The 52,871-nt window shown below is 43.9% G+C and overlaps 1 protein-coding gene across 1 annotated transcript; it reads left to right on the top strand.

Moving 5' to 3' along the window:
• Positions 1 to 8,260: 8,260 nt before the first annotated feature.
• Positions 8,261 to 51,737, top strand: SMC2 (structural maintenance of chromosomes 2). The gene is made up of 25 exons (XM_040361454.1): positions 8,261 to 8,347; positions 12,353 to 12,537; positions 15,187 to 15,336; positions 15,430 to 15,552; positions 16,346 to 16,384; positions 17,896 to 18,006; positions 20,008 to 20,052; positions 22,857 to 23,090; positions 23,189 to 23,338; positions 23,842 to 24,075; positions 29,636 to 29,795; positions 36,575 to 36,692; positions 39,315 to 39,453; positions 39,613 to 39,732; positions 42,561 to 42,765; positions 42,929 to 43,064; positions 44,222 to 44,346; positions 44,457 to 44,650; positions 45,943 to 46,086; positions 46,170 to 46,364; positions 47,771 to 47,971; positions 48,097 to 48,213; positions 48,805 to 48,965; positions 49,896 to 50,043; positions 51,234 to 51,737. The coding sequence occupies exons 2-25, from the start codon at positions 12,370 to 12,372 to the stop codon at positions 51,423 to 51,425; spliced, it is 3,609 nt and encodes a 1,202-aa protein (XP_040217388.1). The 5' UTR covers positions 8,261 to 8,347; positions 12,353 to 12,369; the 3' UTR covers positions 51,426 to 51,737.
• Positions 51,738 to 52,871: the final 1,134 nt, after the last annotated feature.

The raw sequence follows: 52,871 nt of genomic DNA, 5'->3' as shown, positions 1-52,871 counted from the left end.
CCGTTCTCATCGGATGGACTGATCGTGTGTATGAGGCTAAAGTGACAACAAAAAAAATGCACTCACCAGATGGCTCTGGCCAGAAAGTGACCATAACACATGAAGTAACTCCTCAGTTCCTGGGAACCCTTCAACGATCTCCTTCCAATCGATTGTTCACATGTATAGTGAACTTGGTCGAATGAACCCGGGATTGACCAGATCAAATTCTTAATGTCTATCCTCCGCTTCAATCTCACGCATCTGCAAATCAATCTCCGCCAAAAAGAGCCAGGGAAGACAGATATAGTTGTAGTAATGCTTATTTATTGTTAAAAATAGTCACTTACAATTTTTCCAGTAGGGGAGTGCATCAGTATATCGGGAACACCTAGTGCGGTGGAAGTCCGCTCAGACATCGCTATCTGACCAGCGGTGTGTACTGTGCATTAGGCAACCCCCCAGCGGATGTGACGTGGAGTGCGTGTCAGACCTAGCTTCTATGCATTTCACATTCCAGCACGCGTCATCAGGAAGTGGGTCTGACACACCTTGTTTCAGTTTAACCACTAGCCGACCAGCCGCCGCAGTTTTACGGCGGCAGGTCGGCTTGGCTGCGCGAAATCACGTAATATAACGTGATTTTGCATTTCACTAGGGGCACGCAAGCGCCGCTGGAGGCGCGCTCGCCCCCTGCTCGCCCCTGGTGCGGTGCGCGTGCGATCGCTCGTTACAGAGCGTGAACCGGGAGCTGTGTGTGTAAACACACAGCTTCCGGTCCAGTCAGGGGGAGAGATGACTGATCGCATGTTCATACAATGTATGAACAGCGATCAGTCATTTCCCCTAGTCAGTCCCACCCTCCCTTCAGTTAGAACACACCCAGGGAACTTAATTAACCCCTTCTTCGCCCCCTAGTATGAACCCCTTTCCTGCCAGTGACATTTTTACAGTAATCAATGCATTTTTATAGCACTGATCGCTATAAAAATGCCAATGGTCCCAAAAATGTGTCAAAAGTGTCCGAAGTTTCGGCCATAAGGTCGCAGTACCGATAAAAATCACAGATCGCCGCCATTACTAGTAAAAAAAATATATATTAATAAAAATGCATAAAACTACCCCCTATTTTGTAGATGCTTTAACTTTTGCTCAAACCAATTAATAAACGCTCATTGCGATTTTTTTTACGAAAAATATGTAGAAGAATACGTATTGGCCCAAACTGAGAAAAAAAAATCATTTTTTTATATATTTTTTGGGGGATATTTATTACAGCAAAAGTAAAAAAATATAATTTTTTTTCAAAATTGTAGCTCTATTTTTGTTTATAGCGCAAAAATAAAAACCGCAGAGGTGATCAAATACCACCAAAAGAAAGCTCTATTTGTGTGGAAAATGCCAATTTTGTTTGGAAGCCATGTTGCACGACCGCGCAATTGTCAGTTAAAGCGAAGCAGTGCCGAATTCGCAAAAAGTGGCCTGGTCATTGACCAGCAATAAGGTCCGGGGCTGAAGCGGTTAAAAAACGGACCAACCGACATGATTGGTCCAATCAAATGGACTAAAACCTAAAATACCTCTTAAAATTAAAAAGGTTTATTAGGCCCCTTTCACACTGGGGCGGGGTCGGCAATAAAGTGCTGCTATTTTTAGGGGGGCTCCACCGCTAATTTGCCGTCGCAATTCGGCTGCTAGCTGGGTGGTTTTACCCCCCGCTAGCGGCCAAGAAAGGGTTAAAAAACACCAGAAAGCATCTCTCTGTAGAGGCACATTGCTGGCGGTATAGCCACGGTGTCCTATTGATTTCAATTGGCAGGAGCGGTGGAGCTCCTCTGGGCTTTTACACTGGAGACACATCAGCGGCTGTTTCAGGTCGGTTTGCAGGCGCTATTTTTAGCGCAATAGCGCCTGCAAAACAACCCAGTGTGAAAGGGGTCTTAGTGTAATCAACTGACTTCCACAGCTGCTAGGAGATCCCATTTAATAACAAGAATAAAACAATTTAGTAAATATAAAATGTCATTGGGGGCAATAGCACTAACAACGGATGGCTATCCAAAATAAACACAGCGGCCCAGATTCACGTAGATCGGCGTATCTTTATGCTGGCGTAGCGCATCTCATATGTGCTAGGCCAACGTAACTGTGAGAGGCAAGTGCAGTATTCACAAAGCACTCGCTCCCAAACTTGCGCCGGCGTAACGTAAATTGGCCGGCGTAAGCCCGCCTAATTCAAAGTAGGAAGGTAGTGGGCATGTTACATTTAAATTAACCGTGACCCCATGTAAATGAAGGGCTGAACGAACGGCGCATGCTCAGAATCATGTCGCATATACGCCCTAAGATACGACGTGAACGTAACCTACGCCCAGCCCCATTCACGTACGACTTACGCAAACGACGTAAAATCCAAAGGCTGTTCCCTGGTCCATACCCTAACATGACTTACCCCTGCTTTATGAGGCGTAACTTTACGCCGGACGTACGCCTTACGTAAACGGCGTAGATTACAGCGACGGGCGCAAGTACGTTCGTGAATCGGCGTATCTCGGTCATTTGCATATTCAACGCGTAAATCAATGGAAGCGCCCCTTGCGGCCAGCGTAAATATGCGCCCAAGATACGATGGCGTAGGAGACTTACGTCGGTCGTATCAAGCCAAAATTCAGGCGTATCTTGTTTCCTGAATCACGTGCATAGATATGACGGTGCATCCTAGAACTTACGCGGCGTATCAGAAGATACGTCGGCGTAAGTCGTACGTGAATCTGGGCCAGCTTGTTTACGGGAACCTTTTCTTTTAAAAAACAGAACAAAGCCGTTCCTAAAACCAACTACAATTTTTGCATAAGGCCTGTACAAATGAGGATCTATCAAAAACGTATAAAACAGTAGAGTGTATACTTATAAAAACAAAGGCCCGGATTCACATACATCGGCGCATATTTATGCGGGGGTAGCGCATCTAATATACGCTACGCAGACGCAGCGCACAGATGCAAGCATTGGATTCACAAAGCACTCGCCCCCACTCGCTCCTAAAGATACGCTGGGTTTCCTCGGCGTAAGCCAGCGTAGGTGGAAGTGGGCATGAGTCATGCTAATGAGGCGTGACCCCATGTAAATGATGGGCCGAGCGTCATAAAGATACGAATAACGTACGGCGCATGCGCCGTCCCGTGGACGCATCCCAGTGCGCATGCGCAGAATCACGTTGGAACTACTTCCTAAGATACGACGGATCACTGCCTACGACGTGAACGCAACCTACCTTTGCATGAGTTGCGCCTCCTTTATGGGGAATAACTTTACGCCGGACGTACGACTTACGCAAACCGCGTATATTATGCGCCGGGCGCAACTACGTTCGTGAATCAGCACATCTCCCTCATTTGCATATGTGCATAGAAAATCTATGGGAGCGGCAAATGCGCCCAGCGGAAATATGCGCCCATGATACGCCGGCGTAGGAAAGTTACGTCGGTCGGATGAAGCCTATTTTCAGGCGTATCTCAGTTTATGGGCACGGCGCATAGATACGACGGCGCATACTTACACTTACGTGGCGTATCTGGAGGTACGTCGGCGAAAGTGCTTTGTGAATCCGGGCCAAATTCCCCAAAGTCTGATCTAAATATTAAATAATAAATAAATGACACAGGGAGACATCTAGTGGACAAATTTGAGTCTGCAAGAACTATATAATGCAAAGAGGAAGCAGAACCTTATACTATGATAGAAGTCTTGTGTTCAGCCCAAAAAACATACTTTCCATAGAAAAAATATATCTACAGCAAAAACAAAATTCTATCGGCTTGTGAATGTGTATGATCACACATCAAAAAACAAAAACACAAAAGTTAGAATAAAACTGAAAAAATCGAATTTTTCTATCTATATTTTTAAATCTATATTTGCTTAGATAATCTTTTGCACTCAGTGATTGTTTTGGGAGCGCGCTTTACTACATCATTTATACACATCCATGTGTTGCAGTTATTGGAGTGCTGTGTATAGCGCAATGCATGCATTTATATATTTGCTTGCCAAGCTGCACCCGGGGGCTGACTAAAGCCTACATATAAGTATATAAAAAGGGCCAGCAGCGGCCCATCCATTAGAAGCGCAGGGGTGCTGCCCCCCTCCCTAATCTATGTGCCTGGGCCCTAATCTCCATGCAGGGCACCGGATGCATGGATTTCAATGTGGGTTTTTTATTTTTTGAAGCACATAATTAGAGCACTGTGCCCCAAACCCACCCACTTGTATGAATATGCACTAATGTCTTCCTGTTTCCCCTCCTGGCCAAACAGGAAGTGGTTCCTGAGACCCTGAGTCTCAGGGCAGATCTCAGGACCTACCTGCTGCTTGGCCGTAAAAAGAAGCAACGGCCCTGGCAGAAGCAGTCTTTTCTAGGAGCAGCAGTGCACCGCCACCTCGCCCTCCTCCCTGCACCTCTACCGCAGTATAAGGTAAGGCAATGTATTGCACGTGGGGGGTTGATGGTAGTTCGAGAGGATCGTCACCTATCATGCGCCTGGGGGGGTGTAGTGGCAGTGGATCGCTGCTTTGATTGATCAATCGATTGGGAGCTGCGTGGAGGGGAGGTGGTAGTGCGAATGAGGGCTCCAGGTGTTTTTGCCAGTAACAAAAATGGCACCCCCCCCCCCCAGTAAATGCCAGTGACAGGAAAAGGCTGTCAGTAAAAAATATGGCTTTGACTCTCGGCTTGCGCATGCGCAGTTCCACTGCGGAGCTGACCAAGATTATCCGAATGCCTGCAACAGTATGTTTGGGAGGTGCCAGCAGGGGGCAGCTCTAGTGGAGGCAGTGCCTGAGCATGTCGTGTGATGTCATGGTGTAAGGGAGCCGAACAGAGTGGCCGCAGCCTTGTGTGTGGATCTGCGGAAGGGAGCAAGACAGCGGGACTGTCAGTGCTGTTTGACCTGGGGTGGACTGAAAGGACCACCTGGCATGGAGAGAGACTGTCACTGTGACTTAGGAGGGGACGTGTCGTGTTGGTTATCTGTGCTGCTTCACACTGCTGTCAGTGTCACTGTGAGGCCTTATACACACGGTCGGACCAAACCGTTGAGACTGGTCCGACGGACCGTTTTCATCGGTTCACCGCTGAAGTGGCCTGATGGTCTGATGTGCGTACACACCATCGTTCCAAAAACCGATCGGGTCAGAACGCGGTGACGTCAAACACACGACGTGCTGAATAAAACGAAGTTCAATGCTTCCAAGCATGCGTCGACTTGATTCTGAGCATGCGCGGGTTTTGAACCAATGCTTTCTGTACTAACCATCGGTTTGGACCGATCGGGCAGCGGTCCATCGGTTCGGTTTTGAAGCATGTTTTAAAATTTTGGACCGAAGGAAAACAGACCGATGGGCTATACACATGGTCGGTTTGGACTGATGAAACTGAACCTCGGTCCATTCTCATCGGTTTTGTCCGACCGTGTGTACGCGGCCTCAGAGTCAATGTCATGTGTGTGTGGCTGTGTGTGACCTTGACAAGGGTTTGTTAAAAAGGCCTGTAGGACAGCTGAGCTTGCGTTATTGACATGCAGTTGGGCTTAAAGTGAACCTGTGCTTTGCTCGTGCAGCTCAAAGCAACAGTTTCTTTTTACATTTTCCCCTCCCTAGCTGTCTTTTATCTCCACTGATGCCCAATTTAGCTGCCAGGAACTAGAAATGAAAACCCAGTCAGAGTCACTTAAGTTAGGGTGACCAGACCCCCCATCACCTTACCCCTGATCTGCCTCTGGATTCCTGCTTACATGTTGTGACCTCAGCTTGTACTCCATCTCTGCTCCTGCCTTACATTCCTGTACCTCGGTACCTGGTTGTGTATTTACCCCAGCTTGTATCCTGACTCTGCCTCTGTCTGATGTCCCTGTACTTCGCTGCCTGGCTGTTGACGACCCTTTGGCTTGTGTTCTGGCTACACTCTTGTTTGCTGATCAAGTGTCATCTTTTTACAGTCTCTGGTGATCAACGGTCATCTGCATGCTGCAACCAATGGCGGGTGCTGCCCGCTACACCAGCCCTCATGTCACTCTGTGTCCGAGCACCAAATATTCCCTCCGGTCCGACCAGATCATCAGATGGGCACAAATAATGGAAAAAATACACCCCCTAAGCTAATAGGAGTGGTGGGGGGTGGTGTTATTTGGATTTTTTTTTAATTGCCAGCCCCTATTCAAATCCAATCCGGGGACAAAACAGGGGACAGACTTGGTCTTCAATCCGACATAGCTGATCACATGGGTAAAGAGCCGATGACACGCTGTGCACCACCACGGGCACGCAAGCCTGGCGAGAGTGGGGCGACATCATATGATGCAGTCCCAGAACAATAGAACCACCCCGCAGCTGTCAATTCCCTATATGGTGAGTGGGAGGTGATTGAAGTGGAACTAAAAGCACAAGACCACCTATGCTCTGGTGGTCTGCTGCCCATGAGGTCTTTTGCTGGCACCGGCATGTTTTCCCCGGTTTCTTGTTTTGCCTGGCCACTGTAGGGTGAGGTCACTCCTGCGCATGCGCTGTTCCTGGCCTGAAATGGCCAAAAAAATTACTTTATTTACTAGTAGGGTGGGGGAAAGGCTATCACCCTGGTCAGGTTTGTTTATTGCTGCCTTTGTCCCCATAGGGTAAGGTGACCAGATTTTTAAAATGAAATCCAGGGACATTTTTTTTTTTTAAACTAGTAATGGAGGCAATCACCGACTCTCTGCCGTCGCCGCCCGCCTCACAGCCAGTCAAGTCTAACTCTACGGGCCCCGGCTACTACTGGGTGGGGAGTGGAGGAAGATCACTCCACCAGGGAAGGCAAGGAGATAAGCAGGTGGACGGCTGGCCGGGACCTGAGCCAAGGCAGAAGAACATGCGAGCGGAGCTGAATGGGCATACACCCGAAACTGAAGAAATATTCTCCCCGCTCCGACCAGCACATGATCATCAGAAAGGGGCACAGATAATGGAAAAAAATACACCCCCCCCTAAGCTAGTAGGCGCAGTGGAGCAGTGGTGTGTAATTCAGATTTTTCTTTTATTCTGCACTGACTTTGAAATTGCCCCAGCCCCTGTTCAAATCCAATCCGGGGACAAAACCGGAGACAGACTTGGTCCGGGGACAGTGTCCTCAATCCAGGGACTGTTCGTGGAAACCGGGGATGTCTGGACACCCTACTATAGGGGTAATTTCCCTCCCTTCCTGCTCCAGTGTCTATGTTGTCACCATAATAGAAAGTGAAGAGAATTTGTCTCAATGCGACACAGCAAAAAAAAAAAAAAAAAAAATTCAATCTGTTCCCTACCCTATCCAACACTAACCCTACGTACACATCTCTGCGTGTGGCTGTGGGAATCGCAGCGATTCCCGCATTCCGCAGAGAAAACACACTGCTCTGGGGAAATGCGCAGGCTTCTATTTATTCTGAATGGCACCCCCACGCATGTAAAATTGCAGTGGGTGTGCCGGAACCGCAGGGAAATTTCATGGTTGAAAGGACCACGCGATTTCCCTGCGGCAGCGTTTTTGAAAAGGCGCATGCACCTTTTTTTTTTCTTCAGAAACGCAGGTATGGCAGCCCATATTCATTTAAATGGGCTGCCGTTCCCGCACAAACGCAGCCGCACGAAACGCAAGAATGTGATCTAGGGTAAAATAATATATTTTGGATAAGTGTACATAGGACAGGAGGACCTGATTCCTTTCTCTCCAGGTTTATTGACCTACAACTAGAACTAGAAATAGAAGGGAAAAAATCTGCAGCACAGCATATTCTAATGGTTTCTGCACTGATTTTTCACAGGGACAACCGTAACGGGACAACAAATTTTGCGCACACACGCAAGAAAAACCGCAGCAAAGAAACTAAGATAAGATACACAAATTGTATTTTCTAGCACGGGAAAAAAAAAATCGTTGCCCTTTTTCAAAATGGCAGAAGCAAACGTTCACGTGACCGGGGTACTGTATTTCCTGCTGTCGGAGAATGAACAGAGAAGCGAGCCTGGGATTCAAATTGCCCGCCCGCCCACTCATGGGTCTTCATTCAGTATGCGGCTCCTTTCAGTCTGCCCTTAGTAATGCCTGTACAGAGTCACTAAATTATTCATATTACGAGTCCACAAAGACAAAGGTTGTAGTGCTGAAAATTAAACATCTCACAGTAATAAAGGTATACCGGTTCGCTGATAGGGCATTTTGGTTTATGATAGCTTTTTTTCAGAAAAATCGGTCAGGCGTAACAAGGGCACCCTCAAGCATCTTCACAACGTCTAGTACCTATTTACCCGGCGCCAAAGTAGCGCGCAGCTTGAAAGACTAGACCCGAGGGCTTCTTGGGTGAGTATTGCCTGTGTGATGGCTATATTATGAGCACACCGGCTTCGGTGTGATAGGAGTATCGTGATACGCAGAACCTACACACTGCGTACTGTTACCCTATTCTGTGCTGGTGAATGGGGCAGTGTTCTCACTCTTGTAGATTAAAGTGGCTGGAAACGCTAACTGCTTGATATAAGTAATGTGTATCATAGACAATTGCTGTTTTCACCCTTTTCCCATCATTTGCTGCATCTCACTGCTGCTGATCTTCTACAACTTCCTGTAAATGTTTTCAAGCGGTGACACCATGGTGTTTCCCAGGATTTGGAGCAACTTCCTGTAAGCGTTCTCAAGCGGTGACACCATGGTGTTTCCTAGGATTTGGAGCAACTTCCTGTAAGTGTTCTGAAGCGGTGACACCATGGTGTTTCCTAGGATTTGGAGCAACTTCCTGTAAGTGTTCTGAAGCGGTGACACCATGGTGTTTCCTAGGATTTGGAGCAACTTCCTGTAAGTGTTCTCAAGCGGTGACACCATGGTGTTTCCCAGGGTGGGTTCCTAATGGTGATGACAGTGGACCATGCTTGCATAATGTGTGCTGAAACGATCCCTTGTAATCTACACGGATAGCCCATGTCACAGGGTGACAACACAGCATCATAGCGTGACAGACTGTTGTCACCCTGTAACAAGAAGTGCCTGAACAAGAACCTTCATGCCAGGATCACCTGGTGTTATTATTAATAATATACAGGATTTATATAGTGCTGACAGTTTATGTAGCACTTTACAACAGTAGGGCAGACAGTTCAATACAGGAGGAATCAGAGGGCCCTGCTCGTTATTTACAATTTAAAGGGAGGGTAATAGTGGGGGATGGGCTGATAAAGAAAATAAAAGAACAGTTGTTAGGTGGAGACAGCAGTAGGCTTCTCTGAAGAGAAGTTTTCAGGGATTGCCTAAAAGTAGATAGATTTGGAGATAGTCTGACAGATTGGGGTAGGGTATTCCAGAGGATGAGAGAGGCTCTGGAGAAGTCCTGGAGGCGGATATGGGTGGAAGTGATTAGGGAGATAGAGAGCTCATTAGTGGACCGATGGGGGTCTCCTTGTCATTTTTTTAGGGGGACCCAGGGTTGGTTGTCAGTGCCCAGAGCCAGGCAAGTAATTAGCACTCCCTGAGTCCCTTCCACTAGTACAGTATTAAACCCCTCTTGGTACATTTTAGGATTATTCATACATATATCTGTGGTCTTGTTTTATTTAATAAATCTACTTTATATTTATTATTAGGGCTCAGTTCACACAGCAGCGATGCGGGAACCCTGCAAATCCAGTACGGGTTCCTGCATCGCATGTCAGCCGCAGATAGTTCACACTGCCCTATGCGAACCGCTGGGAGTGTTGATACAAAGTTAATGACCCTCCCAGATCGGTTCACATATCGCAGTGCGAACTGTCAATTCGGACAGGAATTCCGATGTGGACCAAAAAAAGGGTCCTGTGCGACTTCGGTCCGAATGCGATGCAAATTTAGCCACACTGTCTGTATGGTCGATATTGCATTTGGTTAGCACAGCAGTGTGGTGCGAATCACATGTGATGTCTGACAGTGCAGCAGTGGGGACCGACCCTTAGAGCCCTTTCACACTGGTGCGTTTTTGCCGCGTTTTTGCAGTAAAAATAGCGCTATTAAAACGCTCCAAAAAAGCCCCCTCCATTGAAATGAATTGAAAACGCTGTAAAAAACGGAGGTCCCGCAATTTTTTTATTATTAAAAGCCAGCAGCTAAAAATACTGCAGCTGCTGACTTTTAATAAATGGACACTTACCTGTCCAGCATTCCCCGCGATGTCGGCAGCAGTAAACGAGCAATCGATAGTCTCTCTGCTGCCCCCGCCGCCATCCTCTGTGAGGCAATCAGGAAGTGACGCCTTGCAGCTTCACTGCCCGGTTCCCTACTGCAGATGCGCGAGTTGCGCAGCGCTTTCCCAGTGGTCCCCACTGTCTCCTGGGACCAGTGTGTTTCAAAGAAGGCGGGGGGAGGGGGGCGAGTCTCTCCCCGGAAGTGGGAGCAAATACCTCTATTAGACAGAAAGGTGCCAAATGTGACACCGGAGGCGGGGAGGGTTCCGAAAAGCGGAAGTTACATTTTTGGGTGGAACTCCACTTTAAAGAGGAACTGTAGTCCGCTCACATAATTTGTAATAAAAACATCTTTGCCATTCTGAAGCTTCCCTGCAACCACTTTGCATATTATTTTATATATACTGGGATTCTGTACTTGCCGAATATGCTGCAGAATTCTCCCTACACTAAGTCTGGCTGCAGCCATTTTAACTGTGGGCAGCTGAAGCTACTGCCTGTTTACTTCCTGGGTTTACACAGACACACAGCCATCTCCGCAGCTCTCATTGGCCCTCTTATGACTCACCCCCACCCCCCTTCCTGGCAAACTCTCACAAGATTTAGAGAGAGAGCTGTGCCTGATGTCATACGCCTAGGCTTTTTACCAGACAAGAAACAGGAAGTGGGCTGTATAAGATATTAACTGGCAGAAAAAAGTTTTACCATCCAAAGTTAAAACAACAAGGGCAGAAGATTTAATACATGGAAAGGTGAACAAATTAGCAATTACTGAAGGTCCGCTTTAAAGAAAGTTGAAAAATAAGACATGCTAGCCAAATTACCAGGTGAAACAATAAACAAATGCAGCTACTATTCTATCCTCTATTCATTTCTGTGGAAGAGGGGGCCGACCGTGCACACGGTATTTTTGCTGTATGAAATCTTTAAGTGCTTTGTTTGTTACAGCATTTCGTATGTGCCAGCTGTACCATGTACTTGTATGAAAAAGTATCCTGTCCTCTTTGTATTGCTTCCTTTGTGTGAAATCCCTGCTGTTCCTGCCAGACCCTCTGCTTTCCTATTAAAAACTGACCACACTAAACAGAAAACTACTTGTGTTTTCTAGTCTTCTGTGTTTGCATAATATTACCTGAGAGTAGCATGTAATTAAACGGTTATGGCTGTACCTCCTAGAGCTGGCCATGCACGTTACAATTGGGGATACTTTTGAGCATCCTTCGAGCTTGTCTCTATCCGAACTTTGAAAGTTGCGCTCTTTTGTAGTCCAGTCAGTTGTGGGCCCGCTTGTTCACTACCCTGCGACACATGTAAAATGGGGGGGGGGGGGGTTTGTAGTGCTGCTGATGTCGGTGCTCCTCTTTGGGCATAGTGGGGTTGATTTACTAAAACTGAAGAATGCAAAATCGGGTGCAGCTCTGCATGGTGGCCAACCTGATTGACTACCATGCACAGCTGCACCAGATTTTGCACTTTCCGGTTTTAGTAAATCAACCCCACTGTGCCTATATTTAAGTCATTCAACAGCCAACTTTTAAGTTCAGAATAGACGTGGGCTTGAAGGAGGCCTCGGCTCATCTTTAGTTACCACTTTTAAGTTTACCACATCTCTGTAGTGAAGGTCTGCCGACGCAATCCACTCAATTTGTTAGGCAGGCCCTTTCACACATTGCTGGGAGATGTAAAAGAGGGTGTATAATAAAATGGTAAGATCCCTTTCACACTGGAGGTGTTTTTCAGGCACTTTAGTGCAAAAAATGGCGCCTTAAAAAAAGCCTCATCTGCAATCCCAGTGTGAAAGCCTGAGTGCTTTCACACTCAGTGGGGCGCTGCGTTGGCAGGACGTAAAAAAAATCCTGCAACCAGCTTCTTTAAAGGGCGCTTTAGGAGTGGTGAATACACTGCTCCTAAAGCGCCCCTGCCCATTGAAATCAATGGGCAGCGGTGCTTTGCGGGCGCTTTTAACCCTTTATTCGGCTGCTAGCGAGGGTTAAAATCGCCCAAAAACGACGGGTAAAGTGCTACTAAAACTAGCGGCGCGTTAACGCCGATGCCTGGGGCGCTGGCAGTGTGAAAGGGCTCCAAGCTTAAAATGTTTGCTTCTAGTACTATGACCCACACTGAAACTGTTTTTTTTTTGTTTTTTTTTTACTTCTAGGTACTGCAAAGAGGAAGATGCATATCAAATCTATTATTATAGAAGGCTTCAAGTCTTATGCTCAGAGAACTGAAATAAATGGCTTTGATCCACTCTTCAATGCTATTACCGGACTTAATGGCAGTGGCAAATCTAACATCCTTGATTCCATTTGTTTCCTTCTGGGCATCTCAAACCTTACACAGGTAAAGTGGAAAAGTAGGTAGTCACAAGTTCTTCCAGCATCCAGGACATCATAGGACACTGAGGCGATAAGTCATTACAACATGGGTTATGCTGCTGCCTTCAGGTGAATGGACAAAAAGTTGTCGCGTTAGTGTTTTGTCATAGGTTGAAACTCCTCAATTTAGTGTCAGTTTCCCTCTGGGTTTACAGCCCTGTCATGCCTCAGCAAGACATGGATTCTCACAGGCAGAGGTGTGGGAGGAGGACAATCGGGGCTTCTTAGTTCCTTCATCAGACAGGGAGGTCTTCCTGCAATATTCCCCATGCAGTGGCTCCCCTATGGGAAAGATGAGCTCTGAATTCCTGTCCTTATTCTCATTAGCCTGGGATGCCAATGTGGGTACTTTCTTTTATCCTCTTTCCCAGTTTGCCGGAGGATGAGGTGTTGAAGGAAGAAGTGGAAGCTATTGAGGAGCAACCTGCATCTCCGCTAGTCTGAGAGCTCTCTGTTTACACACAGCTTGTGAGTCTCTCTCTCCACTCACTTCCCTGACACAGGTTGTCAGGGTTGGACGTTCATATCAAAATCAATCTCTTCGAACCTCGGAAATCCTTGGTCGCTAATAAGAATTCATAAATTCAGAGAATACTGGAAATCGGTCCACTCCAGCCAAACGTAAAGTAATTGTAATGTCTCGTTTTTTTTTTTCCCTATAAAAATAACAAACATGTCATACTTACCTGCCCTGTGCAGTGGATTTGCACAGTGCAGCCCAGATCCTCCTTTTCTCGGGTCCCTCTTCTGTGCTCCTGGCCCATCCCTCCTGTCGAGCACCCAAGCCGAGTCTCTGCTCCCTGTGTCCATTCAGAAATTGAGCCGCGGCCCGGTCCCGTCCCCTCTCTCCCCTGATTGGCTAACTGACTTTGACAGCAACGGGAGCCAATGGCGCCACTGCTGTTTCAGCCTTTCAAGAGGGAGAGTCTCGGACGGCCGAGATACTCCTGGACAGAGATGGGGCTCAGGTAAGTATTAGGGGGACCAAGGGGCGGCTGCTGCACATAGATGGCTTTTTATCTTAAAGCTGAGGTTCACCCTAAAACAATTATATGCCATTACATCCAGCATACTTCCGACAGCTACAGTATGCTGGTATTTTTTTTTTTTTTTCGCTGTACATACAGTTTTATAGTTCTTTTTCTTTTCTCACTCCCGCGGGCAATAGGCGTTCCTATGAAGAAGCGTAGATGATTGACGTGCGGATAAGGCGCGTCACGCGTTCCGAAAATAGCCGAACTGGGACTCGGCTATATATGTCGCCTGCGCAGTCAGCTCTAAACGGCTCCTAGTCTGTGCGCAGGCGCCGTATAGAGCCGAGTCCCAGTCGGAACGCGTGACGCGCCTTATCCGCACGTCAATCATCTACGCCTCCTTATTGGTATGCCTATTCCCCGTGGGAGTGAGAAAAGAAAAAACTATAAAACGGTATGTACAGCGAAAAAAACCCCCAGCATACTGTAGCTGTCGGAAGTATGCTGCATGTAATGGTATATAGATGTTTTTGAGGGTGAACCTCCGCTTTAAAGCGGATCTCCACTAGACAAAAAATATTAAAAGCCAGCAGCTACAAATACTGCAGCTGCTGACTTTTAATATTAGGACACTTACCTGTCCTGGAGTCCAGCGCCGTCCGCAGCCGAGGATGAGCGATCACTCGTCACTCTGCTGCCCCCACTGCCATCCTCGGTGAGGGAACCAGGAAGTGAAGCACTTCGGCTTCACTGCTCGATTCCCTACGGCACATGTGTGAGTCGCGCACTGCCGTCCTCACTGGTCCCCGTTGTGTTCTGGGAGCCGAGTGTTTCCCAGAACACAGCGGGCGGGGGCGGGAAGTGACGTACTCCCCGCAGAGTCCTCGCAGAAAGTGGGTGCAAATACCTGTCTTTGACAGGTATCTGCACCCCCCTCCCCCTGATGGGTATCAAATGTGACACCAGAGGGGGGGAGGGTTCCGATGAGCGAAAGTTCTAATATAGGGTGGAGCTCCGCTTTAATGCATTAAAGCGAAGTTCCAGCTTGAGTGGGAAAAAAAAAGTCAACCCTTTAGGCTTATGTTCTTTATTGCTTTTTTTTTTTTTTAAACTAAGGCTTAACTGATCTTGGAGGGTTTATGGCTGGGCAGGTATTCTTGCCTTTGTTTTTTCTGGCCAGTGTCCTTTCACCCGAAGGTGGCAGCATAACCCATGTAATAATGACCATTAACATCTTTGTGTGTCATGTGATGATGTATTCCAAAAAAAGGATATCAAAGGTAAACTAAAATTCTATTTTTTTTTTTTAAGTATCTTTCAATACCCTTTAAAAATATTTGCCATTTTCTAGTGAAATGTTTACATGCATTGCACGTCTTAATTCCGTACGGAGAAAATTTATGATGATTATGTTCTTGGCTGTCCTTCCACCGTGCAGTTAGCAGCCAAGACTGTTGCTTTAGTTTTGGCCTCTGACTAAATTTCCCAAATTTTTGGATATATTTTTTTTTTCTAGAGATATCTTTTAGATGCATACAATTTTTATTTTTATCTGAACAAAAGAAATCATACTGATTAATGCAGGTAATGTTTTTAAATGTAGTTTTATATTTGTGGGTACAAATATTTGTATTTTCCAGGTTAGAGCCTCCAATCTGCAGGATCTTGTGTACAAAAATGGTCAAGCCGGGATAACTAAAGCCACGGTTTCAATCACCTTTGATAACCATGATAAAACACAGAGCCCTCTGGGATTTGAGGCACACAATGAGATTACTGTGACAAGACAGGTAACTATTTATGCCATTTTTTATTGGCACAGTACAATGGCGTGATTGATTATCCTAATATATATATATATATATATTTTTTTTTAAATTTAGGTCGTAATCGGTGGCAGAAATAAATATTTAATCAATGGTGTTAATGCCAACAACACTCGAGTACAAGATCTATTTTGCTCCGTGGGTCTTAATGTCAACAATCCTCACTTTCTCATCATGCAGGTATGGATTGTTCCATCTGTAACAATGGTTTTGTGGAACACACTAGACACTCATTTTTGTTTTCTTAAAGCAAAAAATGTTACTTGGTCTATGGCCTTGCAACATCCAACTTCTACAAGCTTTAAAGTGGAAGTAAACACTCTTGAGTTTTCCTTCTTTTCTTCTTCCCTGCAAAGTAAAGGCATAATGTGGTAATTTGCTTTGCATACTAGTGCATTATGTGACACTTGCCTGCAAACAAAGCCCTCGTCGTCTCTGCTGCAGACCCAATCCATCTTCGCATGTCTTCCTTCTGGGGCCGCCGGTCATGGCACACTCGCCTGAAGAAACGGCACGGGCAGGCGTTCCTTCAGAGCAAATGCACCAATGACGTCGGCACAGTAAATATCTCCTACAGTACCTATAGGTAAGCCTTATTATAGGCTCACCTATAGGTACAACTTGCAGAAGGAGGTTTACAACCTCTTTAAGATTGTGTGAAACTACACAAATACCTGACATTTGGCCCATGTGTAAGGGGCTTAAGATACAAGTGGTGAGCCACTGATCGGCATAAGAATGTAATAGAATTTGAAAGGTAAGTTTATTGATTTTATCTGGCTGTCTTAGTACTAGTTGAGGAGGGGCAACTGTTATTTATGTTTGCTTTTAATTATGCACAATGTGCAACCAAGAATAACCGTGTGCATCATGATTTATAAGGCAATGTTTCTAGTTATGGTTTTCTTCCTTCTTCCTTCTTTCTTTTTTTTTTTCTTTAATTTAAATTTTATTCATTTTTTTTTTGGTACAGGGAAGGATTACCAAAGTTTTGAATATGAAGCCTCCAGAGGTAAAAACATATGTATATTGAACTTGTTTAATGTATAGATTTTTGGTTGTACTGTAATTGTTCAAGGCTATGGACTGCTTTATTTCCAAGATGCATCCACCGGACATTAAGTGTGTGAGGGACAAAATACATTTTGACACCTTACTATTATTGAAATTTGTGTGTTTTGCTGTTATTTACCGTATGTGCTTTTTACCACAGTGAAAAATTATTGAAATAATGAGTGTAAAAACAAGCTTGATTTGATTTTTGTTACCACTGATATTTTGCAAATGGTCAGAAAGAGCCAGCTATGTTAATGTTAGAACACATGGAAAGTTGCCAATGTGTCATGCAATCAAAAGGAATCCAGAACTCCTAGGAATACTAGAGGTCTTGAACTGTAATGTTTCTCAGATCACTGATATAGAACAGCTAAGAGTGCATCAAGACATTCTGATTGTCATTCTTCTGGGTCAGTGACTCGGAAAGCACTAAAGATGGATAACTAAAGTGGCAGCATTTTCAGTAGGACAGGTCAAAAATGGCAGCCTCCATGTATGTCATAAAGCGGCATTCTTTATTTATGAGATATATCTTATTGCTGCTATTCTCACCCTTTCCTCATTATATTAGTTGCTTAGCAGATCTAAAAGTTTCAGTACTTCCTGAGCCATTGATCTAGTGCAAGGATGCAAACTAGGACTTCTGACTTTTTCCATCAATCTCCTTCCAGGGCAGTGATTCCGAGTTTTGACGCCAGGAACATGCTGGCAACTAGCAGTTTTCCAAGAGTATTAGCAATGAATTCATATATATTTCTCTCAACACAAGTTTATTTTTAATACTTGGAGCTTTTAAAGCATGGTTGGTCTTATTGATGTATATTGCATACACATTAAGCCAGAATTTCCTGTATCACAGATTAGTAGCTCATCTTGGTGTGTGTGTGTGTGTGTGTGTGTGTGTGTGTGTGTACCCAAATACTCATTGAAAGTGGAACATGACTGTTACAACCCACATTTGTCTGGGTATTTAAGTGGTGTGCCTATATTGGGCTATACCACTTTGCTATTGTGTAAGGCAGGGGTCTCCAAACTGCGGCCCGAGGGCCAAATGTGGCCCTTTCCTACCCTTCATCCGGCCCTTGGGGCACTATTGTTCCCAATGATATGAGGCACTATTCCTCCCAATGGCACCAACAATAGAGCACTATTTCTTCCACTAACACCAATGATGGAGCACTATTCCTGCTCCTACTGACCACCACCCGAGGCTGTGTTTATTCTCACTGATGCTTGGCCTGAAGCATTTTCTACCCCCCCACTGGTCGGAATCCGGCCCCCCTGAAGTCTGAAGGACAGTAAACTGGCCCTTTTCTTGAAACGTTTGGAGACCCCTGGTGTAAGGGCTACTATTGTGATAAGCTCTGTACTGTACTGTGCTGGTGTATCTAAAATATTTTAGAAAATGTTATAACTTCTACGAAACATAATATTTAAGATGTAACAGATCCCCTTTACTTTTAACAGATTCTTGCAATGATTGAGGAAGCAGCGGGCACCAGGATGTATGAATGCAAGAAAATAGCTGCCCAGAAAACTATTGAGAAGAAAGAAGCCAAGCTAAAGGAAATTCAGACTGTAGGTTTTTTTATATATATAAAATTATATCAATTTGTTCTTTACAACACTCTTGATGTGGGGTTTCCTTGCCAGGTACCACTTTCGCTCAGACCACCTAGGCGATCTGAGTGGGAGTTCTCCTCCACCCCTCCCTCCCTGCAATCTTCTGGGAAATGTCGCAGCTCGCAGAAGATTGACCGACCATTCAGAAGGTGCAGCGCGCCCCCGACTGTGAAGCCTCAAACTGTCACAGCTGGGTGGGTGCCCACAGTTGTAATGCTGGGGAGAGAATTGATTTGTAGCTGCTGACTTTTAATATAACCCTTTCCCTGCTAGATCTTTACGATGTATGGACCTGACGGCAAGGGGTTTCGCACACAATCTGGGCACTTTTTCTCACGTAAAATCCCACCCCACCTAAACACATGCGTCGGTTGTGCCTATGTATGATAACCTTGACTGCGATACACGTTGCATATTGCCACACACACCAGAGGGAGAGCAACAATTCTAACACAAGACCTCCTCCGTAACACTAAACTGATACCTATAGGAGGCTTTTGAAGCATTGCCTATAGGAAATATAGGATACTGACGTCTGCCGCTATTTCATGGGTGCACACAAATGTAAGGTTGGACATTTGGGTTGTTTATTGAATTTGTTTTCCCTAAAATTCACTTAAGTACGTGTTTTTTTTTTGTTTTTTTTTGTTTTTTTTCTGAAACTTTGTGGTAATAACACGTGTCATATAAAATTGGAACTGCCAGTGTTTTATTCTCTAGGGTGTCTGCTTTTAGAGTATATATGATGTTTGGGGGTTTTGTGTAATCTTGAGGCCGAATTTTTTTTTTTTTAAATGTGTGCAAATAGCAGCAGCGTATAGGTTAATGCATTCTGTGCATTAAGGTAAAACTTCTGTGCTAGATAACAACCTCTCCCCCCCCCCCTCCTTTTCCTTACCTGAGTCCGATCCAGTGATGTGCACACGAGCAGTGGCTCTCGCTACTGTCTCCATTCTCACTGGGGAAACTGATAGCAGGCGCCATGGGGTGGGGGGCGGAGCCGAGTCTCGCTACCTGTGTCAATGGAAGCAGCAGTGTGGCTTGGGAACAAGCACACACAAGTGCCCCTATAGGAAGCAGTGGGGGCACTGGACAGAGTGGAGGAGCGCTGGCGGGGGACCTGAGTAAGACCCCTCTCACACTGAGGCACTTTGCAGGCGATATAACTCCAAAAATAGTGCCTGCAAAGCACCCTGAAAGAGCCGCTTCTTTCACTCCAGTATGAAAGCCAGGGTGGTACATTTTTATTTTTTCCTGTTGGCCGCATTTTTGAGGCACTGTAGGAGCGGTGAATTCATCGCTCCTGACCATTGAAATCAATGGGCAGTGCCGCTTTGCGGGCAGATTTAACCCTTTCTCGGCCGCTAGTGGGGGGTTAAAAGCGGCCCAATAGCTCAGAAAACAACGGTAAATCGTCGCAAAAATAGCGGCCCTTTACCGCCGAAGTCAGCTCCATCCTCCACCCCTGTCAGCTCCATCCTCCCTGTCACCCACCCCTGTCACCCCCGTTGCTTTTGAAACCTGATCTGAAACCATTACATTGCTTGTACAGCACTGAGCATGTGCGAGGCTGAAATCCAGGAAGTCATACAGTCTGGCTTCATGATGCCCACACTTAAGATGGCCCCAGTCAATTTCTGTTTTATAAAGTGTCTAAATGCTGTAACAACCTAACAAAACGGACCTTAGTTTACAGACTAACTGTAGTAGAATACATTAAGCTTGTGTATTACAGGGGTTTTCATATTTAAAATTGTGGCCGGAACTCCGCTTTAAGGAGGTTTGGGGCTAATTTTGACTTTATGTGCAATTCCATTGCACAGAGCAGGTACTTATAGAAGTGTGTGTGATTTTTGTTTTTGTTTTGTTTTTTCCCTTTTCAAAATTCCTTGCTTTGAATGTTAAGCAGGGTCAGTTCAAAATAAAAAATGTAACAGTTTGCATTATTTCCCTTAGATCCTGGAGGAAGAGATCACTCCAACCATACATAAGCTTAAAGAGGTAGGTGCAACAATTTCAATAGTTCAGAGTTTGCTATATTTGCTTCTTTAAATTGATTTGGGAAGCAAACTACTGGTGAAAACTCCTTGTTTTATGTTGTTGTTCAAGCTGAAACAAGACCTACATCTGTCATGTTCAACCCGAATAAAAAAAAATTAAAAACGCTGCATTGTCCGAACCCTAAACCAGTTCATACAGGGGAAGGCAAAATTAAGTGTTGTCCAATTTGCTCTAACAGAATTTTTTTTTCTTTCTTAAATCGCATACTCTGTGGAGCAACAATCTGTAATGTTTTCTCTTTTAAAAAATTAATAGCCAGTTATATATTGTGCATTTAGAAACTTGTACAGCCTCTTTTGCAAGCAATTTACAGAATTGGCTTAAATTGGATCCTTTGAAACAGTATTCTGTGTTTTGTACTAGACATTCTCTTCAATTGGCAAAATCATTTTCACAAACTAGTGACCAAAACTGAACTTTTGTACAGTGCATCTAAAAAGTATTCACAGCGCTTCACTTTCTCCACATTTTTGTTAAGTTACAGCCTTATTTCAAAATGGATCAAATTCATTATTTTCCTCAAAATCCTACAAACAATACCCCATAATGACAAAGTGAAAGATGTTTGTTTGAAATCTTTGCAAATTTATTAAAAATAACAAAAAAAATCACGTGTACATATTGTAAGTATTTACAGCCTTTGCCATAACACTCAAAAATGGAGCTCAGTTGCATCCTGTTTCCATTGATCATCCTTGAGCTGTTTCTATAACTTGATTGGAGTCCACCTATGGTAAATTCAGTTGATTAGACATGATTTGAAAAGGTACACTCCTGTCTATATAAGGTCCCACAGGTAACCATGCATGTCAGAGCACAAACCAAGCCATAAAGTCCAAGGAATTATCAGTAGATTTCCGAGACAGGATTGTATAGAGGCACAGATCTGAGGAAGGGTACCGAAAAATTCTGCAGCATTGATGGTCCCAATGAGCACAGTGGCCTCCATCATCCCTTAAGATAAGAAGATTAAAACCACCAAGACTCTTCCTAGAGTGGGCTACCAAACTGAGCGATCGGGGGAGAAGGGCCTTAGTCAGGGAGGTGACCAACTCCCCCCGATGGGAGTGTTTATCTGTGGAGAGGAGAACCTTCCAGAAGAACAACCATCTCTGTAGCACTCCATCAATCGGGCCTGTATGGTAGAGTGGCCAGACGGAAGCCACTCCTCAGTAAAAGGCACAAGATGGCCCACCTGGAGTTTGCCAAAAGGCACTTGAAGGACTCTCACCATGAGAAACAAAATTCTCTGCTCTGATGAAACAAAGATTGAACTCTTTGGAATGAATTACAAGCGTCATGTCTGGAGAAAACCAGGCAATGCTCATCACCTGTCCAATACCATCCCTACAGTGAAGCATGGTAGCGGAAGAATAATTCTGTGGGGGTGTTTTTCAGCGGCAGGAACTGGGAGACTAGTCAGGATCGAGGGAAAGATGAATACAGCAATGTACAGAGACATCCTTACTGAAAACCTGCTTCAGAGCTCTCTGTACCTCAGACTGGGGCGGAGGTGCATTTAACACGACGACAACCCTAAGCACACAGCCATGATAAAAAAGGAGTGGCTACGGGACAACTCTGTGAATGTCCTTGAGTGGCCCAGACTTGAACATCTCTGGAGAGATCTAAAATTGGCTGTGCACCAATGCTCCCCATCCAACCTGATGGAGCGTAAGAGGTCCTGCTGCAAAGAAAAATGGAAGAAACTGCCTGAAAAATGGGTGTGCCAAGCTTGTAGTATCATACTCAAAAAGACTTGAGGCTGTAATTGGTGACAAAGGTTCTTCAACAAAGTATTGAGCAAAGGCTGTGAATACTTATGCACATTTGTTTTCCTTTCTAATAAATTTGTAAGGGTTTCGTTGTGTGCGTGTGTGTGTGTGTGTGTGTGTGTGTGTGTGTGGCATTTTTTGAGGAAAATAATGAATTTTAATCCATTTTGGAATAAGGCTGTAACGTGGAAAAAATGAAGCGCTGTGAATACTTTCTGGATGCAATGTATATAAGAGAATGTCTTGGTAGGGCATTGTACATGGTCAGGATTACGTCCTCTCCTTGATCTGTACCTATTTTAATACCAAGAGTATCTTTTTTTTTTTTTTGTATGATCCAGCCATAAATACAAATCACATTGAAACAGAGAGATTTAAACTTTATCCCATAACTAGCTTGAAGCTCCTGAGTCAAAGTAAGGCTTCTTCCCTCAAAAGTTCCTGGATATTTGTACTTTGTAGCATCTTTCCTCTAAAGCAGAATTTCTGAGTGTGTAAATTCTAGATGCTAAAACAGATAATCTTCAGCCATTTATGTGAATCGCTTACCACTGCAAGGATGCAGCAGGGCTGTGATGGCCGTATTGTATACAAAATGTAGCCCCTTGGTTTTTGTGTCCCCCTTCCTGCCTCCATCCTGTTCAGAAGTCATAAAATTATTTCACAACTCTTTTTCATGTTTAAGGCCTTAAGCTGGTCATTTTTGGATGGTTCCCAATGAACAGACCGAAATTGGTGTTGGCACCATCCTGCCTCGATTTGGGCAGAAAACAGCCGTTTTTCGGGTATTCTGACAGTTTCCCGCAACAGCTGACGGAAAACGATAACTAGCACTGCAAATTTGTTGTGTGTTTCTAGTGATGTAGAATTTGTTAGAAAGAAAAAAAAAAAAAGGTTTAAATTCATAAACCAAGCATTCAGCCATTGCCTTGATAATACATTTTCTACTCTAATTTTTACTTTTTATAGGAAAGGTCCTCCTATTTGGAGTACCAGAAAATCACAAGAGAAATTGAACATCTAAGCCGTCTTTATGTAGCTTATCAGTTTGTTTGCGCAGAGGAGACCAAGGTCCGCTCTGCAGAGGAACTGAAGGATATGCAAGAGTCTATACTGAAGTTTCAGGAGACTATAGCAGAGAATGAGCGAAGAATAAGAGAACTGAGCAAAGAGATAGGAGAGCTGGAGAAAAAGCGAGACCAGGTATGTCGGCCTCAACAGGTAGCAGTATTGGTGAATTTGGGCTTTGCTGCATATTTGTACAGATGCTAGATAAAAAAAGAGTATACTCTACTTTGCAGGAAATTGGAGGGGCATTGAGATCTATGGAAGAAAGCCTCGCAGAGGCTCAGAGAACTGATACCAAAGCTCAGAGTGCCTTGGATCTTGTAAAACAAAACCTGAAAGGAGAAGAGAAGAAGCGCAAGGATTTGGTAAAGAGCATGGAAGACGTAAGTAAGAAAATATTTGAATGTTTAAAGCGGCTCTACAGTTATGTTTTTCAACTTTCCATCTATAAAATCTTCTCCCCTTGTTTTAACTCTGCCAGTAAATGCCCCACTGGTCATTAGCCTAGGCCTATGACATCATGCACAGCGCTCTCTCTCTCGCTCTCTCTAGAGTGTTTGACAGGAAGGGAGGGGGGTGAATCAGAAGAGGGCTGCAGGTGTGTGTGTGTGTGTTTGTGTGTATAAATACAGGAAGTGAACAGGCAGGCAGCTTCAGCTGCCCACAGTTAAAATGGATGCAACCAGACTCGGGAGGGAGATTTCTGCAGCATATTTAGCAAGTACAGAATCACAGTATATATAAAATAATATGCAAAGTGTTTGGAGGGAAGGTTCAGAATGGCAAATATGTTTTTATTCTATATTATGTGAGCAGTTCCTCTTTAAATTGGTAAAGTAGCTGTTGTATCGGTGTATTTAATGGTATCGGTTTGACTCTATTGAAGGATGCCAAGGCTGTGATCAACAAGGAGAAGGAAGTTAAGAAGATAACAGACAATTTTAGCTCCTTGCAGGAGACCAGCCAGAAGGATGGAGAGGCTTTCACTGCTGCTCAGCAACATTTCAACGCTGTCTCTGCTGGGCTGTCCAGCAATGAGGATGGTGAAGAGGCTACACTTGCTGGACAGATGATGGCTTGTAAGAATGACACTAGCAAAGCAGAAACAGAGGCTAAGCAGGTATTTATCAGAATAACCGCCAAAGCCAACTTAACTATACTCGGTGACAGCTTGCTTAGCTACACCCATTCATTAATGCAAACAAAGGAACAGCAGATCGTGCTGTTCTAACTCCATGTATAAAGAATATAGTCTCAGAAAAGATTCACGTTGTTTATCCAAACATTAGAATGGGGTTGATGCGCGATTTACTGAACCTCGACTTGATCTGTTTATTTGTGCCAGATGTGGTCGCTGTCAGCGTCTTAGGATTTTCACACTACAGTTTTTAGAATGTCCAGAGAATGGCATGAAAATACGAATTGAGCTTTGTTGTGAAAACACATTGGTATTAATGCGGGAGAATGCTGGGTGCTGAAACAAGCGCTTGTTTTACTAAGCCATCTCTCTAAATATTTAAGGACTTGTGTAAGGGCATTGTCAATTGCCACTTTCAAACCCAGTGATGCTCTCTTGTATGAACACTGCATTCAGCAAAAGGCTATGTTTGGCCTGCTTTGCCTACAGTGTCCGCGCATCTCAACAGGATTTGCTGAGTCCAAAGAAAAGCAAATGCAGTTGCAGAATGGTCACCCACACTGCAATATTGGGATAAATTGGAATCTGCTTACCTGAATTTGACATGTGAAATGCAGGAAAACGATGCCTGTCTACATGTGTCTTAGTATTCACTTTCTATTTTTGACTGCACTGTTTTTGGATCATGTTTTGATTTGATTTTATCCAATAAAGACGTTTAACCACTAGCCGACCAGCCGCCGCAGTTATACGGCGACAGGTCGGCTCGGCTGCGCGGGATCATGTAGCTATACGTCATCTCGCATTTCAGCCAATAGGGGCGCGCGCCCGGCGGGTGCGATCGCCGCCAGGCACCCGCGTTCGCTCGTTACAGCTCCCGGTCCTGTCAGGGGGAGAAATGACGGATCGTCTGTTCATACAATGTATGAACAGCGATCAGTCATTTCCCCATGTCAGTCCACCCCCCCTTCAGTTAGAACACACACACAGGGAACATAATTAACCCCTTCCTCGCCCCCTAGTGTTAACCCCTTCCCTGCCAGTGGCATTTTGATAGTAATCAATGCATTTTTATAGCACTGATCGCTATAAAAATGCCAATGGTCCCAAAAATGTGTCAAAAGTGTCCGCCATAAGGTCGCAGTACCGATAAAAATCACTGATCGCCGCCATTACTAGTAAAAAAAAAAAAATATATTAAAAGTGCCATAAAATTTTTGTAGACGCTATAACTTTTGCGCAAACCAAACAATAAACGCTTATTGCGATTTTTTTTTTTTAGAAAAATATGTTGAAGAATACGTATCGGCCTAAACTGAGGAAAAAAATCGTTTTTTTTATATATATTTTTGGGGATATTTATTATAGCAAAAAATATTCATTTTTTTTCAAAATTGTCGCTCTATTTTTGTTTATAGCAAAAAAAATAAAAACCGCAGAGGTGATCAAATGCCACCAATAGAAAGCTCTATTTGTGGGGAAAAAAGGACGCCAATTTTGTTTGAGAGCCACGTCGCTAGACCGTGCAATTGTCATTTAAAGCGACACCGTGCCGAATCGCAAAAAGGGCCCGGTCATTGACCAGCAATATGGTCCGCGGCTGAAGTGGTTAATGGAGTGCAGCAGTCCAGGATTTCTTTCCAATACCATGCATTTGTGCAGAGCCAGTAGCTGTCAGGCTCAGTAGGGCGGGAGCCACTCAAGGGATCAGCAGCTTTTTCAGAGTGGTATCACCTCTTAATTTCGTTAACCACTTCCATACCGGGCCAGTTCTGAAAATCCACTCCTATATGTAAAAACTCATCAACATTTTTTGCTAGAAAATTACTCGGAACCCCTAAACATTATTAATGTTTTTTTATCAGACCCTAGGTAATAAAATGGCGGTTGTTGGAACTTTTTTTGTCACGCGGTAATTGCGCAGTAATTTTTCAAGCGCTTTTTTTGGGGAGGGGGGGAATTCACAAGTTAAAAAAAAACCACTAAAGTTAGCTCAATTGTTTTGTATAATGTGAAAGATGTTCTGTCGAGCTAATAGATACCTAACATAATCAACAAATAAATTGATAAGTGTAAATTTGATGAAATTTAAATCAATAAATAAAGCTGCAAAAAACACCTAAAAAAACAAGGTTGCTTCCACTTAATCTCTTCTGTAGATGTAAACATCCTTTGTAATAGGAATAGTGCATGGCAGGTCCTCTTTATGGAGAGATCTGGGGGCAATAAGACCCAAAATCACTCCTCCAGGCTGGAAAGCCAGATGTAAATAAAAAAACAAACTAGTATTGCCTGTAGACTCCCAGCACCTGATTTTTCTTCATTGCTGACTACACCATGCCTTGTTCTATGCAGTGTTGCTGTGTGAAGGTGGGCTTCTTGTTAGAGGAGCATGCTTTGCGTTTGAATATTAGTTGTCCCCTGATTAATGGTGGGGTATATTTTAAGAAGTAGTGGGAGATGTATAGGCACAAATCTACAGAAGAGATTAAGTGGAAGCAAGAAGATCCTTACATGTCGGGTCCTAGGGTACAGCTTCCGCTCTGGCAAGAACAGTAAGCTGCACAGTGGTGACATCACAAAACCGCACTCCAAATCTCATGAGTCTAGCAGTCAGAAGCAGCAATGCCTTAGCTCAGGGATAGGCAACCTTCCAGAGATGAAGATCTACTTGAACAACACTGATGAAGTCAAAGATCTACAGGCGCACAAACCCCCCCCCCCCCCCCCCAAAAAAAAACAGTAAGACCTATTTTAAATAAGTGTTTTTTTTTTTAGTGCAGGGTTCAGGTGTGTGTTGCACTCACAATTCAGGGTTTAAGGGGTGCGTTTTGGTCAGAATGCAGGGAACAGGAGCGTGTTGCGCTCAGAATGCAGGGATCAGGTGTGTTGTCACGTTTTTTGGGTTTGTGTTCGATATGTGCAAATAGAGATCACACAAATACCTAAAAGTATAACATTTATTAAAGAATATGACAGATAAAGAAAACTTAATTAAAGGTGCTTTTTTTTACGCCATGGAGTCCTGTTTGCTCTTACGCAACATGGCACAGGTAATCAGGATCAGGCTGTGGTATTAGACTTGTGTATAAGGAATAGACCACCCCCAAGCCATCTCCCTATGCAATATGACCCCCTCAAGGACTTGACCAGTTAACAATAGCATTCCTTTGATATAAGGTAAAGCCATGCTTATGTCCCTTTTTTATATGGCCTCCTCAACCAAGAATTGGAGACTTAAAATGCATTAGTGAGCCACTTTATTAATAAGGAAATATGTAATATGCAATTTCCCTTCATCAGGAGTGCGTTGCGCTCAGAATGCAGGGTTTAGCGGTGCGTTGCGCTCAGAATGCAGGGATCAGTAGTAGTGGTGCAACGGATCGTCATTGATCCGTGATCCGCACGGATCAATGACTTTGGATCGGCACACACGTGATCCGCGGTGTGCCGCGGGACTGCAGAGCAAAGCGGTAAAACACACATCGAAATTGTCTCCGCTCTGCTCGCACACAGCCCCGCCTGCTCCTAACCACGCTGTGATAGACAGAATGCGGGTCCAATGCGCTGATGTGTTCTGTCTATCACAGCGTGGGGTTAGGAGGAGGTGGGGCTGTGTGCAAACAGCATGGAGACAGTTTCAACATATGGCCGTGAGTTGGTTTCTACCAGAGTATATGCAGATATCAGGAGTCCATAATTCTCAGAATGCAGGGGATCTGGAGTGCTTTTGCGCTCAGAATGCAGGAGATCAGGAGGCAGCACAGTTCTGGACAGAGGGCGGAACCTGGCAGAGTGACTTTTCATATTAGCAAGCTGGTGATTGATTGCTTAGGACCACCCTAAACAAAAATGTATGGACTCAAATTACACTGTAAGAATCGCATGCAATTTTGAACAGGTGATGTGTGAACCCAATATAGAAGGACATTGAGCTGCCATCTAAGTGCAGCAACGGGCAAACCATTTAATTAAACTTTTTATAACGACTTGCATGTTAACAGCACATATCTCGCATGTCAAATCTTCATGGTCATAGTGTCCCTGTCCCACAGGACCTGCTGATGATGGACAACGGCCGCTTGTGGTGCTCACAGGGCTGGAGGTCAGAAAGGAAGTCCCGGGATGCCTGTATACTGGCTTGGAGTGCACACATGGGTATAGGGAAGAAGTGATGTCAGCTTGGGGTGATGTCAGTCCGCCTATACATCTCCAGCCCTGTGAGCACTGCAAGTGACCGTGGTTATGCATCATCAGCAGGTCCCATGGGATGGGGGCACTGTGACCGTGCAGATTTGGATTGACTTGTGCAGGGCTCGACCAATCCCGGTCGCCATGGCGACTAGAAATAGGGTCCTGGCGACTTGACTTGGCTTTTTTGTGAGCTGGCGCCATCTGGTGGTGAGCCGTTGGTATTACAAGTTATTACCACCAGATGTGTAAACTGGCGCCATCTGGTGGTGGCCGTTGGTATTACAAGTTAAGCATTACAAGTTAAACAGCAATTCTAATGTAATTTTTCACTATTTTCACTGCCATCTTCTTCCCTCTAATTAGAACCCCCAAACATTATATATATTTTTTATCCTAACACCGTAGAGAATAAAATGGCGATCGTTGCAATACTTTCTGTCACGTCGTATTTGCGCAGCGGTCTTACAAGCGCACTTTTTTGGGAAAAAATTAAACTTTTTTAAATAAAAAAATAAGACAACAGTAAAGTTATTCCCATTTTTTTTTTATATTATGAAAGATAATGTTACGCCGAGTAAATTCATACCCAACATGTTACGCTTCAAAATTGCGTCCGCTCGTGGAATGCCGACAAACCTTTACCCTTTAAAATCTTCATAGGCGACGTTTAAAAAAATCGACAGGTTGCATGTTTTGAGTTACAGAGGAGGTCTGGGGCTAGAATTATTGCTCTCGCTCTACCAATCGCGGCGATACCTCACATGTGTGGTTTGAACACCGTTTACATATGCGGGCGCTGCTCACGTATGTGTTCGCTTTTGCGCGCAAGCTCGTCGGGACGGGGCGCGTTTTCTGGCTCCTAACTTTTTTAGCTGGCTCCTAGATTCCAAGCAAATTTGTCAAACCCTGGACTTGTGAGATATATACTGTTAACATGTGAGTTTTCACATTTTTTATTAAACGTTTGCCCTTTGCTCCACTTATATGGCGCTTTCCTGTCTTTCCATACTGGGTTCACACAGGAGCAGTGGGAGGAACCGCATGCAATTTGGACAGGAATTGCACTGCATTTCTCTTAACACATGCGATTCTTTGCAGTGCGTTTTGAGCTCATTCATTTTGTATGGGCTCTGTACCTGTACTGTGTATCGGTGAGTACTTGACTGAAAATATTGGTACTTGCCGGTAAAAAAAAAAAGATACATTCTATTGAATCAAAAGATTTGTCACTACCTTGACTATTCCACAAGTCTAGTATCTTTTTTAATAACGTTTTATTTAGCAAAAAAAATTTAGGCATAAGAAAAAGATCCACGATGACCGATAACATAAAATATTTTCTCCATAGGCTCAGATGAAATTAAAGCATGCACAGCAGGAATTAAAGACCAAACAGGCTGAGGTAAAAAAGATGGACAGTGGCTACAAGAAGGACAATGAGGCTTTTGAAGCAGTAAAGAAAAATAAAGAAAAACTTGAAGAAGAAATTAAGAAACTGAACTATGAAGGTACATGAGTGAACACTTTACTTTTTTTTAGGAATGATTTACTGTATTTATTGGCGTATAACATTCACTTTTTTACCCTGAAAATAGAGGGTAAACTGTACCTGTGTGTTATACGCAGGGGGCTGTGGATAGTTTTTTTCCTGAAACTTTCCTCTTAAAGTTAGAGTGCGTGTTATATGCCGATAAATACGGTAATATCTTTGGTTCATCCACTTATTTGGTGTATTTCTTTATCGTACATCACGGGACACAGAGCAGCATATTCATTACTATGTGGGGTTATATGGAGTACCTTCAGGTGTTGACACTGGCAATCTCAAACAGGAAATGCCCCTCCCTATATAACCCCCTCCCATAGGAGGAGTACCTCAGTTTTTACGCCAGTGTCTTAGGTGTTAGTCATGGTTTAGCTTGCCTCCGCATCCTTGGGATTAGGTGAGCTACCGGTTCTGTCCAAAAAAGCCTGAGCGCTAAAGTGGTCAGTAACCGGACCCCAAACCCTTGGGGTATAGCCCATAATGCTTTCTTTTTAAGAGAGCTGGACCCTGGGCCCAGAACTTAGAAAACCTTTGGGCGCCTAATGTTTTCTGTTTGCCAGGGTGCTATATGGGTCCAGGACAGTGGATCCTTCATGGAAGAAGAAGGTTCCCAGGGCCTGAAGGTCTAGACATCCCCACGGAGATGGGGGAAGATTGGGCCTCTTGCTTGGCAAAGTCCTGCGGCATGGAGCAGGTAAGTAAGGGGAAAAACTTGCGGAACTTGGCTCTTAGCAAGTTTTTTCTGGGAGGTCACAGGGGACATGCCTAAGGTTATGCATTGCATCTGGCAAACCAGTCACATATCATGAAGATAGGATGGCTCTATATGTTATCATTCCCCATAAAAAGTGACCTCCCTGGTAGTGTTGGAAAAGCTGTGAGTTGGGCCTTTTGTGTACAAATGTATGTGTGTGTCAGAGAGCTATGCTTACCTGCAAGCCTCCAGGCGATGCTCTATCCAGTCCTCTTCCTCATGCCTGCAAGGCAGGCAAAAAACGCTGACCTCCTCGTGTGTTCCAGGCCTGCGGCTGCAGGAACAGAGAGGCCCTTCCTCCCAACCCCCCCCCCCCCGTCGGCGGGCGCGCGCGCGGTGCGCGTGCACGTGTTATAGGCGCATTTGGCGCCGTTTTAGCTGGGGGGGAAGGGCGGGTCAGTGGTTTAAGGAAGGGGCGGCCCTTCCTTAGTGCCACAGCTCATTCAATACTTTGGCTTGAGGGAGGAAGGACTGGAGTGAAGCACGGGGCGCTGAGGACACACAGTGGCCAGAAAGAATACTACAGTCTTCAGAAGATTGTGGTTTAGCCTAGGAATAGGCTGTTTTTTCTTTTCCATCTCATAGTCTTTTCTTTGGCAATACTACTCAGGGGGATAGAATGTTTTTTCTTGCCTAGATTGAAAAAAAAAAAAAAAAAAAAGTGTCATCTGGGGTAGAGGAAACATTTTTTATTCCCCAAACAGGTGTTTGGGCATTTAACTATTTATAAGTCCCAGGTACCAATAAGTAGCAGGTGTGCCTCGGTATTGTACCATGGCATCAAAGAACAAGCCAGAGGGTACAAAAGGTGGGGATTCCCCCACAGAGTCTGAGGTCTCGGACAGAGCTATGCCGCTGCTTTCCCCACAGGGAGCCTTTGGGCCATCGGGATCTGGGGCTGGAGCTGACGTGAGTCAACCCAACCCTAAGATGGTCACGGAGGAGGTGTTGCTCACCTCTTTAAATGAGATGCGGAGAAGCATGGGAGAAATGATAGCCGCAGCTATGCGGGGTAGTAAGCGGAATAGATCTCCGTCACCCGTGCGCGGACCCTCGGAAGAGGAGGTCCTTTCCTCTGGGGAATTGGACGACCTCTTGGACAAAGACCAAGTAGGTTCAGGGATCGAAGATCCGGATACAGAGGAGTCTGGGGCAGTCTCCCTGAGGGAGAGCTGGTGGATTCAAGGCTTGACGGACTTGGTCCATAAGGCATTCAACCTGCCTGTACCAGATCTCCAGGTATCGACGATTTCAGCTTTGGGCTCACTGAGGGCGCCTCAAAGCAGTGCTGTGTTTCCGATCCATCCTCTATTGGAGGGAGTCTTGTTCTAAGAGTGGAACAAACCAGACAAGGTGTTCTTACCACCTAAGAAATTTTCTGTCTTATATCCTATGGAAGAAAAGTTTTCCAAGAGATGGGCTTCTCCTGCAGTAGACGCAGCCATCTCATGTGTTAACAAATCGTTAACATGCCCTGTAGAGAACGTACAGGTTTTCAAAGATCCAGTTGATAAGCGCTTGGAAGCACTACTTAAGAACTCCTTCACTTCTGCAGGGGCAGTAGTACAGCCAGCCGTGGCTGCGATTGGAGTCGCTCAAGCCTTATCAGATCAATTTAAGCAAATGCTTGAACTTATTCCTGCCGAGCAGGCAGAAGAATTTTCGGATGTCCCTAAGGCCATATGTTTTACGGTAGACGCAATCAAGGATTCCATCCAGCAAGCGTCACGTTTATCGTTATCCCTTATCCATATGAGAAGACTCTTATGGTTGAAAAGCTGGGAGGCTGAGCCCCCATGCAAGAAGCTCCTGGTAGGGTTCCCCTTCCATGGAGGACGGCTCTTCGGAGAGGACCTAGATAAATACATTCAGACCATTTCAAGCGGCAAGAGTACACTCTTGCCAACTAAGAAGAAGGTTCAGGGGCCTGCGTTTAAACGACAGTCCTCCCCTGGGCAGGGGCCCTCTAATGCCAAGCAGTATCGACGGCCTCCTGCAAGAGCAAACTTCGGCTTCAACAGCAGATCAGAAGGACAGGCTGTTAGAGGCAAGAGGCAGTGGTTTCGCAAGCCAGCAAAACCAGCCCCCAAGTCTACCTCATGAAGGGGCGCCCCCACCCACGAAGGTGGGGGGAGGGCTGCGACTCTTTTCGGAGATTTGGGAAGCCAGCATTCCCGACGAGTGGGTACGGTCTTCCGTGGCCTCAGGCTACAAGCTAGAGTTCCTAAGGTTTCCTCCTCCTCATTTCCAGGAGTCGAGGATTCCAAACGATCTGGAGAAAGGAGCCGCATTAAGATCGGCTCTAGATCATCTACTTTCCCAGGGAGTAATAGTAGAGGTACCAGTCCTGGAACAGGGGCTGGGTTTCTACTCCAACCTAATGGAGGCTACGGCCCCCCGGGTGTTCACGAAGGTTCTAGCTCCAATCCTAGCCAAGCTAAGGATCCAAGGGGTCACGATCCTAGCATACCTGGACGACCTCCTAGTCATAGACCACTCGTCTCCCGGCTTGGAGCGAGCAGTGGCCCTCACGGTCCAATACCTCGAGAGGTTCGGCTGGGTCCTAAATCGAGAAAAGTCAGCATTCCAGCCCACAAGGCAGTTGGAATATCTCGGCATGAGACTAGACACAGAACAACAAAGGGTGTTCCTACCTCTGAGGAAGGTCAAAGCCATCAAGGAATTAATCCTACTGGTTCTAAGCAAGAAAGAACCGACTATTCGCCTATGTATGAGACTACTAGGCAAGATGGGGGCTACATTCGAGGCGGTGCCATACGCCCAGAGCCACACTCGCATCCTGCAGGCAGCCATCCTGTCAGCATGGAGCAGAAGGCCACAGGCCTTGGATATCCCGTTGCCACTCTCATCAAGAGTCCGGCAAAGTCTGTGTTGGTGGTTAGACCCTCAGAATCCACTGAAGGGAAAGTCTTTCAACCCAGTGGCTTGGAAGATAGTGACCACAGACGCCAGCCTGACGGGCTGGGGAGCGATTGTGGATGGTTCCACTCGCCAAGGTATTTGGGCAAGGCCAGAGAAGCTTTTACCCATCAACATCTTGGAGCTCAGAGCGGTTCGACTAGCCCTCAGGGCTTGGACGTCGAAATTGCAGGGGTTCCCGGTGAGAGTTCAATCAGACAATGCCACGGCAGTGGCATACATAGATCACCAAGGGGGAACCAGGAGTCAGGCCGCTCAGAGAGAAGTGAGCTTGATTCTCCTAGGGGCAGAGGCTCATGTGCCCTGCATATCGGCAATATTCATTCCCGAAGTGGACAACTTTCAGGCGGACTTCTTAAGCCGCCAGACTCTATTGCCGGGGGAATGGTCTCTGCATCCACAAACCTTTCAAGCACTCTGCCAAAAATGGGGAGTGCCGGACGTGGACATCATGGCATCGAGACTCAACAAGAAGCTAGACAGGTTCATGTCCCGCTCAAGGGATCCGATGGCCTGCGGAACCGATGCTCTGGTTTGCCCTTGGCATCAGTTCAAACTTCTTTATGCGTTTCCCCCGCTCCAGTTACTACCCCGCCTGCTGCGCAGGATCCGGGTGGAGCACATACCAGTCATCCTGGTAGCTCCAGCATGGCCCAGAAGGGCATGGTACTCACTAATCTTAAGGATGGTAGTGGGAGACCCTTGGACTCTTCCTCTACGGCCAGACCTGCTATCGCAAGGTCCGATCCTCCACCCTGCCTTACGGCATCTAAATTTGACGGCCTGGAAGCTGAATCCCTGATTCTCAGGGGTAGAGGTCTGTCTCAGAAAGTAATCTCTACCCTAATCAGAGCCAGGAAACCGGTCTCTAGGGTGATTTATTACAGGGTCTGGAAGGCCTATGTAGGCTGGTGTGAGTCCAAGCAATGGCTTTCTCGCAAATTCACCATTGATAGAGTTTTAAGTTTTCTCCAGCTAGGAGTGGATAAAGGATTGGCATTAAGCACAATCAAAGGACAGATTTCTGCTCTGTCAGTGTGGTTTCAGCGGCCGCTGGCCACCCACTCGCTGGTTAAGACCTTCCTTCAAGGGGTCTTACGTATTAAACCTCCAGTTAAATCCCCGCTTTGCCCGTGGGATTTAAACCTTGTTCTGTCAAGTTTACAGAAACAACCGTTTGAGCCGTTGGCTGAAATTCCTTTGGTTTTACTGACAAGGAAGTTAGTATTTTTGGTCGCCATAGTTTCCGCAAGAAGAGTATCGGAACTGGCGGCCTTATCCTGTAAGGAACCATATCTTATTTTTCACAAGGACAGGGTCGTTCTCCGCCCTCATCCTTCCTTCCTACCGAAGGTTATATCCAGTTTTCATTTGAACCAGGATTTGGTATTACCATCCTTCTTCCCTAAACCTACTTCCAGAAAGGAAGGGTTGCTGCATACCTTGGATATCGTCAGGGCCATGAAGGCCTATCTTAAAGCTACAAAGAAGATCCGGAAAACAGATGTGCTGTTCATATTACCGGATGGGCCCAAGAAGGGGCAGGCAGCTGCAAAGTCCACCATTTCTAGGTGGATTAAGCAATTAATCACTCAGGCCTACGGCTTGAAAGGGTTGCCTCCTCCAGTATCATTAAAGGCTCATTCTACTAGGGCCATGGGCGCCTCCTGGGCAGCACATCACCAGATCTCTATGGCTCAAGTTTGCAAGGCGGCAACCTGGTCTTCTGTCCACACGTTTACAAAATTCTACCAGTTGGACGTAAGAAGGAATACTGATACAGCCTTTGGGCAGGCAGTGCTGCAGGCTGCAGTTTGAGACCCTCGGATTCCGGGGGCTCCTCTTTTTTGAGTTAAATTTAAAATTTAAGATTATTTTTCTCAACTAAGTTGGATTTATTATGATTTGAGTATTTCTCTAAATTAAATCCTTTTGTCTTGGAGATGTTCTCCCTCCCCTCATTGTGAGCATTGCTTTGGGACATCCCACATAGTAATGAATATGCTGCTCTGTGTCCCGTGATGTACGATAAAGAAAAAGGGATTTTTAATACAGCTTACCTGTAAAATCCTTTTCTTGGAGTACATCACGGGACACAGAGCTCCCACCCCTCTTTTTGGGGACCATTTTGGGAGGCATACTGCTTGCTACAAAACTGAGGTACTCCTCCTATGGGAGGGGGTTATATAGGGAGGGGCATTTCCTGTTTGAGATTGCCAGTGTCAACACCTGAAGGTACTCCATATAACCCCACATAGTAATGAATATGCTGCTCTGTGTCCCGTGATGTACTCCAAGAAAAGGATTTTACAGGTAAGCTGTATTAAAAATCCCTTTTTTCTTTTCCCAACTATGGCCATAAAAACAGACTTCTATCGTCAAGTCTGCATTCACCTTTACAGATAATCTGAAACCCCTCTACACCCCTCTCGTCTCTGCTGTACTTGCCTCCCGCGATCCTGAGCTGCCAGGGCTCCTTCAAGCCACTCCACCCGTCCTGAGGATTTGTAATCCCCCCTGCTTTCTCTCCTTTCCGACCAGGACTGACCAGACAAATTCTAATTGGTCAGCACCATCACATGGATGGCAATGACCAATCCGTATTCGTCTAGTCTGTCCTTGCAGCACTGGATGGAGAGGAGAAAAGGCAGCAGGGATTTCAAATCCCCAGGACTGGTTGAGTGGCTTGTGGGAGACAAGTACACAGGGAGGGGGGTCCGGTGTTGGATCACTTTTTTACAGAATTTCACTTTAACAAATCAAACAGATTCCACTATTCACGCCAAATAGTAATAGTGGACAAATCTTGTATTCTGACAACTGAAACCCACAGCTGTCAGAATACCCAAATAGTTTCTGCATCTGATTTAGATGCAGGCGCTATTGTTCTGCCGCCAATTTTCCACCCTGCTTCTGATTAAACAATTGACTTTTGTCAGCAGCGTGGTGCCAACTAGTTTCAGCTGTGTTTGGCCGTCTTTAATCTGTTGTATTTCTTTACCTGCATTTTTTTTTTCACTGTAGCATAATATGAACTTTTTTTGTAGATGGCAAAGAAGAACAGCTTTTGGAAAAGCGAAGAGATTTGTCTAGAAATGTAGGACGCTTAAGGGAAGCTTATGAATCATTAATGTCACGTTACTCCAGCCTTCGCTTTGATTACAGGTAATGCATTAGGTGTCCCTTTTGTGAAAATTAAATAAATTAATGACTCCACACCAAGCAATTTCTGAGCACCTTTCTACAGTCCAAAACTTGCCTGAAAACTGAGCAATTAAAAATAGTGAGCACTTCAGACATTTTCAGATAAAAAATCTGAAATGGATCACTGAGGACAGCAATAAGAAAGGTAATGTTGCTGGCAAACCTGTTTGATTTGCCTAGATATGTTAAAAGAACTAAGGTTTGTTAAAATAACGCTTTGTGTATGTAGAGAGCCTAACAATGAACTTGGCTTATTTGTTTCGTCTTGCTTTGTGGAATATATCCTGAAAGTGTTTTGTTATATCTGTTCGTTATACGGTATGCAAAAAATACCCATTGGTCCAACCAGACGTCCAACAAACTCATAACCTCCACATAGCGATCACAGAGATCTGCAATCTGCTGTATCCAGAAAAATGTGTATATCCAGGGCGCTCCAAGAATTTGAATCCTGACCGATAAAGTCTGTGTTGGAGAGGGTAGGAGATCTTCACACACTTTAGGCAGCACTCAGGGAGACAAGCGATCTCTAATGGGAACAGAAAAACAAACAAGGCGCCTCTAAGTGCAGAAATATAAAACTTTTAATATCCCCTAAAGGGGTTAAAAACACTTAGAAGATGGTGGATGAAGCAGGCATGTAGCAGGTAAGTGTGTCCAGAAGATGTTCCAGTGGCAGGGCAGTCCCAGTCTGATGATAAAGCTTCCAGGGAAGTCCACAGGATAACAGCCAATTTGTGCTGTGAGTGTTTAGAGAACACAATGGTGATGGAGCCTGGGGATGATGTCAGAGGAAGCGAGACAAAAACCAGCATGGAACACAACCAGGAAGAGGGCAGGAAGTGTGTCATAGAGGCGGTACGCGTTTCGGAACAGCTCATTGGTTCCTTCTTCAGCCAGTGACAATGGTTCCATAGGAGCTAGACTTCTTATAGTCTGTGTTGTAATGGGGGTGGGACTTGTGGACAGCAATAAATTGTGTTCTCTAAACACACAGCACAAATATTAAAAGTTTTATATTTCTGCACTTAGAGGCGCCTTGTTTGTTAATCTGCTGTATCCGGTGCACATAGCGGTCACTGGGGGGCGGCAGCATGCTCCTAACCCCAACCTACATTACAGTGCCTGCACATATGTACTGTAGCAGGTCGGCAAGTAGTTACAACTTTTTATTTTTATTTTTCTTACGTGTTATACTTGCCTGCTCTGTGCAGTGTTATCCTCCACAATCCTCTTTCTGGGGTCCCCCAACAGTGATCTTGGCTGCTCCTCTTCTTGGTTTATCACTACCTATGGTGATGCTCTCACAAGCTTGCTCCTGAGCCGGGCTGTGTGCGTCTATTGACAGACAGCGCAGCTTGGCCACGCTCCCACTGAATCAATACAGGACTCTGGTATGTATTTGAGGGAGGGCGGGGCGATACTACTATCTGGAGAGAGTCCAGAGAAGGGCAAACAAAATTAATATGGGGACTGGAGGACCTCAATTATGAGGAACGACTACCAGCACTAAATTTATTCTCCATCGAGAAGAGATATATCAATGTACAAATATCTCAACCGTGATCCCAGCGTAAGTATGAAACTTTTCAGTCCCAAGGAGTGTAAGAAGACACAGGGCCACACGATACTGGAAGAGAAGTGGTTTAACCTTAAGCTGCGTAGGTTTTTTTTCACTTTTAAGGGCAGTAAGGATGTGGAACTCTCCCACAATCAGTTTAGGCAGGACGTATAGATAGTTTTAAAAGACTCTTGGACGTGCATCTTAACAAAAACAATATACGGGAATATGGGAAATGATTTTCCACACACATACACAAACGCTGGATGGACTGTTGTCTTTATTCAACCTTACCAAGTATGTAATACTACTACGATAATGACAACAACATTTTTTGCCCTAATGCCTATGAGGCTTACCTGTAGGTAAAATGAATATCTTCTAAACCTCTACCGCCTAGGACAGGGATCCTCAAACTATGGCCCTCCAGCTGTTGCGGAACTACACATCCCATGAGGCATTGTAAAACTCTGACATTCACAGACATGACTAGGCATGATGGGAATTGTAGTTCCTGAACAACTGGAGTGCCATAGTTTGAAGACCCCTGGCCTAGGAGATGTTCACCTTGCATACAGCCGCTGACGTCAGCGAATGCTCTCTAAAGGTCCCACGGATGCTGCCGGAAATTCAGAGCTCCTTGCTGGAATGGGACTCCAGGCGTGGCTTCGGCCACTCACAGCGCCGGAGCCAAGAAATCCAGGAGAGATGCTGAGGGGAACGTGTCAGCTCCCTCAGCAGGAGGGCAGTGCGGGGGCTTTGCTCTAAGGTAAGTATTTCATAATGAGCTAGTATGAGGTGCATACTAGATCATTATGCCTTTTCCTTACAGGTGTGTGTGTGTGTGTGTTTGTTTTTTCCGGGGCTTACAACCGCATTAAGGTAAAAAATGCTTGGCCTTTAGAACCACTTTCATTAAATATTCGCTGTTTTCATTTTTGACTACTTTGACAGTCTTTAGAAAATATATTTCTCAAATAGTGAAGTATTGCTTTTATAAACATATTCATCTGTTTTTAAAGGGATCCAGAAAAGAACTGGGATAAGAATCGTGTGAAGGGACTTATTGCTTCATTGATAACTGTCAAAGATCCTTCCTCTGCAACAGCTTTAGAAGTGGTGGCTGGAGGGCGGTTGTACAATGTTGTTGTGGATACAGAAGTAGGTATTTTCAGAATATTACACTTTAAAGTTAACCATATAAATAAATGTGCTGTAGTTTAAACTGTAATATATTGCTGAGTACATGGTAATAATCGAATATTTAATATGTTGTCATGCTTTTTTTTTTTTCTTTTTTTTTTTTTTTTTGTACCTTAGGTCACAGGTAAAAAATTGCTGGAAAAAGGAGAGTTAAAACGCCGACTCACTATCATTCCACTTAATAAAATTTCAGCTCGCCGCTTAGGAAATGATACAGTTAATGTTGCCAAAAACTTGGTAAGTGTTTCAATAAACTTAAAAAACAAACAAAAAAAAAAAACTTTCTTTTATATGATGGAAAGTCTAAATGTAACAGAGTATTCAGACTATTTACTCTTGTATGTTTCTTCAAAATATTAAATTGGAAAAAGCGATACAAATAACTGGTGCCGATCAGTTACCCCATTTATAAACACTAATAGTAATGGCCAGTTGATGTTTATTATTTGCGAATGGTTACCTCTATGGTATGTACTTTCTTCAGGAGAGCATAATATGACTTGAGTACACTCAACACTGGTTGAGTGTTGTTTTGATGGTTTTTCTGGAGGACTATGGTTGAGGAATAAAAAAAAAATACCACTTCTTTTTTTTTTTTAATGGCTATGCAAACTGTAACAATGAACCTTATTTGCTCCACCCTGCTTTACTGTCACTGGCTTTGACTGCTTGGCTATTAACACCATCTCTTAGGAACCTGGATTTTATCGGGTTCCCCAATCCCTACCATGTTAAAGGCATGTAAATCTATATTCAGGAAGATTTATCTTTGTTTTTTTGAGGGCTTACAGGGGTGACTGCAGGGGTGCATGCATGCTGCTTCTCTGTGGCTTGGGTTTAGGCCTTTCTCCAGTGGGGCATTGAGCAAAAGCTTGCCTTGAGTACTATTAAAGTAGAAGTTAAGCCTAAAACTAACTCTAAATCTGCTGGCAGCCACATTCTAACACTAAAGTGATTATAAAGTCTCTTTTTTTTAAAATATATATATATATATATATATATATATATATATATATATATATATATATATATATATAATAATATAATATAATAAATATATATATATAAACAAACTTGGTATACTTGCCTGATCTGTTGCAGTGGATTTGCACAGAGCTGCCCGGATCCTCCTCTCCTCCCTCTTCTGTGATCCTGACCCCTTCCTCCTGTTCAGTGCCCCCACAGCAAGCAGCTTGCTATCTGGACACCTGAGCTGAGTCACAGCTGACACTGAACCCTGCCCCGTCCCCACCTCCTAAATGGCTAGATGACTTTGACAGCAGCGCCAGCCAATTACTCCGCTGCTGTGTCTTGGCCAATCATGAGGGAGAATTTCAGTCGACTGTGACACTCGTGGACATCGCTGGATATAGAGGGACCTCAGGTAAGTGTTGGGGGGTTCTGAGGGGGGTTGCTGCACACAGAAGGCTTGTCATCTTAAAGGAGTTCTCTGACCTAAAAGTTTTAACCCCCGCTGTGCCCGGGCTGTAAAAAAATAGAAAATAAACTGTCACTTACCTGCCTACGATCCCCCGTTGTTCCGATATCGCCGTCCCGTTCTCCGGTCCCGGGCCCCTTCCGCTTCCTGTGTGTCGGTGACTCATAGTGCGCTCAGCCTATCAGCGGCCGCAGCAATGTCCCGTCGCGGCCACTGATAGGCTGAGCGCACTATGAGTCACCGACACACAGGAAGCGGAAGAGACCGGGACCGGAGAACGGGACGGCGATAACGGAACAACGGGGGATCGTAGGCAGGTAAGTGACAGTTTATTTTCTATTTTTTTACAGCCCGGGCACAGCGGGGGTTAAAACTTTTAGGTCAGAGAACTCCTTTAATGCATAACATGACTCTACAATGCCTTTTAATCTATATAATCCTGTAAAGCAAAAATCGCTATACATACCATTCTTCAGCCTGGTCCAATCCCACGGCTTCCCTGTGAAGGCATGTGCAGGAGTCAGCTGACAACAGAAGACCCATCCATAGTAAATCTGTCACCCAGTCGTTGTCACCTGTCTCTTCTACACAGCATCCACTACTTGAGAATGGACTGGATCCGCTGCAGAAGGGTTAGATAGATTAGTCTTAGAATGTGGCTGAGAATAGATTTAAAATTTGTTTTAGAGAGAACTTCTACTTTTAAGGGCCTGGTTTCTGCCCGTGCGATCTTCTTTTAACATCCCTTGGCCATGCACTCTTTATCCAAAGGGGTTCGTCCATTGTCGCCTTCCGTGCGTTCTCCATTGCAGCTGTTGGACCTGGTTCTTTCGGATTGCCAAAAGCCTCTCTTTAATAATATTCAGAGACATTCCTTTATTTACGTGCTCTGAGAAGGTCGCCTTTTTTGGTTGCTATCACTTCTGTATATGCTGTGTGTGTGTGTGAGCTGGCTGCCTTTTCCTGTGAGCTGCCATATTTGATATTACAACGGAATAAGGTTTTTCTTCATCTGCATCCATCCTTCCTTCCATTGGTGGTGTCTGATTTTCACCTGAACGTGGGCATGGTCCTGCCTTTGCACCCCTTCTTCCTTCCTTCCTTCCTTCCTTTCTTCTTTTTTTTTTTTTTTTTTTTAACTGTAAAATCTTTCTCTGTGTTTTTTTATGGGCACAGCATTGTTTATTGTACTGCTTTGTGACTGGCTGCCTGTAGCGGGGGTATACCAGTTAGTATTGTCCATAGGCAGTACTGTGTTTTTTTTTATTTTTATGTCTGCCTAGTGTCCTACTCCTGTAGTTGGCGCTATAAACCCTACGGTCAAGCATAAGAAGGGGCTGTGTCTGTCTGTCAATGAACTAAGAAAAATATTTTATACAAAAAAAAAAGTAGTTTTTCTGTTCTTGGGTTTAAATACAGTTTAACTGAAGATGTGAACGTGTCTTTCTGTAGACTGGTTACACGAGCATTGCTTCAGGACCACAGATGGGGGTCCTAGAATCAATTTTTTTAACCCTAGCAAAATCGTGCTATTTATTGGTAATTTAGGTTCCTCTGGCATGCAATGGTTTGCAGCTCTAACATAGATACATTTTTGTTTCAACCAGAAATCTATGTTCTTTTGCAGGTGGGAGCTGACAATGTGCATCTGGCTCTTTCTTTGGTGGGTTATGAGTCAGAGCTGCAAAAAGCTATGGAGTATATCTTCGGAACTACATTAGTGTGCGATACCATGGACAATGCAAAAAAAGTGACATTTGACAAAAGAATAATGACTAAATCTGTTACACTTGGCGGAGATACCTTTGATCCACAAGGAACATTAAGTGGAGGTAATTGTAATTTTGTTTTGAAGTAATTGTAATCAATTTTTATAAAGTGCACCAGCTTGTCTGCTGGTTTACTAAGCATTGAAAAATGCTTGAGTAGCACATTCTTATGCTATATTGAATGAATGTGGGGTGATTATTTAATAATGCAGTCTCTTTTTGGCAGGTGCTCGTTCCCAAGCTCCTTCAGTGTTATCAAAGATTCAAGAGATTAAAGCGATTCAGGATGAATTAAGAACAAAAGAGACAGAGCTGCAAACCATTGAGAGAGAATTGGCTGCACTGAAAAATACAGCTGAAAGGTATGATCTCCTTATCCCATATCCCAATCTTGGATGCTATATAGTTGTTGCCCTGGTCAGCGAGTCTGAATGGTTTATTTGAACATGGTATTTATTTAGTACCATCTTTAATCCTCTTTTTTGTTTGGAGCAGGTATTAAGCAAATTTTTTTTTTAAGCTGTTTAAGCCCAAGTTCACATTGGGCCGATTTGACATGCCAAATCGAATCCTATTGCCGGCAATGGCACCGTCCAAATCGGTCCAATGCCGAATTTACGGCTCCGCACCAATTCCCAAAAGTAGTTCCTGCTTGGTGACTTTGGGGCCAATTTGAATAGACATATGGGCATGAACCCCCACAGATGTCTGTGAAATCACCCCCAAAGTCGGACTGAAATGCCAGTTTGAAATCATGCGAGTTCAGCTAAGCTTGTACGATTTTTCAAACCAGCCTTCAGTGTGTACATGGGCTTAAGACCACTTTGCCAGACACTTTGAGACTCCCAAGCCTATGGCTATATCCTGGTACAGAATACAATGAATCCTGTGCTCCCTTCTGAGAAAAGGCCTGTTTCCGGGCCCCCTGTGTGGGCGCAGGAATTGATCAGTTATGCGGCTCAGATGAGTTATTTACAGTATGCCTTTTGATTAGTATTCATGTAAATGTTTTATGGGGTGGTTTTTACAAAGATCTAATATTTCTGATTTGCGTTACAATTACTTCCGGTGTCTCTCATTAGATGTGAAAGAGAAACAGAATTTTTGTACTCACCGTAAAATCCTTTTCTGTGGGACTACAAACTCAGGCATGCTGGGTAGATGATGTCTATACTAGGCTGGCCTACAAATGTTTTGTTTGCCAGTGTCCAATCCTCATGTAGGCAGGAGTATATCCCCACACTATGATTTCCTGTGTCTCTATTATCTCCAAGAAAAGGATTTGACGTTGATACAAAAATCTTATTGTTATCTAATGGGAAGTGCACCCTGTCCTAGTTCCAAACTGCTGTTTTGTTAGTTTCAGGTGGCATAACCGCTATTGGGCACACAGTATGTGGTAGTGAGACATAGAATACGTATTAACTGGTAATAATTATGCAGAAGTTTTTGTATCGCAAAAATTCTGAGTGGTTAGAATGTGCCTCCTGTTAAATATTTATTTATTTCGTTTTTGCAGATATCGCCAACTAAAGCAGCAATGGGAAACAAAGTCTGAAGAAGCTGATCTTCTCCTTACAAAACTCCAGCAGAGTTCCTATCACAAGCAGCAGGAGGAAATGGAGACATTGAAGCAAACAATTGGTAAGGACATTGCTGTATAGTTTTGATTGTGGTAAAAGAAAAATGGTACTCCTTGTTTTAGGTCCAAGTGTAGTTTTTATCTTTTTCTTTTCCTTATTATTGAATGTCAGATGAGTGTGAAGAAACTCTAAAGACTACAAAGGAGATACAGAAAAAGGCAGAAGAGAAATACAAGGTTCTCGAGCACAAAATGAAAAACGCAGAAGCTGAACGTGAGAAAGAACTAAAAGAGGCTCAGCAGAAGCTAGATGCAGCCAAAAAGAAGGCTGATGCCTCCAGTAAGAAGATGAAGGAGAAACAGCAGGTCGGTGCCAACCTTTTCCTACTGACATTAAAGACTTGCGGGTTCATTAAGTGTAAAAAAAAAACTGTGTTCCAAGTAATGTCATTAAGGTAAACCTGTCATTCATTTTAAATATCTAAAATCAAAAGTGTTTCTTAAGAACAAGGAGTCTGCTGTTGGCTCCCTTTTTGCGCCATTTGACATTGCATTCAGTTTGCTAGAGAAGCCTAGAATTCCATATTTGAACCCCAGCCTTCGCCACACACTGGTCCCTTGTCAAATAAGAGTGCTTGCTAGTCACAGACTTGCATTCAGACTGCATTTCTTGAATAGCAAAATAACACTGTGTTTCTTGTCTTGTAGTGACATCTAAGGGTAAAACAAATGGTAATGCCCAAGCACAATTTTGCAACTTTCACATGTGTTAGTAAAGCCGTAAATATCATTACAACTACTTTGTGCATTTAGGTGGATTATACCCTGCTTTTTTCAGGAAAAATTGTCCTTTGATTTGGTGGTAAATGGTAATGATATCTCCTGGTTTTTTTTTCAATGTAAAACTGGCCCAAAATAGTAAAAGAACAACCCAAAATAAATTCTCCTGCTCCCAACAATCGCAGCAATAACACATATGTTGGTTGTTTTATGAACCTGCGGTACAGCCCAGAAACACTAGTGCACATTATTTTTTATTTTTTTATTTTTTTTTTATCCTAACTAAAATACACTTATTCTATTAAAATTCTGCCTAAAATATACTGACCATAACATTTGACCCTCTCATAAGATAGAGAGATATAACATGTCTCTCCTCCATTCAGAGAGAGGAAAAAACACAGGGGCGAGCTGCACAGTTGCAGGTCATTGTGATAACCAATCAGAGGCTATCATTCATGTGGGAGTCGGGGGGGGGGGGGGGGGGAGGGGTTCTAGCACAAAGACCCATGTACATATAGGCTCCCCCAACAGGAAAATAACCCAGTCCAGTGAGGCCCCATATATGCGTACTGTTGGCGGGAAGGGATTAAAAAGGGAAGTGCGGTTTACTTTAACTATTATACATTGCTTACAGCATACTGAATGCGTTTCTCTAAATGTGCAAGGTAAAATGATCCTGTCAATGTATTAGAAATTTCAAAATACTTTCAGGCACCAGAAGTTAGCTGCATTTTGACTTTGCAAGTTTGACTTATTTGGTCTCATTATAGCTTCAATAATAAAGTAGCTTACTTTGGCAAAAAAGCACTGAAGTGCATGAGATTTGAAGTGCTAATTTGATTTATTGAAAAGTTTTTTTTTTGTCTTTTCCACAGGAGGTGGATGCTCTTATGTTAGAACTGGAGGAAATGAAGAAAGAACAGACAACCTATCAACAGCAGATTGAAGCAGTGGATGAAGCCATTAAAAACTACCAAGGGCAAATAGACAGCATGGCAGCTGGTGTAGCAAAGAACAAGGTAAGCAATAATTTCCTAAGCACACACTAATTAGTGGGTAATATGACACATTTCACATGCATGACTTTTATATATTTTGCCAGGAAATTGTCAAGAAAGCTCAGGAGGAGCTGGCCAGGCAAAAAGAGATCATCATGGGCCATGACAGAGAAATTAAGAGCAAGGCTTCAGAAGCTGGCAAGATGAAGGAAAGCAATAACGACATCCAGCTCAAAATAAAAGAGCTAGAACACAATATCAGTAAACACAAAAAGGATAGTGCTGATGCTACTGCAAGGGTAATTGACTGCTTATCCTTCACAATATGCATCCTTTGTCTTCCTGTAAACACTTCTTTTAACCGCTTGCCGACCAGCCACCATCATTGTACTTTGGCAGGGCTGCGCATAGGTGCAAGTCGGCTGCTTTAGTAGCAATTGGAGGCGCGCAACCCGGCGGTCGCAATGTATGCCATTCACCCGCGATCTCTCCACAGAGCACCAGAATGGGGATCTGTCAATGTAAACAAACAGATCCTTGTGATCAGGAACAGCGATTTCAGTTCCATTCTCCCAGAGGGAAACACTTAAGCCTTTGATCACCCCCTAGTGTTAATCCCTTCCCTGCCAGATTCATTGATACAGTAATAAGTCGCTATTTTTTTTAGCACTAATCGCTGTATAAATGTCACTGGTCCCAAAATAAACTGTCCGATCTGTCTCGTAAAATTGAATTTTTTTTTTTTCCAAAATGGTCAGTCCTTTTTTTGGTTTAAGAGGAGGGGATGCTACACTGTGGTAAACCTGGCCCTGTCCCTGTCCCAACTTTTTTGCTGCCATCAATTTTAAAGTTACTTTTTATTTCTTTTTCTTAAAACGATACATTTTCTCAGTTTTACCATTTCAAACGTTTTCTATCAATGGGAATTTGATATTTGCAAATCATTGCATATTGTTTTCGTGTCGATTTTATTCAGCGTTCCAACTTTTTTTGTGTGTGTATATGTATGGTATTATATATATATATAGAGATAGAGAGAGAGAGAGAGAGAAAGAGAGAGAGAGAGAGATATGAAAAATATATATATATATATATATATATATATATATATAATAAATTAATCTTCTAGGGCCAGATTCTCGTAGACGTCCAGCCCCATTCACGGACGACTTGCGCAAACGACGTAAAATATTCCAAATTTGATGCGGGAACGACGTCCATACTTAACATTGGTACGCCGCATGTACGCCTCATATAGCAGGGGTAACTTTACGCCGGGAAAAGCCTAACGTAAACGGCGTATCTGTACTGCGTCGGCCGGGCGTCCGTTCGTGAATTCGCGTATCTAGCTGATTTACATATTTCTAGGCGTAAATCGGCGTACACGCCCCTAGTGGCCAGCATAAATATGCAGTTAAGATCCGACGGCGTAAGAGACTTACGCCGGTCGGATCTAATAGAAATCTATGCGTAACTGATTCTAAGAATCAGCCGCATAGATACGACCGCTCAGACTCAGAGATACGACGGCGTATCTGGAGATACGCCGTCGTATCTACTTTGAGAATCTGGGTCCTAGTGAGTATATAGAGTTTTAAAAAGATACCACTATATACAAAGAAAGTAGAGAAATGTATTGTTTTTGTTTATCAATCGTCAAGTTCCAGTAATGACTGTTTTCTGATGTCTGCTATGCTTGTGTTAGGTTGCCAAAATGCTAAATGATTATGAGTGGATTGCCTCCGAAAAGCATCTTTTTGGCCAAGAAAACACAGCTTATGATTTCAAAACAAACAACCCTAAGGCAGCAGGGCAGAGGTTACAAAAACTACAAGAAATGCAGGAAAAGCTAGGACGGAATGTTAACATGAGAGCAATGAACATGTTGACACAAGCAGAAGAAAGGGTAGGTGCATATGATCATTGTGTAGCCCCCGAGGCAAGTACAGTTGATTCACAATTTGTATTTTTTTTTTTTATTGTAATTCAAGGATAATTGATTTATTTTTCTGTATCCAATGACTTTAATAGTACAATGACCTAATGAAAAAGAAGAGAATTGTGGAGAATGACAAGTCAAAAATTTTGGATACTATTGAAGAGCTTGACCAGAAGAAAAATGAGGCTTTGAAAATTGCCTGGCAAAAGGTAAAGCTGGGCTTTTTTAGCATGATTGTATATTAAAGTAGATATATTAAATATTCAACAGCATATTCTTTTATTTAGCATTGTGATAGAAATGCAATTAATAGTTAGTTTTGATAATCCAGTGTACTGCTGGCCATATCTTTCCCCAACTTTCTAGATTCCCAGCATGCGTTACAGCTTCTCTCTGCTGTTTTTACTTTTGATTTCTAAGGACTACATATCCCATGGTACCTTGCTGCCTGCAAGCAGTAATTCCTATACTTTGCCTTCTGAAACTCCTCCTCCCCAGCACCTCTATAGTTCAGAAGGAAGGCTCTGTGACACGTGTGACACAAGCAGCACATATTTTCAGGGCATAGTGAATATGTGTCACAAAATTCAAGGAAGCAGATGTGTGGGTATTTGTCAGTACCTTCAAGATCATTCAGATTAATAGGAATGGGCAAGAAAAAGAATTGAAATACAATGTGGAAATGACTACTGTATATAATGTTATGATCATGCGTACACTTTTTTTTACATTATAAAGCCTATACAAATAGGAATTGTTTGCAACTCGGATCAGATGACAACATCTCTTACGTTGTTTAGGTGAACAAAGACTTTGGTTCCATCTTCTCAACTCTGTTACCTGGGGCAAATGCCAAGCTGGCGCCTCCTGAAGGCAAGAATGCATTGGATGGGCTGGAGTTCAAGGTCGCATTGGGCAGCACGTGGAAAGAAAATCTGACCGAATTAAGTGGTGGACAGCGGTAAACGTTATTTTCCATTTTATACAGGATAAAGAGGTTGAGGGACTCTGGATTAAGTTGAAGACATATGGACTAAATGGAACTGTACATTTTGTTAGAACACTAGAACAAGAAAGTTGAAGCTCAGACTAAGGTGTACCGGATAGCCAATAAATAAATATTAAGGCCCTGTTATTGTAGTACACAGGAAGGCATTGCATGTCACTGCACAGCAGTGCAACATGCCGGCTGCCATGCAGTGACATAAATGATGTGCAACTTTGTGCACTTCGAATGTTAACACAAAAAAAGGGATCTGTGTGATGCGCTGAAACATGCACCACACTGCCTCCTACTGCAGCCAAAATGGACAACTGCCGGCACACTAAAACCCTGCAGTCTAGTGTGCGTGCAGTGTGCAGTGTGAACAGGCCCCTAATATTTCATACCATCAGCGCTAATGGCTTGCGCTACCCAATTATAACTCTACAAAGCTGCTTTTGACAGAATTACAATTTCTAAAGACCTGCTGCTTGGATGAGTCCGTGCCTTATTGGCTGCTTATATTTAATTTACCTGCGTTCATTTTTGTGCTGAGGCATGAATTAGCCATAGAAAGCTGGTGGCAGTCAGATCCATTGGCACAACACCATTGTTTCATTGAACTATCTTTTAAATTATTCTTTTTACATGATTGTTCATATTAGTTTGGCTAGACTATGCCAGCCTTTTTTTTTGGTGGATTGGGAAGAATGTGGAGCAATGGTGGTTGGATTATGAAAATCTAAGCCGACTGGTCATTAGCTGAATGCTTTTGCTCCTAGAAAAATATATGAACATCTAGCACTTCCTGCATTAGTTACTATAAATATAACACTACTATACAGAGAGGTTTAGGATGACCATCATTAAGCTAATTCTTGCTTCTCAATGTATTTATTTTCTTTTCAGGTCACTTGTGGCTTTGTCTCTTATATTGGCCATGTTACTTTTTAAACCTGCGCCAATATATATTCTGGATGAAGTTGATGCTGCCTTGGACCTCTCTCATACGCAGAATATTGGTCAGATGCTTCGGACACACTTCCGACACTCACAGGTAAAATAGCAGTGGTGACTGGCTTTAATACGTAGGTTGGTGGGCACTGGACAAACTTGCTTATCAAACCATAAAAATAACATAATACCAGTTCGTTCTTGTCCTCTGAGGGACAAAGGGATTCAGATATTGTCATATTATACTGCCACAGAGGATTGGACACTAGCAAACCGAAAATTGTAGGTCAACCCTAGGGTAACAAATTCTGTACCTGGCATACCATACTTTTTTAATCTAATATTTTAGGATGGATATCCTTTTCTCAGCTCTCCTGAAAGTCTAAGTATAGCCAGTCTTTTCTGACCTCTTTTCTTCAGTTTTTTTATTTTTTCCTTTTGGGTTCTTCTATTGACTAAAATCCATGAAAAGTGCTTACTACATTGTTGATTGAGCCGGTCTTTACATAGTGAGGACTTTGTTATAGTGGGGATCTAAATCTGCCTTTCCGAGGCCTGACTTTTTAGTGCCATACCTGAACCCGACGACATGCAGGCCTAGCCTGGAATTCAACGTTTGGGCACCTATTTCCATATTGTGACACTTTTCAGACCTTCATGTACTGGTAAAAGTTGGCTTCAGAGCACTCTCCAGGTCCAGCTTACAGTGACCCTCATGAGCACCAGCTGTTAGTACAGGAGGCCTTGCACGTTTTGGCCTAGTTGCTTCACTACCACATGGGCACATCATGTCTGCACATAGACACAGAGGGGATAGTTTTATTGCTACGGGTGACCCCAAATTACATTCTTTATATGCAGTTCTGGAGATGTCTGTTCAGTATCCTGTAAGGAACCCGGAGTATGGAATCTGGTGGCCCAACAGTTATAGAGCCTATATCATTGGAGTCTTCTTCGGCTCTGCTGGCTGAGGCTCAGTACTCTGTTCTGTCATTAGGGGTCTCTACTGCAACGCAAGACTGTGCATGGTAGCCAATCGGCTTCTAACTTCAGCTTGTTCAATTTAAGCTTTAACAACAAAAAAAACAACAATATATTGGGATGCAGTGGCTGCACAGACACAGCTGATGACCTCCATTCTGACACCCATGCTGGTGTACAGCCCCAAACATACCCGGGGGATATACACAGCCCCCCACACAGGGCACAGATGCATACATTTTAATGTGAATGAGTCTGTTTTAAACCAACAAAATATATTTATGTAAACTGTGAAACTCTCTTCTTTTCTAGTTCATTGTTGTCTCTCTGAAAGATGGAATGTTTAACAATGCCAACGTCCTGTTCAAGACCAAGTTTGTGGATGGAGTATCCACAGTAGCCAGATTTGCTCAGAATCAAAATGGCGGTAATGCGGCTTCCCAACAAAAAATGGACAAGAGCAGATCAAAGGACAAAAGAAACCGCATGCAAGTTGATGAATGAGATTTTAAAAGTTGTATACAAGAGCCTTTACTATTAACTTAATTTCTTATGTCTGTCTTCCTGCCTTCTAATGTGCATAGATTCCTTTGTACATATTTTCTTGTCTCGTATCAATTAAGATGCATTATTAATTTCCATATTCAGAAGCTCAATACATCTGCATGATTCCTGTATTAAACATCTTGTCAAATTTTATGTTTTCTTCTATTTTGTTTTTTATTTTTTGACTATTCAGGAACATTTTTCAGATGAGCTATATGTATATCCAACCTTTTTTTTTTAATATAAATAAAGCATTTCCAAACCCCTTTCCTTCATAAACCTGTGTTCTTGTCATTTACATAAGTCATTTTATTTATACTTGCCTTTTTTAAAGAGTAACTCCACATTCAAACATTCATTCTGGGTGATCAATGTAAATTTCAGGGATTTTAACAATCATTGTTGCAAATTCCTACCTTTTTGTTATTCTGAAGATATTTTTTTTTTGTCTGTGTTCATGTATAGAGTGGTGTTTTTTTATTTTATCAATCCGCTGCTGCACTTGCAGGGCTCTAATGAGGAAAGTGGCAGGGTCTGCATTTCCCTTTTGAGAGTGTCTCACCAAAAATGAAATTTTGTGTTGCATGGGATGCTCAAAATCTGATTTGTATCTTAGTGTAGACTTCTGGGAAAATCTGCGAGCCAATCTCACAAGCAGAAAATTACATTTCAGGTAGCATTTTGTACACCATCTGTGTACAGAACTGCTCCAGGTGGTCATATTGCATTTTACAGGAAAGGTAATTTTTAATAAAAAATCTATTACAATATGACTTGTGTCGCAATTGTATATGATATATTTTTTGTTTTCATTTGCATTTTTTTCCCCCAGGAAAGTGAAGTTACTGTTTAACCACTTCAGCCCCGGAAGATTTGGCTGCTTAATGACCAGGCCTTTTTCTCCCTTCGCCTTTCAGGACAGCAAACTACGCGACAACGCCCCTTTTAAAAGCAGCTGCTTCCTCCAATGCCTTTTTAGTGTTTCCTCCGCCATGGTGGAAGCACTGCTGGGGAACCCGAGGGGCTGCGCACTCTCTGAGGAGGGGGTTTTGGCATTCCCTTTGTTTTACTTCTAGACCAGCCCAGCTCCTTCCTGCACGAGAGGGGAGTGCTCCGGTGTTCCTTCGCCGGCTCACAAGTAAAGGTCCACCGGAAGATCGTTCGCCCAGAGCGCTTGGGGGGGCCGCGGGTGTGCTCGTTCGAACATCCATGCCAGGTCTCGGCATAACGGCGCCGAGTCCCGCACGACGGATGGCGTCAGTTCCAGTGGGCAGAGACTTCTGATGGGGCGTAGCAGCAATTGGTTTCGGCTGCTGGAATGCAGGAGGAAGGGGCGGGCCCTCTGGCCGGGACTTCCTACCGCTCGTTCATAGCGGAGGAAGATATTTAAAGCCCACTGTTTGC

Source organism: Rana temporaria, chromosome 1 (genome assembly GCF_905171775.1).
Source record: "Rana temporaria chromosome 1, aRanTem1.1, whole genome shotgun sequence".
In the NCBI taxonomy this organism is placed as follows: Eukaryota; Metazoa; Chordata; class Amphibia; order Anura; family Ranidae; genus Rana; species Rana temporaria.
This window is presented reverse-complemented; position numbering and strand designations above follow the sequence as displayed.

Excerpts from the sequence above, each read along its gene's own strand:
- SMC2 (XM_040361454.1), top strand. The coding sequence starts at position 12,370 with ATGCATATCAAATCTATTATTATAGAAGGCTTCAAGTCTTATGCTCAG. Across the intron at positions 39,733-42,560 it reads TTAATGTTGCCAAAAACTTG|GTGGGAGCTGACAATGTGCA; the intron begins GTAAGTGTTTCA and ends GTTCTTTTGCAG. Across the intron at positions 48,214-48,804 it reads TGAAAATTGCCTGGCAAAAG|GTGAACAAAGACTTTGGTTC; the intron begins GTAAAGCTGGGC and ends TACGTTGTTTAG.